This window comes from Perissodus microlepis, chromosome 16 (assembly GCF_051167445.1).
Source record: "Perissodus microlepis isolate ML-2025 ecotype Zambia chromosome 16, ASM5116744v1, whole genome shotgun sequence".
Classification (NCBI taxonomy): domain Eukaryota; kingdom Metazoa; phylum Chordata; class Actinopteri; order Cichliformes; family Cichlidae; genus Perissodus; species Perissodus microlepis.
Genome location: NC_140476.1, coordinates 5198014 through 5261293, shown reverse-complemented (window position 1 = coordinate 5261293; position 63280 = coordinate 5198014). Strand labels below are relative to the sequence as shown.

Sequence of the window (63280 nt, the reverse complement as noted above, 5' to 3'; positions counted from 1 at the left end):
CAAAATTTCAATTTCAGCAGTATTTTAGGTTGAGTGAGGCTGCCTCCTACCATCATTTGAACTAAGGGAAAAAACTAGTAGTCAGCAGCTTATTTGTGTTTTGTCAGCATTTTTCTCTTTGTTTCTGTTCCGGGCTATGCTAGCTGTAGGAGGATCTACTGTCACCTGTCATGACCCCTGTCGTTTTACAGCTTAGAAGACTGAACCTTGAAATGATTTGAGGGGCCAGTTCTGGATGAGACTGTGATGTGTCAAAGTTTGATAATTGATCTTAAGGTTTTAACAAATATATTTAGTTTTAAAATACTAGGAATAGTTTGTTTGTTTTTTAATTGAGTTAATCAGACTTTCACTTTCCATAGGACTTATCAAGTTTATTTATTCTTCTGGGTTTTTTTTTTTAATTAAGCATTTTTAAATACCAAGACATGGGTGTTACAGATGAATCACTAAGTTATGCAGTTACCTTTTTGACTTTGCTCTTTTTGTCAATAAAAATGTTTTTTAATCATAGTTTCTGTTTGTTTATTTAACTCCGTGTCCAGGGATACAGTCTTCAATGTAAAAGTCTGCATGTACAGAAAAAATTAATTGTTTTTACATAAATAACACAGAGGCTAATTAAGCTTTGAGCAACACTTTGCAGGTTCCTCTAACAGGTTCCCTTTATTATGCAAGGGTTAGCTAGAGGGTTTACGGTAATTGCAAACCTAGGTGAAGCCAATAGATGGCAAAAACAAAAACCTCTATGCCTTCATGGCTACATATCAATATGCGACAGACAAAAACTGTTGGAAGTGAAGTGACACTTCAGACCCAGCAGACTGCCAGGGTATCCATGTCTACCCCTTCTCAGCCGCAGGCTAAATCTGAACTCATTTATGCCAAGCAGCTCTATTTTGGGTCAACAGGGTGACTGGTGTGCACGCAGAGGAAGGCGGACTGTATCACGATAACTCCAAGAAACATTAGTCAAGAGCTCCAGATGGAGATGCGCTGCAGGCAGGGAAACCTGTCAATTCGACTTATTGTTTCCAAACCCAACCACGCTGCACAAACCTCTTTAAATAACAAACTGTCAGCTACAGCTGAGATCTGTTAGAAGACAAATAATTACTCTAAGCATGTGGCTGATGTATGCTTTTAAAATGTTCAACATTGAGAAAACACACTGAAATTGTAAAATATAATTTCTCTAACGTATATTTAACCTCCTAGGACCTGGCGTCCACATATGTGGACATCACATTTTGGGACGTCTAGACCAAAATACTTAATTTTTTTCTACAAGGGCCTGATATCCACTTACAAGGACATTATACCGCCACTGTTCTATCAAAATTTGATACAAATGTCCTCATCTGTGGATCTCATTTTTCTCAAAAACAAAAATTAGGAAAAAAAAAATCTGGTAATTCTTTGTTTTTACATTCTTTAGGTCCCAATCAACCCAAATAGCAAAGAAAAATTAAAAATGCATGCCATGAAAGAGTTCGGGTCTTAGGAGGCTAATACAGGTGTTGTCCATTTGGTAGCTGGGCTTTAAAATATCTTCTGCTTCAGCGACTCAGTACCTTACATGAGGAAAACGGGATTCAAAGGCAGTAGGAAGGCATAATAGTATTGTATTTTAATGTGGTAATTATACTACTGACAAGGAGTATAATAGGTGTTCCTTAAAGGCAAAACGTGGGATAAATTATGAATAACAGCAAGGTTTAATTTATGAGAAGCACATAATGTTCTTTGGCTGCAGACGCTCATGCGCAAATTTGGGCCATCTGCTGGGTGGTGGTTTTGTTTTGGGGGTTTTTCAGGGGCAGCACTAGACATTGACATGTTAATACATTGTCAAACCACGTGAATGCTTAGTAAACAGTTGCTTACCTCCTCAATGGAGAAGAAACTGAGCAAACCAGAGTGTAGATCATGTTTCTGATCATCGTGGGAACACAAGTCCAATATTTACTCTGTTTTACCTCTGCTGAGGGAGGCTGCAGAGTCAGGCAAAAACTCTGCAATTTTCAGCAATTCATCGTGAAGTTCTTTGGTAAAAGATTTATTATAGCTGCTTTAATATAAAATATATATATTGCAGCAAGTTTGGGGTTGCCATTAGTCTTTTGGAATGAATTTAATGCAGTCATTTTGATAGGTATGTAAAGTAAATTAGATTAAAAGCAGTTTTTGTGCTTTCTAATGTTTATTTTTTTATTCAATCTTTTAATTCATTTGACAAATAGAACAACATCTGCCAAATCATAATTACAATAAGAGCAAGAGCATACAGAAAGCCCAACTCCCCCCAAAGCGCCAGGCCTATACTAAAACTTTGAGGTTTTATGTTTTTGCTGGCATCAGCCTGTTTTTAGTACAGTATGATGACATCAGCCTGCTATAGCACCATTGTAACATCACAGAGCATCATATAAAAAAAATTAAAAAGTGTGTTGTACAACTCTCTCAATACCCTTTCATGTGATATATTACTTCATACTGTTTCTTGACATTTTTTTTCCAATGTCAGCTTTGACCTTGGGCCCTAACAATGTAGGTCAAGGTCAAATGCTTAGCCAACCTAAGTAATCATGTCTCCCAAGGCTTTGTAGTTTGAAGATGATTCATTAAAGTTTTGATTTTAACATTTGGTTGGAACTTAACATTGACCCATTTTCACCAAAATTAAGTCATCTCAAGCTGATATTATTTACGATTACACATAATTTCAAGACTATTAATATTATCATTATGCTAAACTGCTAACAAACAGACACACAAACAATTACATGTTTTCTTTCTTCGAGGGAAGAATAAAGGATTTCTATTCCATTCAACTTAACATTCCTAACAATCTTTTACATGGTATTTTTGTATACTAGTGCCAGGTTTTTAGCTTATATTATTGTTTTTATTCTTGAAGGGTTAAGAAAGAACAAAAACAAAAAATAGTTATATTCTGAGTCTTAAAATGATGGCTCTCAAATCGCTGTCATATGCAGCTTGGTCTTCATCTAGTACAGTCTGTAACCCTGCGTCTCTACAACTAGAAACCCGTGTAAATACACAAGACAAGCATTCCTGCTAATAGCCTGCTGTTAAAATAAATACTGTTGAGCTGGCCTCTCGCCTGTGTAACAGATATACCCTTTTCACCGCCCGGTTGCATTCATTGTCTGGCTCAGCGGGGGTTCATATTTCGAAACCTTGGCAGTGCAGTGGCATGTGAAAAAATGTCCTCTACACCAGGAGGACAGGGGGAATACAGAACAATAGGACATGCTAATGTTTAGCGTTTGGTTCTCTATTATCATGCTAACATGGTCCATGAATGTCAGGCTTTGGTTTCAAGGGCGGTATCACTAGAACTGATGTTATTTGGCGAAATTAGTGCCGACAGCATTACGGAACAGAAGAGGACCAAGTAAATTCTTATATAGTCAAATTTACTGATAAAATAAAGTTTAAAGAAAATAACAAGTCTATAAAATTGACTGATGATGTTTAAACTAACACACAAGGCTTGCTTTACCTGTATCACGTTCCAAAGTTCAGTCAAACTGAATTAAGTGTGGCGTTAAGTCAGAGCTGACTCTTCAGGTGGCTGCTCACTTTTTCTTGATGCTAGTGGCTCAATGCTACATCAGTTGCCACTTGTTTATCATATCTACATTTCTTCAGTCAGTTGTCAACTTACATTTTCAGATGTGTGAAAATCTGGTCTTAAGAAAAACAGTCAAAAAGCCTAAATAAACCATTTCTGTTTCTTCAGATTTGTTTTCAAACTGTCCTTTATTAGTTACAGACTGTATATAACCACCATGACATTAACATTTGGTTCGTGAAGAATTGATATTTGTATTGTGGTCAATGCCATGTTGGAGGCAGAAGTGATAATATTTGGATGGAGGGTGTATTGCTAAAAGCTAGCTAGCTTGGTTAGCAATATGTATCCATAAACTGAATGGAGCCTCACACAGACACAGAAAGACAATTAGTGCTAAAACTTACATACAAAATACTAGAATTCAACTCAGCAAATCATTAGTAACCAGATAAATAAACCCAAAAAGGTTGAGTAATCCAGTTTTGTTGGTTGAAATAGCATAGTTAATAACTTTAAGCCTTAATGAAATTCAAATTGATCCTTTATAAGAACATCAGCATAAAAGATTATATTAGCAATATAGACAAATAGTTTTTCATGCCCGGCTGTCAACAGGTTTATTTCTGCTGTAAAGTTGGACTTTTTTTCCAGAGTCTGTGGGGATTGACTCACTTTTAGACCCACTCCCAAGGGACCCCTTGAGGAAATGCAGTTTTTGGCACCAGCTCACTTGGCTTAATTTTTCAGCCACAGATGTTTATCAGACAGTATTGCACACGACCACAAAGCTAAATCACCGGAGGACCTTTGAACAACTGTCTGACAGCCAGCAAAGAACATGCCAAATGTGGTTCACTGTAAATGGAGAAAAGCTTTTTGTCATGTGATAATAGTTCCTTCAACAAATCACTCACAGTTGGGTTCTTTTGCCTCAAAAGAGGCTAACAGCCATAAAAATGCCAGAGAAATATACTGTGGTGAGGCAATCACACAGTTCACATGAGGTGTAAGAGTGTGTCATTTACTGTCCCCCATAGGCCGGCGATAATCCCGTTGGCGTTTTATGATCGCCTAAGTGCGTCAGACTGTTTCCATTCCAAACGGATCCTCCAGCCACCTTGTTTCTGTACTCTTACTTCCACATATCCAGAGCTCTTTGCGTCCTGGAAAGAGGCCGTCGGTCGTTGGCTGTTGACCAGAGGCAGGGGGAGTGTCACTGAGTGTGAGTCTGCTGAATACTCATATTCAGCAGAGGCAGTTGGATAAGATCCTGTCCACATCTATTTGCTGTGATTACAATTTACACTGTGAGGTCTTGACTGTGAAGCTTGGACGGGGTAAACGTCACACACCCTGATCTGGAAGCTATTGAAATAAATGTATTTTTCAATGAAATTATATATATATATACAAGTTTTCTGACATTTAATCATTTATTCATGGAAGCAGCAAGGTAAACAGCCAGAATCGTATCAAACTACTTGCCTGGGTGATGAAATTGTTTAGAAACTGAAATTTTAATTCATGAGACCATAAGTAAGCAGGGTGATTGGATCACAGCAAAGTAAATGTAAAGCAAAGGGATGTATCGTGTAAAACCTAACCAAACTATGCAGGTTAAAGGTTTAGCATTGATCATAAGAAGAACAAATAATCAAATTTTTTATTTAAATTCAAGTGGAAGCTAAGGTTTGTTTGTAATCTGGTGTCACTAGTATCACTCCTACTTGCTTGTCCACTATTTCTGCTGCATTGATTGTTAAAACGACTCTTATTTTAGCAGATGATCTCTGCTAAAATGCTGCTCTCTGCTCTGGGTTTCAGTAAGGATGTTTCCATAAGCCTATTTGAATCACACGCTTCTTGTGAAACTCTCAAGTTGTAAACTTAAACCAGTAAAAATGTGGAACATTGTCTCAGTGTGTGCTATGTAGAACAAAGCATGCAATGCTGTGTGATCCAAGCAGACTTAACCACCCTGCCTATATGCAAGTAAACCCAAAAACTCAAAACAAAACCTGTGTAATTGTGACCTCTAGTGGCTCTACATCATAGCATAGGCTGCTTTGAACACTTGAAATGTGCATCAGTATGTTTTGCTACACTTAAAATTCCAAATAGTTTAGAAAAGTATTTGCAGTCTAAATTCTAAATTTCCATCTCCAAGCTTAATTTGACCAACCAGCTGCTCTTTGTAGGCACCTGTAGCATCATCATGCAGGTGTAACACAGTCCCTGATCAATAACCTGAAGAAAACTGAAACTGCAGAGTTTTAAATCTTCAATTTCCTCCAAGTCTGTTTGTGGTGGGATAAATTCATCCATGAGAAATCAATATATTAAAACTTTCAGCAAAGAGGTCGTCAACACACATGTTGAATTCTACAATTTGTCTGGATGGTATTTTCCTCTCAGCTTCATATTAAATTATAGAAAGTCACTGAACAAAGGACATTAATTATTTTCCTCTGTCTGGCTAAGTCTTACTGTTCAGCAGCATAATTCAGTTAAAATCTGTAAAACGAAGTACTACTTCCAGGTAATAAATGAAATAAAACAAAAAAAGAAAAACATTTACTACAACTGCGATTAATATCATTCGGTCACAGACACACACACACTGACTGAAGTCACCTTTTACAGGGCTTAATTTGCTCTGTCAGTTATGGGAATTCATTTCAAACAACGTCTAAAATTCAGTCAGAGTGAATAAACATTACACTTCTTCCTCTTTCAGTCGCTCCCTTAGTGGACACCACAGTAGATCACCATCCTCAGTCTCACCCCGTCCCTACTATCCTCCTCTGTCACACCAACCCTCTGCATGTCCTTTGTGTGTGACATATACTTACTAACTTCGTAAGTCTCACTTAAAACCCTGAACAAACAAATTTTCTTTCAGTGCAATTTTCCAGAATCAAATAATGGAAACTTTGGTTGGTTTCAACCAACCAATACTCCTACTTGTGCTTTTTAAAAATATTATTAATTGTCTGTATCTTTGGATGCAATCTTACCAAATACCAAAGAAACAGAACATCTCTTGTTGAACTACATTTTGTGAAGGATATGATCTGAAAACTTAACAGTATTATATTCTAAAACCTCCAAAACTGTAAACCAAAAACATCCATAGACCTTTTATTTAGAATTGCATTTACATCTACATTTTATTTTTCATATTTCACACATGATTACAGGCTATAATTCTACCAAGTTGGAAAAGCCATATTCTACCTGATGCTCTTTGAAAGAGGTTAAGAAAAACACTTTGAGTAGTAATAAATATCAGAAAAATGTAAACCAAGCAAAAGGAGAATTTACACAGCAGCAACTAAACTTCATGATGGCACAAAAACACAGGAGAGATGCAAAAAATGGAAACTTCTCCTTGCAAGTGTTCTCTGGTGTACAGTTAAACCTACAAAAGAAACAAAAGTAACTTGGAAGCACCTGTCATGGTGACAAATGTGCAAGTGTAAGGATTTATGTGAGTGTAGCAAGGCCCAAGTTGTAATGGAGTATGGAGAGAACGTTGCCTCAGAAGGGTTACAAATGGGTACAGACGAATCTGCAAGCATGAACTAAGACTTATAAATGTGTGCAGTAATTTGTGTGTAACTTTTGAGGACTCACAAGCACGCACTTCAACAAATGTGTACATCCAAATCTGAATAAATACTGATTATTTAGACACAATTTATTAAGTTCAGCTTCACGAATCGTGTCAGCTGTGTTTTGGCAGCAAAATAGGGACCAACACAGTATTAGGCAGGTGGTTGTAATGTTGTACCTGGTGTATGATTTAAATATAGAACAATGGTTTGTATCATAAAAACATAAAATACGTCTCAGTTACAAACAATGTAAATAAGTGTTTTTGACAGTACAGTACAAGTGACCCAGAAACTCAATGGAAAAAGAATTTGTCCTGGAATTTTAAAAACAGCATATAACACCATATAAGCACATTTGATATTTGACTGCATTGTACAGAACAGTTTTTGCCATAATATGTATTTTAAAACATTAGTTTACTTATATATAATTCATTGTAAAACAATTTTAACTCATCAGAAGAATTATTTTGAAGTGACACAATCTTCCATTCACTTTAATCCGATTAATTTGATCTTGTCTAATAAATTTCTGCCCTTATTGACAGGCTACCAACTTTGATGTTCACTGCTCAAAAATATTAAAGGACAGCATCAAACTATGAGTGGCAGTAGAAGAAGTCTATGACTAGAGACCCTGGACACTCATATTAAACCCCTTAAGATTGCTTAAAATGACTTCAACATCGAAAGGAACCAGTTGAGCTTGCTGGGTAAAGTGTTCTCGCCGTGCATGTCCTACTGGGAGGAGGCCCTGGGGTAGATTATGAAGAGTCTCCACTATAGCAGAATACAACATTATACAAGAGGGGAAAACTTGTAGTGATGGATTACTGTTTCAACGGGGACGGAAAGTACAGTCAGAATAACCAACGTGTATTCTGCTATTAAATTAGAGCTCAGCAATTATTAATGGAAAACCTGGATATTAGTAGGATACTTTTAAATGGTTTGAAATGCCATGTTCTGAAACTACAGCAACATAGTTATATTATTACTGAAAGAAAAATGTTTAAAAAGCAGCGTTAGAAGTAGTTTCATTTTATTCCATTAAACACTCAACTTTTGTGAAACTTCATGTGTGCTGTAACATCTGTGTTCTCTTCAGTAGTAGTTAAAACTCTACTAACAATATAAACATATTTCATGCTGTCACCTGGTGCCCATACATAACTATAACACGTATACAACCAATCTCAGTGTATCATCTACAAACTACCAAGACAAAATCATTTCACATGCTTCATTTTTAATTCCTTAAGATTTAGTATGAAAATCTGAGGATAGTCTTTACTTCAGTGCCCTGTTTTGAAAAGCAGAAGGGTATATCTCACACAGTTACATCAAAATTGTGGGACTGTGCAAGTGTGTATATACACTGCTCAAAAAATTAAAAGAACACCTTTTAATCAAAGCACAACATCAAGTCAATTGATCTGGTCGGTTAAATAGCAGAGGGGGTTGCCAGTTTCAGCTGCTTTCATATTAATGAAATTAACAACATGTGCACCACAGGGGTAACAATAACACAACCACAAAACAGGAATGGTTTACAGGCAGAGCTCACTGATGTTTCGGCCTCCTCATCTTTTCTGTTTTTTATTACTTTTGCATTTGGCTAGGGTCAGTGTCAATACTGGTAACATAGATACAAGGACCCTACAGAGGTTGGACGAGCAGTCCGAGTCCTCCAGGACCTCGATACGTGGCATTGCAAAAAGGTTTCCAGTGTCTCAAGAGGATGGAGATTCCAGGGGAAAGGCGGTTAGTCCAGGGGAGCTGGACAAAGCCATGAAAGACATGATAGACATCCAAGGGTGTGGAGAATCTGTCGAGAACATTAATCTGCCTGAAGCATTGTTCAGCATGTCCAACTTGGTGGTGGGTCAGTGATGGTGAGTGATTTGAGCTAAATCCAACAAAACACCTCTGGGACTTCGAACTCCTGGACAATCTGAGGTACAACCTGGTGCCATCGGATGGACTGAAACAGTGTTGCTTGTTCCAGATGTGGGAAGAGATCCCCCAGGACACCATCTGTCAACTCATTAGGAGCATGCCACGATGTTTTCAGCCATTGAGACAAGCATGTGGGGTCCATAGTTCCCATTGATATCTGATGTGCTTTCAAAGTTTAATTTTTTGAGCAATGTTTTAAAAACAGATTTGCAAATTCCCTTTACCATTATTTAATTTCATCCTAGCTAAAAAAAAATACATATTATTACATATTATATTACATATGATCTGATCTCAGTTACTTTATAATGTATTTCAGTTGTGGATACGTTGCATCAACTTCAGGATCTTTAAGAATCTGAAGAAACTGATCACAGGTTTCTTCACCTTTACTCATCAGAAGATCTATCAGGTTGGTAACAGTTTGTTCTGGGTTAGAGGAGTGCTTCAGCTTTTCATATTGTCTGGTAGAGATGATTCCTTTGGCATGCACACACTGCAGAATGAAGAGATCCCCCATCAAGCAGTTAATGAGTTCCACCTTGTGCTCCTTGATCTTTCTCACAGCAGGACCCTGAAAAAGATGATAGCGTATTATTGATTAGTCTGAAGTAAATGTAGTTTTTTTTCGAGGCATTTGTATAAATTCTTGATTTTTTTTTTTCTTTTTTCACTGGTGCCATGTATTCCTCTCTTATCCATGCCAAACTACAATATTAATTACATTTAAAGGAAAATATGTTTCCAGCAAAATACTGAAAGACTGAAAAGTGAGGAGGCTTAATTCACAAAACTTCAGTCCAGAAAAAACAAATTCACCTGTGTGATTAACAGTTTTCACTATTTTTATTATGGAAATATTATTTATAAAATTTATCAAAAGCTCTATATATTCACTTGCTGAATACAGAAGGTGTTCCACCATGTTGTTGTGTTAAATCAAAAGTCAAAGCAGTCCTCTCCCAGGAGATTTTAGAGCATGCTTCCACCTGCTGACAAGCTTTATGGAAATGACAATTTCCTTTTTCAGCAGGACTTGGCACCTGACCACAGTGCCACAACTCCTATTAAATGACTTGCCAACCGTGATACTATTGTGCTCGATTGGCCAACCAACTCACCACACCTGTACCTCATCTTTGGGATAACACCAAACGGAAGTTGAGAAACACCCAAATCAGAAAACTGCGAAGGTCACTAACAGGCTTTGGGAACACTCAGCTGAGCTAAATGTCACCCTGCACTGAGCCAATTATTTTGAAGCAGCTCCAACCATGTACCGAGTGGATAAATGCACTCTTTTGTAACAAATCCTTTTTTGACAGATTTTAGACAATATTCTAATCATTTGAGATACTCTAATTTGGGGTTCTTAATGAGCTTTGACCTAAAATTATCACAAAAAGCTTGAACTGTTTCACTTTACATGTTATATCTGTAGAATTTACCTTTTAGAATGAAATGACAAAAATGAACATTCAAATTTTTATTATGTTTACAATGATACACTGAGGAGGGCAAATCAGTCTTCTCAGGAAGAATAAACCATGCCCTATAACCATGCCAGTACCGTGGCACATTTTGGAGAAAGAGCTGCGTAAGGTAACAAATTCTAAAAACAAATAAAAAAAAATACACTTTAACCTCACGAGTGATTGTGTGGCAGATCATTGGCCAACTAAGAAAATATTACAATTGTTCATTTGAGGTAAGACCTACTATGTGCAATATTTACTAAAACTGTAGGATATCAAAAAAAATTTCCCTGTTTGTGTAGGAAGCATAACTTTAACTTCAACTGACTTATCCCAAAACCATCAATACCATCTTGTGTCAGTGAACACCTCTGTGTGTTCTTGCCAGTAACACTATTCTCGTACTGTACCTGAGGAGGTGGCTGTGTGTCCTCTACCATACCTGAGAAAAACCATCAGGAATTACTTACTTTCCAAAAGTCTTTTTTTAATCTTGCATAATTTGATTTATGAATTACAGACTAACAAAAAGCAACAACAATAATTACACATTTAAGGTCAAAATATTACCTGTGTTTTCTTGTGGTGCATTCACACTCACTGAGAAATTTATACACTCATCAACATGGACACCTGATATTTTATCAGCACATATAACACCGCCGCCACTTGCAGTGAGATCTGCTTGGGGTTTGTTTCCTGTAAGAAGCAGAAAAAATTAATTTCCAGCTTGTTGTAATGAAATCTGTATAAAAGACTCAAACTGAAAACAAACTTGAAATGTGTTTGAAAATAGCTACTGACTCAACTGAAATACAGCAAAATACACTCACAGCCCACTTTATTAGGTATACCTTGCCAATTCTGGACTCTTTCACCTTCAGAACTGCATCGGTCCCTTTGTGACATAGAGTCAACAAGGTGCTGCAAACATTCCTGAGAGATTTTGGTCCATACAAACATGACAGCATCACACAATTGCTGCAGATTTGCTGCCTGCACAGCCATGATGCAAATTTCCTGTTGCACAACATCCCAATCTCAATCTGATCGCATGCTGCAAGGCTAATGTGCTCCAGAGCAGGCTAGAGAGCAGCTATGGAATCACCACACTATCGATCATCACTGACCAATTAATTCCAGAAAACTGATTGGTCAGTAGTGATTTGTGGAAGGTTCCTTAAACCCGTATGTGTCTAAAGTTTCCAGTAGCATCTAATGTCCTTGTATTTTCCTGAAGATCAGTACAAATTTTTTGAGACAATATTATTGTTTGATTTTACTTTATTTTTCTTCTGTTAGCTGCAAATAATTTATTAGTGTTTTAGTATAAAAGAACACCAATTTTTTTCTAGGTGCCCTCATAACCAATTTGCATGTAGACTAATTTTAAATTCTGTTTTTATGTTTACGTACTCTCAAACCTGTAAACACCACCACATTGATAACTCTGGTTGGTCACCATTATTTGCACGCTTCAAAAAGGACAGATTTTATTAATAAGGTGCTGTATTGCTTTTCCTGCTTTATTGATCAAAGTCTTGAAGTGCACATGCATTCAGTCAATGCTCTTGGTACTAAACCACTGCACAGAGATTTTCCTCTCATGTTGCTTATCTGTCTAGAGCAGATGTGCTGCTTTTACTTTGCACTGTGTATAACCGCCTCATATTTTTTCTAAAATTCTCTCTCTATATAGATATTTGTAGTATAGAATATAGTTTATTCTTCCAGCTGTTTCGCTGCTTGTATAATAATGAACTACTACCAAACCAAATTAACTTCAAATTCACTCAAATCGTTTTTATTCCCCATCCTGATGCTTGGTTTGAGCTTCAGCAGCTTGTCTTGAACATGTCTACTTGCCTTAATGCACTGAGATGCTGCCATGTGACTGGCTGAGTAGATGTTTGTGTTGACAAGCAGTTGAAAAGGTGTACCTAATATAAAGTGTTAATGAGTGCATTTAATGGTTTCCCTTATATGATTCCACATAGAAAAACATATAAAAAAAAATAAACCTCTTACCAGACAAACTGCTGTCTGCCGGCTGGCTTACTGTTTGAATGTTAAATGAAATTTTTTTTGCAGTTGTGTTTGTAATTTCTCTGCAGGACACAACACTGCTACCATCAGCAAACATGCTTGGAGTGGATGAACCTGGAACTATAAAAAAATAGACATATATATGAATAATCTAATCTCACAGGCCGAGGCTCATTTTCGGCCCAGACCACACAGGACTTTCACACACCTTCAGCTTCAGTGACGAAAAACTGCTTCAGTTGTGGGAAGTGTCCTTGGTGCTTCCTCAGAGTGTCAATAAAGTTCTGACAGGTATCTTCTCCTTTTTGAATGATTATTTCCAAGAGTTCTCTCATCTGCTCTGAACCACTGCTTTGCTTTATTACCTTTTTATATTCATTCACGGATAGGATATCCCCGCAGTGCTTCAGGATGTACTCAGGGTCACTCGAAAGCCATACGCACAGTCTGTTGAGCTGTGAGTTTAGTTTGTCCGTGGCCTGAAATAGTGCAGACATACTGTGTGGAATTCAACGTTTTTCTTGAGCATGACACAGACTTTAACGCAGTTCGTGTGAGAGACTCAGACTTGTTTGTCCGGATGTGGGTCTGCGTGCATCATACATAGTGAGCTTTTTTAGCGGTGTTACTATTTCCGAACTTTGAACGGTTTTATCTTTGGCGTAAAAATGAAAACTATTCAAACGGAATCGAAAGTGTTTTACTGGGTTAGCGTAATATCAAGGGTCACGTGCTCTGCCCGATTAGGTACTAAACGAAGAAACTCAAAACCTCACAAGTACACGTTGGTAAAGATTCTGTACCATGCTGGGAAGAAGCTTCTTCTGCTATAATGGTGCCTTTAAAGACCTCTCTTAAAATATGTGCCACATATGGAATAGACATGGCAATAGATTGCGTAATTTTCTGTGCGTAAAGGACCAAGCCGCTTACGCCCCTGTACATGCAAACTATTTACAGAGCCTTTACAGAGTAGTATGTATAGGCTAAAATAAAACTGATGTTTCTTAATGCATATCAAGTCGAAATAATATCACTGGTAGAATTACATGGACTACATTACATGGCAAATACATACTGCTTACCTTTGTTGACAGAAATTCAGTCATGACTTGACTCTAAAGCGAGCGATTAAAGTTTAGCAGGAAAAGGAAGGGCCACGGCTTCTTGTGGTTGTCGTTCTGTGAAATAAAAAAGGTTTAGTTACTTCCTGATTCTGTTGACGTGGCATGCAAACACATCGACAGGCATGCAAACTACAGTATAATACTGGTAACACATACATAGGCAGCTCACTTGTTTGTCCGGATGTGGGTCTGCGTGCATCATACATAGCGACTATTACTCGTTTTTGTTGTTTTGAGGTTTCTCTTCTTTTAAGGTGAAATTAGAATCAGCAGACTAACTGGTGGGTTACAACTGTGGTCAAGGTCTCTGTTGCTCAGACTGGTATAGAATCTTATCAGACCTCAGCTGCTTATGTGAATTATGAAATGTACCAATCACGCTGCCTCTTTCTAACTCCCTGTTTCATAAATGTAGATTCTACCTTATGTCAGGTACATGGCGGGTTACAAAGGTGAGCTTCATGAGTCTGATCCCTTCTCTCGGTGTGCATTGTTGCTCCTTGTTGCAAACATGTGCAGTGTTGAGCCACCTTCTCTTTCTTTATATGTTGCTAAGAAAATGGGAAGTAGGTGCAGCAAGCATTTTTCTGCCTTTTGTTCTGTCCTCCTGCAAGATGACCCCACACTGCTTCAATAGTGTTGAGGTCCATGTAGGTGATATTAAGGTGTTTTATAGTTGTAGATACTCACTGTTGTACCTCTCTCCTCTCCGTATAAGTTGGCACTTTGAACCAAAACAAACATCACAACATAAAACTTGTTGGACTAATTTTCAGAATAGTTCTTGTGTAAAATTGCATACCTCAGCCTTTTCTCCTCAAGAATGGCTCCTTCCACTGCGACCATTTCTGATTTTAGTGAAAAGCAGATGGAACAACTGAAAGGGCTGATGCATCTCAGGACCTTATTTTTATCTTGATTCCAAGTTTAGCAGCCTAAAACATCATCTGAGAATGGTCGGATGTATGAGACTGGATTGAAAATGAGTGAAAACGCAGCCAATGTCCAAAAAAAAGGAAAAATAACACGAAAGTCTGGCTCCTTGATACGTCAGCCAGTGATGGTTTCTAACAATTGGCTCAAAATTCTGAATGTATATATTCTGAATTATATCTATAATTCAGAATATATAGAGAGTGATGAAAGGCAAAAACAACATTTTAACTCCCTATAAAAATGTTTTAACCGACAAACTTGTTTTTCTGTTTCTGTTTTAGCAGTTTAGCTGTTTTCAGGTCTGTAATTTTAAATAGAACATATTATGACCGCCCTTACTTTAAACCTTTCCTTTGTGTGTTTCAGGGCTTTAGTGGCTTGAGCCAAAAGGCAATATCTGGGCTCTGTATTGGCCCTTTCTTCTTCCTTCCTGCTTCACATGGACCTGTTTGCCCTCACACCCTGTGTTCCACTTGTTTTTCTATTGCTATTTGTAATTCACTGTATTTACAACACTCATATCTCCACACACATGCACACCCTAAAGGAGTGTTCACCTTTTGTCATGGCTCAAAGTTGCCAGGTTGTGATAATACTGGCTATTATCGAGGTGTTAGCTAGCACTGTTGCTTCACAGCAACAAGACTGAATCCAGCCTGGAGCCTGTCTGTGAGAGATCTGGCTTGTCTTTTTGGTACATGGGTTCCTCCCACAGTCCAGACACCTGCATGGGGTTTGGTCCACTGGTGATCCTGAACAGGCTGAGAATGTGAATATTTGTCTGTCTCCGTGTTAGTGCTGAGACTGATTAGTGACCTGTCCCGGGTTTACACCACCTCTTTCTCTAACAGCTTCTTCCACATCACCGTGACTTGAATAAGCAGAAAAAAATAGATGCATGTATTTTTCCTGCATTAACACAGAAGCAAACATAAGTGGATTTACACGACTTCTCCCTCTGTTACATTTTCCCTCTGATAAACAAACAAAATCTTTTAAACATCACCAGGTTCCGGTATTTTATATCACATTAGCAATTTACATGTAAACAGAAATATGTAACACAAAATAAATCAATATACAACATCTTACTATAATATTATACATTAGTCTTTGAGTGCATACACATGTTAGAAGCTGTTAAAAGCACATTGTTAGATCCACAGCGAACGATCACCAAGTCCATACGCTCTGTTGTGAAATGTGGACTCTTCTAGATGTACAGTAGCTGAAATGCAGACATTATGAGGTCTTATGGCAGAAATGCACTGAATCTCATGAATAACATACATAATTCCCCTGTGATACAAACGTGATGCTGTTCATTAACAAACTTGGAGCGATATGGGTAATAAGGCTGTTAGAGATGAGTCACTGTGCAGACGTATGTTTACTGCTCGATGCGCTTTTGACAAAAGTAGCGTTTCGCTCCAGAGTTACCGCCCTCCTGCCAGACGTCTGGTTCAGTTCACTCATGTCCACCCCAGAGTCTAAACTGGTCTCTCGACTCTCGACTGGTCTCCGTCTCCTCTGTTGCTCTGACACAGCGTAATGGATCTCAGCTGCAGGCTTGCCCTCCAGTGAGACAAACCAGGCCCGAGGAGGCTGAAGTGAGGAGATATTGGATTGTCCGTGCACAGAGTGCCTGCTGTCCAAGATTTTATGTAACGTCCCGGGCACTGACACTGACTCTGGGAGCCTGGATGTGTTGGTGGAGGTTGCTGTCTGGGAGCCACCTGAAGCTCCAAGCTTGTCTTCAGTTTCTGCTGCCTGGTTCTGGGTCTCAGGCGGACCTTTTGTCTGTGTCTGGGTGAAGTTTTCTTTACCCAAAGGCTCTGTGTCAGCACCATTTGAAGCCCCTGCACGGGGCAGGGTGGCTGACTTGCTCCACTGGGCCAGCTCTGGTTGCTCCTCTAAATGGAAGAAAGCTGGAGTGTGAAGAATTGCAACAGGCTGGTTGTAGAAAAACAAATTATCTGTCAGAGATACAGAAACTCTTTGTTCTGAAGCCTTGTGTGAACACGTCAAATCGTTCAGGTCTGTGTTCAGATCATTCTCCAGCATAATGGCCACAGCACTGGCGTTGGCTATGAAAGAAGCATTGTGTCTACTGTCCCCCTTTCCTTCAGGTTGCTGGTCCTGTGAATGAGAAGCTTTCCCTGAAGATACTTCAAAGAGATCATCATCACATGTCGAAGTATTTTGGTCTTTTGTCGTCACTGGTAGGATCTTTGCTGCTTTAGTTTCACCAGAGGAACACCTGCAGGTAAACCAGGACATTAGTAAATGATTATTTGGGTAAATTTAAGATTAATTTTTGATTCTTTAAAGGAATACGCCACAGAAAACTATCAACAGCTCGTCCCTGATAGTCCTATTGAGCCCAGCAAGTGTGTAAAGGGCAAAGGTTTATGATACACGTGTCATTACCTGTATTATCCAGAACTGGGTGATGGTACATGACCACAGTATGAATATTTGATAGAGGGTTTTCACTGAAATATTCACTTAAAAGTATATTGTGACTTTTAAGTGATAGCCCATTTAGAACACGATTATACTGAAAGTTAGAGATTGGACAGCACTTTTAAATTAGTGAACCTTTGTGTGAAGGTTTTTGTTCTGGTCACAATGATCAGGTAATTGCAATGTGCATGACATGACAGCAGAGTTGCTGTAAGTAAACTATTTTTCATATCTTTATGATTCAGGGAGTTTGTCTATGTCTAAGAATATTTTAACCTTCCAGCCATTTTCACTCCTTTTTCATAACATTGTCATTATTAACAAAAGTAAGGCAGTTCAGTGGGCCAAACTGGGATACTTTGTCAGAACTCCAGGCCTCAAGGGTCGATGTGCTGCAGGTTTTAGATGTGTCCTTGATCCAACACAACTGATTTAAATGGCTAAATTAACTCCTCAACATGTCTCAAAGTTCTCCAGAGGCCTGGTAATGAACTAGTCATTTGATTCAGGTGTGTTGACCCAGGGTGATATCGAAAACCTGCAGGACACCAGCCCTTGTGGCCTGGAGTTGCCCAACCCTGTCTTAGATCTCCCTATTGTGAAAATAAAGGACTAAAGGATTCTGCTACATTGCAAAATGCCATCGAAGAGCACAAAGCGCTGACCCAGAGCAACTCTGATCCACAGAGTTCCCACATGAAAACCTGCAGGACCCAAATGACCCACTGAAAACATCCTGATACTAGGCATTAAAGGACTTGGCCACAGGTTTCAGGTCCACATCTCAGTAGGTCAGAGCTGATGTGGTGGCGCAGGTGGCTCCTACACAGTATATGGCAGGTGGCTCTAATGTTGTAGTTGGATCTGGTGTAGTTTAGTATAAAAGTATTTTTTCTCTTTTCTTTTTACCTGCAATAACATAACCCAACCAGAAGAGAGATGATAATAACGAGTGTCCCTCCAAAGAGAACCATCAGGAAAAAGGAATGCCGTATGATGAAGTCAATGGGAATGGCAAGTTCAAAGAAACCTGAAGAAGATCAGAAGGAGGACTTTTAGAGAGTCCAGAATAGAAAACATAAAATGTGATAAAATATGTAATAATATGTAATATTAGTCGCTGCCTTCCAAGGTTGTGAATAATGAAATTAATACAATGATAAAATCCAATTTTATTAATTATTCCAGTGCAGAAAATATCTGAAACTCTGTACTGCTAAAAGTGACTTTTACCTCTGTTAGATGACACAGGTGCTGCGATCCAGTAGCCGAGATGAGGAGCTGTGAAAGTCCACACAAGACTTCCATCTACTGATGTCACCTTTCCTAATCCTTTTCTCATCCATGCCCCTGAAGAGACCCAGCAACCCTTTTACACTTATATCCTCTTTTCTCGCACTTATGTTAATGAGTTATCAGATGAGTGGGGCGTTAGTATGTGTGTGATTATGATTTCTACTCACCAGTGGTCTGGTTAAAGAACCAGGCTGGAATAACACTCGAAGACTGAAGTCCAAAGCTGTCGGGAATGTTGAGGTTCATCTGCACAGGCCCAGTCACATGTAACTCTGTGTCTCCTGAGAAAAGCTGCACGCTGACAGCCGCCACCGGGCTTAACTCTACACTGACATATCCTAGAGGACATTAATAAATGTGTAAGAGAAGAGCAGGTTATTATGTGCCCTGGGCAAATTCAGCTCCCACAGCTTTGTTTTTCTTTTCTTGAACAAAAGGTTCATGTAATAATACTTTAGTGTAATACAGCTGTGGTATTGTAGTTTCGTACTGCTTAAATCTGTGTAGAACTTATAAATAATTGTTACCCATTCAAAACTGATGTAACTGTGTAATTCCTAAGGCCTTAAAGCTGCTTCAAGCCAAAATTTCACGTGTATTTATGTCTTTAGAACCACAAGATGGCGCCAAAGTTCAGCATGTGAAGGAAAACAAATTCCGTTTTAAGGCAATTTCAAAAACTCCCTCAAAAAAATATATGTGACAAGTAGAACGTTTGTTTTTATGTTCTTGTGCGGCTCTTCTTGTACTCATGTATTCCCTTTTTGTGCCCCAGTACTTGTCTTCACGCTGTTACTTTCATTTCAGCTGCCGTTCTGTCTGTCTGCTAATCATCTGTGGGTTTCAGTGGGAGTGCATCCACAGATCAGCATCAGACGTCTTTTAGATCACACGTTTCTTTTGAGGCTGCCATGTGTAGTAATGTGTCACTTCACATCACTTTTTCCACAACACGAAATGAAAAAATAACTCTCAAGGAAACTCGATCAATCGTCTCCTGCCGACTTCACCCAGTTAAAAGTAGTTTCCCAGCCTTTGTTGGAGCTGCATTTCATTTTCTGTTTCGTTTCCATGATATTCTGTCAAAATATGCATAGCTTGTGGCTTTGTGGTGACAATTTTACACACTGGTCATAGCGTAGGCAGAAAAATGAAGTAACTTTTTAAATGAATCAACAAAATGTCCATCCAGGGTCAAAAGGAGGGCTGGAGCTTCTCCCAGCTGTCACGGGGCAAAACGTATGGTGCACCTTGGAGTCTACTGTTGCTCCAGTATGAATGCCAAAGTATTCTTTGGAAAGATACTGAACCTTGAGTTGTTCCTGATGGGTTTCAGAGTGTGAACGTGTGTGAATGTTAGATAGAAAGCACTTAGGCATAGAAAAAATGTGCTCCTATGAATGAGACTCATAGTATAAAGTGCTTTGAGTGCTCAAGCATGGTAGAAAAGTACTGTAAAAGAAGCAGTCCATTTACCACAGAGAGCTGGCTCAAAAACACCTATGGTTGGTTTAAAATGAACCTAAGCTCATGGGAGGAAGCCCAAGTACCTCCAAAGAACATGCACACTCCACAACGAGACTCCAGCCACTGCTAGGTTTAAACCCAGGACCTTTTTGCTGTGAAGCAACCACTGCACCACCTCGCTGCCCCCAAATGCAGACATTATGAAGTATAAAGGAAAAAGTAATGAATGCATTGCACCTGTGAGACACCTGGTAACTCTGACTATACTATTCATGCTTTTGCAGAACAAAAAATACATCTAAATACCAGATTTACTGCTCATGATGCCTCGAGTGTACAGGAAGTCCCCCTGCTCTGACGTCAGCCTGGGAATGGTCAGGAAGGCTTTAACAGAGGTGATATTACTGCTGTGTGTCAGGTTCAGCAGGGTTTTAGGGAAACTGACCACAGGCTGGGATGAAGCATCTGCAAAATGATACAAAACATTTGTAAGGACATTACATTTCCCAATCACAGAGAGCAGGAGCATAAGTGACTTTAACAGCTTATACAGTACCAGATGTTCTCCCAGTGATCAGGACAGAATCCTCAAAAAGCCAGATGTTCCCTTGATTCACACCCTGAAGTGATAATGTCACTGATGAAAATACTACAGTAGTGACAAAGAGAAAAGGAGGAAAGAACCCAAATTAGCATTAGCACACTATGGTTTACTTTTCTTCCACTAGATGGCAGTGTGGGTTTTTTTTATTTTTCAATTCTAATACTGTCCCCTCAAATGATACAAGCAAAGCAAAAAGCCTTTTTCTGGAAGAGGCTTACAGCAACAATAGCTCAGGTTTAAAGAGGTTTCAATTCAAAGCTTTAGTTAAAAGGAAAAATGTAGCATTGAATGTGGAAGAGGAGCAAAAGAAGCAAACACTCCAGATGTGGGTCAGAAAATAATCCCGGACAGATTGCAGCAGCCAGGAAAAGCTAATTAGGTGTCAAATGCAAGAAAGGTGGAGGAACGTTTGGCCTTGCACAAACAGAGAACGTTCGGAAAGAAGTGCGCATGAATCAAAGTGTTTTCCCTGGTTGCTTTTCATGATGAAATAAAAACCCCACAATTCTCTTCTCTCTCTGCAGTGCTGGTGTAAACATGTGACATTCAGCTATAACCAAAGAATAAATGGTTTGAGCTGAGCTAAATTTCAAAATGAGAGCTAGCATGGGGAAAAAAAACCATCCACACAATGTGCAAACACCCTGAACAGATGACATACTTGGCATTTTGTCGGTTTTACAAGGCAGCAGTGTGCAAATGTAGCCGTCATGGCAGGCAACAACTGTGAGAAGCATCCCACTGTGGTAAGGTATGTGAAGCAAGACCCCACCATCCTCCCCAGAAAGAGCTGTTTTGGTCTTGGTGTAGTTGACGTAGACCTCCACCACTGCCTGGCTCAGGTACTGACGACTCAGCACATCATTCACCTGGACCTTCAAGCTGAAGGTAGAACCTGGGGAAAGAAAACCGATAACTGCAGGTTCACAAAATGATGGGAGCATAGTAATGGCTGCAGCTCTGACAAATGTGACAGTTTACATCTGCAAGTTTATACAAGTTATGATGAGGAGGTAAAAATATGTAAGAGTGCATCACTGCAACCCCTGAACGAGCAAGTTTCTGATGTTCTCTTAACAAAATGTATCATTTTAAGCTCCATGAACATTAAAAGCTTCAAATACTGAGCTTTAATATTTCAGCAGAACAGAGGTGGCTGCAGTGCTAATTAACCTGGACGAGACAATATTGACAAAACAACAAGAAAATTAGTTTACGGAATCCCTCGAGGGCATCAATCAATTAATCCCAGTGGACTGTAGAGATGGGGACACAAATGCTAATGTTGAAAGTGGGCAATTAGTCCAGCAAAGCATGCAGTCACAGCAACATTTTGCCACATCAGCATGCAGACAGCTGCCTAGGGTACATATTTTCAATACTGTAATTCTCGTGAGAGTCTCCTAATCATTAAATGTTTCAAGCAGCCGCCACAGAATCCCATTTAGGCACCTTACCCAATTAGCCACTTTCACACTGAACACCGAGGCCCAATAAAAAGGTTAATGGAGACTTCTGAGGGGCAATGTGTCGCATAACAATACAAAATACTCAGTAATCCATCACAGCCAAACAAGAATCACTGACTAAAGGATGAAGCCAATGCATTAAGCTACACTAATCAAAATATTTATTTAAGCATTGGATTAAATCTATAACACGATTAGATTAGAGTATTTTAGCCTCTTTTAGCTGTTTATTTTTGTTTTAAATCCTCAATACGTAGCCTTGCATACAAGGTCATGTTTAGAGAGACAGTGCTTGATAAAGCCCCGCCCACCCTGGAGAAGAAAACGATTCATGGCTCCCGGCTGCTTTCGTTTTATGCCAACGTATCTCCTTGTCAATTCTGTCTCCTACAGTGAATGCATACAAAATATATATTTAGGCACCTAGGTAAGGTGAGGTAACTTTATTCATACCCATGGGTAAGTTAAATTTGCTTTACGGAAAAATGATAGCATTTGGCATCCCTTCAAAAACACAAATACCTAATAAATATAAACCTCACTGTAGCACATATATAGTAATTTAACGTTTTGAATCAAAAACAAAAACAGTTCTTATTTAATTCAGTAACAGCTACAGGGACAAAGCTTCTTTTATAACGCTTAGTCCTGCATCTTGGAAATAGAAACCTCCGTCCTGAGGAAAGAAGCTGAAATTCACCCCGTAGAGGATGGGAACCATTTTTAAGGATTGATAAAGCCATTGCTAAACAAGACTGTGGCTCACCTATCAGATGACTGGACCATCTCACTATCTGATTCAGTGAGTGACAGAGGTCTGACCGAACCATGCCACCAAACAAAAGGATAAAACAGACTCAATAACAGAATGATAAAACAAAGTTAAATTTTTTTGGTCAATGTGGAAATGAGCAAGTTTCCTGAGGCAGTAAAGGTGCCGGTGACCCCTTTTTACCAACTGATTTGCAGTTCTGATCAAAGTTCAGTTTTTCATTGATTATGGTGCCAAGATATTTATATGATTGCACTTGCTCTATTTTATAACCTTTAATTAAGGTGACTCTGACGCCAAGCTCTCATTCACTGCCGGTCGCTGCGTGTGCATGCGCCCAAATGATGTGGTCCATTGGTTAGTCCTGGTAAAAGTCCTTCTGTCAAGACTCAAATTCAGCATTTTTGCTGTCACTATTGTGGCTTCTGAAGCTATTTGTCACTTACACAGACATCAGTTGCTTAGTAATCCTTTTTCTCTCAAAATTAACTTGATGATTTTCCCAATGAAGTGTGCACTGATGGCACAGATCAAAACAGCCCAAGGCACTCAGATTCTTGTCTTTTTACCAGCTTCCCCCTGCTGGAAAATGGAATGGACTTTGCATTTGAGACTGGGAAGCTACAGCCATCTTTTATATACAGTCTATGGTCTGGGCTGCAGTGTGGTCATGCACTTTAAATATCTTTCTGATGGTGGGTACAGAAAAACCATGTCATGTGTCTATAAGTGCAGCCACTAATAAATAAATTTCAATTTTAAACTACTGCATTTGTATAAGTTAATCATTTTGAAAGAAGCTTGGTGATTTTTCTTGCAGGAAAATGTGGACAATTAACAAAGTTCAGAGTAACATTTTTATATTAGCAATTTCTTTACCTACAGTAACTCACTAGCATATAGCTAACATTAACCAGATGGTGCTAAAATAAATATCTGGCACAGATAATCCAATGCATTTTGTTAGATTTAATTATTTACATATTGTAGACTTTAGTGTCTTCCCCTCCAGTGGACATGGTTTCAGAAGATTCTATGAAGCACTGCACACTGCAGCTCTGCTCGTCACCAAACAGCAGACAAAGTTTGCTACTACCTATTGAGCTGTTACAGATCCACATGACTGCCATGGTGCCTGATTTCGAGCCTTATTTTCTGTCTCGAATTATCTACGTCTGTGTCTTATTCCCTGAGTTGTTTCCACTTCCCTGATTATCACTTTGTGTATAAATAGTCCTACCCTCCCCTCAGTCCCCTCAGTGAACAGTGTGTGCTGAGCACCCTACCTGATTTCTTCTTTGTATTCTCATTTTGGATTTTGGACTCTATCAGTCTACATCATCCCAAATAAAACAGCTCACTTTTGGTTTTAAGTCTGCATCCTGTATGTGGATCCTCACTCTTGCGTTTCCACACACTATTTTTTCTATAGGAGTTGGAGTAACACAGGTACCTCAGCCTTTCAGATGAATATCAGAGTTGAGCGTGTAAAAAGGCAGCTAGGTGCTAATTCTCATATCGTATTTTGCTAAGTGGCAAAAAAATCAATTAATGCATCTTTAAATTGTGACTTTTTCCACAGCCAAGTTCAGCAGTCCAAACACAAGCAGTGGCTCAATGGAGTAAAATAAAAATCTGTGCATCCATCTTTCTGTCATGGTAGCTTACAAAGCACGAGGATAAAGCAGCACATATTTACTGAAGAAAAATAAATCAAACGAATGATTGCACAGAATAGCTGTAAACATCTGAGCCCAGTGACCCATATCAAATATAATAAAGCCGCTGAAAAGGAAAATGCTCCATGCCAAGAGCTTACTGTGTACAGATGCAACACTGTGGTAAGAGCTACATTAGCTTCCTTCACCTTATGCACTGTAATAAACACTGTCAACTGAGCTGCACCTCTGGCGTAGCCGGGAAAGTGAGTCTGGGGAGCCGTAAATCCCAACAGCTGGATCATCATCAGTTCTGTAGTTATTTTTCACCATGAGCTCATGAAAATGGCTAAGTGTTGCGTACTGCCACAGCAGCGATCTAATGCCATAAGCATATTTCTCTAATGGTGACAAAACCACTCTGACAGCAGCAGCGGATGAAATCGCTGCTGCTTTGATTGCTTATAATCCTGCTTCTAAAGGAGATGCCAAAGGTTTACTGCAAACTCATGAAGCTTTATGTGACCAGCTTTTCCAGTGTTTCACCAAGTGCCAAAGCCAGATAACCACATCAAGCCATATCACTGCCCCGAACAATTTTCTTTGATCAGAGGCAGACAAATGCCCGGAGCTCCTTATTTTCAGCCACAATGAGAAACAAACATGTCCATTTGGCTGTTTTATCGTCAACCCACCAAGATACTTACACCAGTGCAGATGGACACGAGGAGGCTTGTGTTGGGAGAGGCAGCCTCCGCTTCATGTGTGTTCCGCCTTAGTGGCCAAGCATAACAGAAGGGGGTTACTAAATCTGTAGTGGAGGTGCTTTGTGCCAGATTACTATAATCTCCCCATTTGGCAAACTGAACCAGGTTTATGAAGAGGGCCGTCTGAGGTCAGTGAGTGCAGATGAGAAATGGATTCCATATTGTGTGTACAATGTGGCTGGAATGGTGTTATCATCCTCCGCGGAAAAGTAATAAAGAATTCCACAAAGCTTTACTTTATAAATATGTGCAGATTTGAAGTGAAATATTAAAGTGGGCGATAATGACCGAAAACTGTCTGTGGCTAAATGCTGACACGCATCACCATATTATCACCTTTTTCTTTTTATCAGACATGACAACAACAATCAGAGATCCACAGGAAGGAACGCAAACATGTTGACTGGTCAGTTTTCAGACCAGACAGATGGTCCCACAGGGACTTATCTCTTGTGGCCCCCCCTCCCCCACATTTGTCTGTATATGTGTTGGAATTAGGCCACATATTCCACTGATGGACGACAACACAATTAAACCTTTTTAATATGTGGGGTACAACAAGCATAAGTCAGCAATATCAAACCGAAGAAAGGTTTAAGACATTAAAAAAAATCACGTTGGGGGTTGGTTAGTGAAGTAGGGGCTGATGTCCTAAAATGGTCATGTTTGTCAAGTAATTACAACGTTCCCTGAGGCCGAATGATTAAATCGTTAAGTCTGCCGATCTGCTCGTTCTGAAGGGAACAACAACGAAGACGTTAATCTCAGTGTGGGTGAAGAGGCCATCTGTATTTGTGGGGGTGTTTTGTTTTTAACTCAAGTGGAAAGTGGGCATTTGTTCCCCCTGAGAGTTTACTTGGAACTGAAAGGACAGGGAAGCTAAGAGGACGTGGTTTTGTCAGGACTCAGCTGCAGGCCTGCAGACGGGGGGAGGGATGGCCAGAGACGACAGCATGCTTGGGTACATTTCCAAGTGTTGTAGTCAACAACACAGACCGGGGGATCATGTGATGGTAATGCACTCCTACATCAGCATGAATAAGTCATAAAATCAGTTGATAAGAGCGAGGTCACAAATCCCTCTTTCAGCTCCTCTGGAAGCAGAAAGTCTGTCACGAAAAGCTCAAGCGTGTCTGCGAGCGAGGGAGAAGAACAGACGAGCTTCCGAATGAGATTCTCCCTTAAATGTCGTGAATTAAAGCAGCTCAGCTGGAGACAAATTGAACAAGTTAAAAAGAAGAATGTGCCTGCTGTAGCGCCAGCAGATGATTTGCATGGAATTATAATCTAGACTGAGCTGATACCGAGAGCCGTCTGAGCTGTATTCCAAGCATGTGTTTGACATGCTTTTTGGCCAAATCCCAGAACACTTTAATATGTTAATACTGTCATAATGTTGTAAATAATGTGCACGCGAAATGATCAAATGTGTGCCTGGTGGTGGCGATGTGCTAAAAGGAGACAGATGGAGACACCTTACTCATGAGTTGGCAGCAGGAAGATCCAACATCACTTATTGCTCATGAGCAGATCTGCAGATTTGTGAGAAAATCCTCATACAGATGGTCTAAGCCGGCTCAATAAAGATTTCTTAGTCTATAATATGGTACTTGCAGCCTTTTGGGGAAGAAAGATGGAGCATACATATATAAAAAGAACTGTTAAAAACACCGATTATGTTCTCAGGATGTAATGCAGTTCATTTGCTCCTCAAACATTTAACAGAGGACAGAGTGTAAACTTTAAATCGACGTTACACCGACCTGGCCTGGGCTCCAGCGCTTGCTGTTGGAGTTGAAAGGGCTCTTGTTTCCTGGGATCCTGGTTTGAAAAGTTCCCATCATCGGCATGCAGAGGGTGTCCCGCAGCCGGAGTGAACTCAGCCCTTCCACGGCCGCATAAAACCAGCGAGCACAGCAGAGACACGCAAAACAGCAGGCGCATGACTTTCAAAAAGCCTCGTTTTTATTCACCACAGGTCAAGGTTTCATCTACAAAGTACACAAGAACAAAGATGCTCACTCCGCTGCCATCACAACTACTTTTCTGTGAGCCACCCTTCAAACAGCGCAGGAAACTCCGCCCCCTGCCACCGAGAGCCGCTCCATCCATCCATCTAATTTAATGGGTTTAATTCTGTTTTTTATTACATTTTTATTTTTTTTGCAAATCAGTTATTATAAACTTTGACTGACATTATTTTTTTCCAAGGGTTTTTGAAAATTATTTTTTTTATCATTATTTATTTATTTAATGTAAACCACATTATTAACCCGAGATATTTCTAAATATTATAAAATAAAGCATATTGTTTTTGAATTAACAATAATAGTAAGAGTTTAATAAAATAAATAAAATAGTTTTTATTTGCTTTATTTAACTTTTACGCGGACTGTATTAATTCTATAAGCACTGCAAAATGTTTTTATCTCTTTTATTTATTTATTTATATTTCTTTTTATTCTGATGCACTTTTCAAACTTTTCTTTTATGCATGTCATGTCATCATTACTAATATTGCTAGCATTATTGCTGTTAGTGCAAGTACTATATTTTAACCTTATGTAAAAATTTTCAACAAGACATAAAAACTAAAAACATGAAATGGACAAAATGCGTTGATTTGCACTGACAGATGAGCTTAATTAGCACAGACCAATGTCTAAATGATGTTATAAAAAAGATATTTGATTATGTTTTAGAAGCAAATGATTTATGTTAAAAAATGAGGACTATATTGATGTTTGAGAGATGTAGAGAACCATATTTGAGTTTCATCACATCATACTTAAGTTTTGCAACCTTCCTTCTATTGTAGCTTTACATTAGAATCAAAGTTAGTCCTCAGCAGCAGGGTCATCACGTGTTTTCATCGTGTGCTGGATGGTGTTTTAATTTGATGTGCAAACACTTGCATCATGTGGTTTTTACCACTAGATGGGGATAATGCAATGTCAATTAACGAAGTGACACTTAACGTTTCCGTTTCAGTTACCAGTTCAAAAGACTATCTTGACAACAGCAGTTTAACCTCTGACCCTGAAGGCGGTTACTTCTAAATGAAGTTGTAGTTGCAGTGTGAGCAGTGCTGATAGCAGCAGCAATGATTCAAATCTCAGTTGTAGTTCTAGTTGTCTTTATTTAATGGTTATTTATACATTTGTGGAAATTTGCATGTCTATTAAAAGCCTTCATTAAACATTAATTCTGCCTCAGGCCTCTTTTAAAATTTTCTCTTTCTACTTTTACAGCAATATTTTAATCAGTGATTCAAAATTCGACCACATTGCACTCTTCATCTGTACTTGTTCCCGAGTACAGAGGCAAAGCTGTGGGCCAAAGGCCAATGTGCGTGAAGGGGGTAAAAGATACAATTTTCAGTCTTTTTTCTATGTGTTTTAAAGTTTGAAATGTAAATTTGGGGGCTGGAAAGGTTAGCATAACAACACTGTGGTAGTATAGGCTCCGCAGGTTTCTAATTAGGTGAACTGTGGTTGATTTTCCATTTGTTTTCTGCACATTTACAAGTTTTGTTATTTTTCTTTACTTTCAGTGTGGACTTCAGCATCCTCACCGAATTGTCCAAATCTTTGTTATGTTCTGAGTTCATGTGCAGCTGGGGGGAGACCACTGCTGTCGGGGTGTGCTTGGCTTGTCAAGGTTTCCCAGCAGAACGCTGCATTGTAATCAGATGATCAGTGTTATTCACTTCACCCTGGCAGTCGTTTTATTCCAGACCATAATTAAGTTTTTATTTGCTTTTTGTTGTGTTTTCCTGTCTTGTACTCGCTAACAATATCGAGAGATTAAATAAGGTACAAGTCATGCCCTGCTTCACTTCATTATGTCACCTGAAGGTTGGTTTCCTCACTTATGTCTGCCTGCAGAGCTTCCTGTTGCCAAAATATGAGTGAATCCTTCCCCAGCTGCTTTCTTCACCATCATAGCTCTTCTGTGACAGGAGCCTGAGCGAGGCAGTGAGCTGACACATTTGTCCTCCCAGCTCTATTCCCCTCTGACAAAGTATAAATCGGCGTCTAAACACACAAGCACAAGGATGGATGACAGCCCTAGTCTCCAGGATCAATTTGCCACAAATTAGATACAGTAATGGTTCATTTCTCCACATAAATAGCTGCATCTACGGGGACTGTTTTGGAAATCTGCTAGCTTTCACCCTGGAAATCAGTGCCAGCGCTCTGCTCCATCCCTGACTGCTTTCTTCTATTAATCTTATCGGAGCTCAGATAGCTTCTCTCTTTTGTCTTTCTGCACACAATGCTGCAGTTTATTAGTTTCTTTTGATAAAGGAGGAAACATGTCTGTTTAAATTTGTTTTAATCAAACTAAGCTTAACTACTCATTGCCTGAGAAATAAACTAATATTTTATAACACTAATATTAATAATGTACAATATCAGCCTTAATCAGTGTTGACTGAAGCCAAGTACAGTAATGTAGCTAGATTTGTAGATTTGACAGTGTCTTTACTGTAATCTACAATAACAGCTTCTTACTGTAAAAACGGTGTTGTTGTGCATGAAATGTACATACTGAAGTGTAAGAGTTCCAGCTGTTTTGTTCCAAATGTACTGTAATCACCATAAACAGCTTATTACAGTAAATGTCTATATATATCATAATACAAATATATTTATTACTCCTTGTCATTACTCCTGACCTTCAGGTGACTATTTTTGTTAGCACTATGTAAATAAAACTGAATTGAATTCAACTGAAGGACAGCTTCTCACTTTGCAGATCCTCTTCCAGGTGCACTTGGCTCAGTTTCTCATCATTTTGAATTTCCAAAATTCTAGGACACGAGAGTGAAGTCGGAAAAAAGAGAAACACCCTGAAGGTGAACACTGGCTGGATTTGATTAATCACCACAGGAGTCTTGGTCATGGTGTGTCATTGCCAAATAAACCTTCTAACTGTTCTCCACAGAAACACTGAAAAGCATCGAGGGTGCAGGTGGAGGCTTTGGATCAGGCAGTAGAGTGGGTCATCTACCAGTGGGAAGGTCAGTGGATCATGTCTGAACCCTGAGTTGCCCCCGATGCATTTATCAGAGTGTGTGTGAATGTTAGAAAAAGTGCTTGGGTGTATGCTGTATGAATGTGTGTGTGATTGAATGAATGAAAAAGCTGTGGCTATACATGTACCAGACCATTTACCTCATATATCCAAAAAGAAGAATTTAAATACATAACATAAATAAAAGAACCACTACAATACTTTAAAAACACTCGAGTTTAAACTCATGTGGTCTTTAAACGCCTCAGCACAAAAGCAGGCATTATCCACACCACCGCCTCCTCGAGCTGCAGCAACATTTGACATTGTGTGCTGTATGAGGTGTTGTAGCACTCGGGGAACAGACTCGGACTCTAGCTTAAATAAAAACTTTGCTTTATACAACAAGCTTTTACTGTCAAAGAAAAACTGAAAAAAGGGGATTTAATTAAGGTCCCTTTGGATTTGTGGGGTTAAATTATGAAACAATTCTGGCATAAATCAAAAGGATGTGTAATTATTCTTTTGTTTTTGGTGGTTTGCGGTCAGTATTTTCACCTGAGATGTATCTGTATTCAAGTGTATTTGCAATATTTTGCAAAAATTATATATTTATCTTCTTACACTGATGTGAAGCTACAATTTCAATTTCTTGCCAGTAACAATTAACAGGTCTGGTGGGCTGAAGAGTATAGTATATATATATATATATATATATATATATATATATATATAGTTTTACCAATATCACAAGTGGTGGATCTTTAAGTACTTTGAGCTTTGGTGACTAATTTCCCGTTAATTGTTCGCTGTCATTTTGAAAAAAAAAAAAAAAAAAGCGTGCCAGGTGGCGACACCAGCGGGTGGAGCGGATTAAATGTAGGGCTTTGCAGCTGTGCTCTCTTTCAAAATACCAAAGCTGGACCAGAGGCAACACACTGACGTGAGTGTGTAAGACAGGAAAAATGACAAAGTGATAGACAGCGTGTCACGCAGTGAATAAGCCCTTGCCCGGAGGTGCATGACTTGCCATTAATACTGACAACATCAGCATGGCTTTTGGGGTCTGCTGACATGCCGTGGAATATTATTGCAAGATAATAAAGACTTAAAAGGAAGTTTTAAAACAATGGCAAAGAAGAACGCTGATCGTGCTACTCCAGAGGAGACATTGCAGGACGTTACATCAGGGCTCTGTTGAAACAGACTTTTTAGGTCTTCACGGGAGTTTTCAGAGCTTTCCAAACTCCACATCTACTTTTGGAAAACTAACTGGATTTTTATTTAATTTAAGTCAAAAAGTAAGAAGCCTAAGATTGAGTTTGGACAATTTCATGTCAATTACAGGGATACATTTTGAGAACATTAGAAGTTTCTCTGATTTTTAATCTTTACTTGCGTGCCAAAAAGAAATACATGTTGACATGTGAATATTAATGAGAGTGGGCTCGATGTTAAAAACTGTCATACAGAGACAACTGATGAAGCGTTTCATCAACACTGCCAACTGCCAGGGTGATGATGCCGATACAAGCACATGAGGCCACTGAATGGTTTGATAACTAAAGTTAGAAAGACTAACTTTAGTTAGTGTAGAAGGGGCTTTTTACCACCAACATCAAAACACAGACTGAAGTAATCCCATTGGTCCGTAAAGAGTGTTTCCTTCTGACAACAGAGTTGGACCTGGAGAACCAATGCCCAGATACCCGTAGGCTAATCTGTTCTAGCCTACAGGTAATGGTCATTGTTTCTCTGTATCCTTTGTATATCTCTTAATATTGTCTTTCATCTGAATCAAGTCCTGCAGTGTTTGGCTGGTGATGCTAACACAGGCAGCTGTGGCTTGCAGCGTTTCCATCCATGCTTAATTAATCCATGCTTATGATGCTGGTATCTTTTGACACATTTTTAAAATGCATTTTAATACATTTTTTATGACAAATACAGTCATATGAAAAAAGTTTTGACAGGACTCTATGCAGTCATGTGGAAAATGAACTACATCCCATGACAAACCTTCAGCAGTAATAATGAAGTAGTCTAATTTCTCTGCACTATCCCAAAGATGATGCGATGGAGTGTTTTTTCCCCTGTGTTTTAGTTCTTACCGCCATGCATATATTAGTAAATCAGATTCTGAACCTCAGGGCTTTTTCAGTATACATACAATCTACATATCATTTGTACTTTGCTACTATATAAAGAAAAATGGGAGTTATATAAAGCTTTAACAGGACTGTATAGATTCCTGTGAAAACTAGGTTTTATACTCTCTGTGGCACAGCCAGTCCTAGATCTTAGTCCCGTTTTGAGGAATGAAACTCAAGTATTTTATTGTCCCATCCTTGTTGGCATTTGCGGAATAGCACTCCATCCTCCCATTCAAATATGACGATTGCTAGACTCAAAAATCACGATGGTGATGAGCACAGAGCTAAAGTCGAGGCTTCAAAATGGGATTTCACAAACCTGTGGCTGACACAGCATGGGTACCCTCATATATGAGCTCGTCCTAGTAAGCATATTTCTTGGGTTACTTAAATATCACTAAAACAATTTTGTGATCTTGCGGTGAAATACCAGCTGATAGTGACAAACCACATCTGGCATTGTCACACTTCAGTACAACTATGAAAAGATTGCCTTAGCACTGGCCTGTGAAAATGATCAAGTACCTTTTTGGTTTTTTTTTTTCTTAAAGCCATTTTCCTCCCATTTCTGGGAAATGGCATTGCTGTGGCTTACGACTAACTATGACCTTCAACATGCCCGGGATATGTCTGATCAATGTCTTTCACCCTCATTTCTGGATATCTCTCTGGAACTAATAAAGGCATTAAAATGCACTTCTGTATTACATAAGTACTATATCAAAGCTCAGTCTTGCCCACAAGGCAATATTTCACCATGCCAGTGGGGAAATTTAGCCCCGTGGTGATGGCCCACAGAAGTGTTTGTTAGCTGTCTCTGACTTGACATCCTGAACTCCACTTCACACTGTGGGCGTGCATAAAGGAAAGTTTTCCTCAAACTGCAATTAAACCACCAAGGAAGTGGTGTTAGTGAACGTGGAAGAGTGAGCTCCTTTAGCAGTAACCATCAGCAACTCCTGCTCTGTAACAAGAGAACGTGACAAGACTTTTTAACCCTCCCCCCACAGCAGATTTAAGAAAGGTACGTCTGCTTCAGGGCGGAAAGGTGAGACGAGGAGGGAGGCCTGTCTCTTTACTTACTTAATCTGTGGGTAGATTTATATTTTATGGGCCTAGTGCAGGATAGACTGAAGTATTTTGGGTAAATGAACTTACACTGTCCATGCTATGTTTTTTGCAAGAAATGCCAGGTTAACTGAGTTAATGTATATTGAATGAGTCTCATTTAAGGAGCATAGCACAAGCTGGACACATCGACCCTGCAGTTCGTTGGGTATTCTCTGTGCGAACATCCCTTCTTATATTAGCTTATACTTTCACTGCAGCCTCTAAACATGAGCAAATTTACATCGGCTTTCAGTGCACTCAAGTGTTATGATTTATCCATCGTTTGACATGAAACTCATCCCCTAAGGCTTTTGTTGATTAAAATGTTTGTTGATTGCTTGTTAAACAACTTTTTTCTCAGCAGGGGTGGGTGCTGAGCCTTTCATTGTTTGGTCTCTGAAATGAAGTGGATTTGGAGATTAGGAGAAAAGATGAGGACAAGAACAGAACATTAATTGATGTTTTTGCACAAAAAGCTCATTTACATCAGCGCTGAATACTGACATATATAAAACAGAAATAACAGGGTTTAGAGTAGATATGTGTCCTGAATGATTTATAGAGCTGGCGTGTTGAGCATCAGCTGCGATGCTTCAGACTGGTGTGGCGCTGCAGCAAGCTGCTGCAGCTGACTTCCTGAGAGGAGTTTGTAGACTCTCATCCAATTGCATTGTCAAGGACAACTGCCTCATTTCCATAAAGCCTTCAAGAAGAATTCAAGGTCTGTTTTCCAGCATGCTGGATTTAATCTTTAACCAACCAAGACCTGGGTGTTCAAATATGTCTTACCTCTGCCAAGGTTTATCTTCACATCCGTCTTTTTTTGTGCATTTTTTTTTTTTTTTTTTGCATGTTTGTATTTCTGGTCAGGAATGTTGGATGAGCAGCGACACAAGTCAAGGTCTCTTTTTACAAATTCCAGTAGCTGCTTTAAATCACAATAATAAAAAGCAGGTGTTGAATATTCACTTGATGACAACAGCAGGTTTGCCAAACATTGCAGTTCCTGTATTGGCCACTAGAGCCTGGCTACATGTTTACAGCTGTGTACAAAACACTCTTGGATCTCCACAGGTAAAACTAATTGAACTTGACTGGTCTATGAAACAAGTTCAGCAAATCCACGATACTGTTTTGTTATCAGGCTGGGCTTAACTGTACCCTAACATCGTCAAGACACGTGGGGATCTGACACATCTCTAGCAAGCAGGCTTAGCTTACTTGCAAAGTTAAAGGCTAAGGCAATATTTTTTAGCATTACCAAGGAGTATCACAGTAAATCGGTAGATCTCACTCCACTCAGCACAGTGAAGAGACGTATTTCTAACAGAGCTTAAATTCATCATCAGAAGGTGAGCACAAAGGGTCAGTGCAGAGGTCCGTGTGCCTGCCTGTTTTTTGTGATCGTGCAGACTCATCCTCGGAAAGTTTACATTACAATGCACCAATTACACGTGTAACCTCATCCAGAACATATCAAGGCTTTACAGCTGATCGCAAAATATCCAGGAGGGAGGACAAAAATTAAAACACTGACTGCAAAAGTGTCATCCTCTCAGAGATCCACATCAAATTCTCAAATATTCTCACCACACTCAAAGTTTGTAAAGGTAGACTGCATTGACAGGGGCTTGGTTTTACTCACCTGTGGCAATAGGACTGAAACCACCTGAATCCAAAGATTAAAACCTTGATGATACTCTGTTGTGGCATGGACACGGACAGCTGGAGACACGAGGCAGAGTAGTCATTCCTGTTATCCCTCTTGATAACAGGGGCCTGGGCTAACTGTATAGCTGGTAGATTAAAATATAAATTCTCATGAGAGAAATTCACGCGGTCACAAAAAGCAGGCAGGTATACAGATGTCCAGCCGGAACGTCAAGTCACTCGGATCCAAGGAGACCCTAGTGGACTCATGGATTCAAAAAGTATAACAAAGGAATATAAGAAAGGCCAATCCAAAGCATCATCAAGAATCCTCAAAATAGGATCATGTTTGTGATAAAAAGTGTGTTTCCAGGCTTTCCTAGTTTGATTCATTTCCTCAACATCTGTGCGACTTCTTGTACTTCCACCCGTTTGCTGTTACCTGCTGAAGAGTTTTGAAGAATAATTATTTAAAATATCTCAAAGACACATGTTTTTGTTGTCGTAGGAGCTCCCGTGTTTAATTAATACTGAGCCGCCACAATGCACATTATATTAGTGTTATTCACACTGACAGTGTAACAACAAGCCTACTTCCTCTTTCTGCACCCTAAGCTGAGCATTCCAATTCCAGGGTTAATTACCAGCCTTTTAATGTTTTCACCCTGTGAGTGAATGTGTGAGTATTTCAAAGTGTGGTCCTGGAGACACCTGCTGTAGTTTGGAGTACTTTAGATCTGGGTTTAATGTTAAATGAAAACATCCTTCTGGGTGGGGTAGAAGGTAAATTGTCACAGCCTGGGGGATCAGCAAGGCACTGATCATTATGCTCCTATCTCTTGCTCTCTTTCTCTCTCTTTGTTTCTCTCTCTCTCTCCTGTTTTGCCGGGGTGGAACTCATGGTGGGTTCACGCCCTGGGCCCACGCCTCCCTGTATTGGAAATACCTGGACCTCATCAAGACCAGCTGGTACTTAAGAGAGAAGAGGTCTGTTGTTCAGTGCTGGATCGTTCTTAAACTCTTGTCAGTAACAAGTTCAAGCCAAGGTTTCTCGTGCCTGTGTGCTCGATATTAACGTGTGCATCTTTGTACCTAGATTTCCCGGACCCATCCCTGTGTTTCCTCGAGCAGTGTGTGGAAGGAGCGACTGGTCATTAGTGGAGAGAGAGGGTGTGATTCCCCGGATTCCTGGAGCCCTGCCCCCTCACATCTTGTATATAGCACTATCCCCGCACAGCCTGTAAATACACTCGGTGAAGAAACTGTAAATAAACTTTCATTGTTAACTCGCAACTCAGGAGTCCTGCGTGTGGATCCTCAAGGGCAACCTGTGACAGGCATCATGACTGCTGTGATCCAATTACAGGATGGGCTGTAAGACATTCATCTTAAGGATCTATGAATTCTAATAAGTCACTGAAGTACAGTTAGGTACTTGTCAGACAGGCCCTTGATTCCAACATATAGCTGGAAAACAGTATTCAACAATAACAAACATAATGATTCATGCAACAGATGGTATGGCTCCCACAGAGCCTTGATAGTCCAGATGATATTATATGAAAAGATGGCAGCAAGTACTACACTCTGAATCCACACAAGAATTGAAGCAAGTCCTTCAAGACACGTGGGAAAACTTCCTGTCAAGGTACCTTGAAAAAGTTCACTTGTACTTGTACCCAAGAAAAGTGGGAAAGAGCAAAAGGTGCTCACAGAAGTATAGTTTGTGAAATTGTTGTTAACACCAACTTCACTGATACATAAAAGCATCCTCTCACTGTTCTTTAGTGCCTAAGATCTGTGCACACTACTGCTGCAAATGCTTATGCATTAGTAAACAGCTGCCTGACCCAAACCAGCTGCGGTCACAGGTCAGGTCTTTGTTATTAGAGAACCGATTAGACCCTCTAAAACCTTTAGTCCAAACATTTAAACTTCGGGAAAATTAGCACCTCTAATTTCCTTTTTGGTGTGAGTGTGAACACGTTTGTCCGACTATGTGTGTTAGCCCTAACTATAAGATGATTGGTAGGCTCCAGGCCCTTGTGACCCTGAGCTGGATAAGTGGTTCAGAGAATGGATGGATGCAGTATTTGGCATTTCTTTTAAAGTCCATCTTTTCTTAGCCTCTCCTCCAAAATAGTACCCCACTCTGCATTCCCAGGCACTTAGAGGTACTGTATATTAAAACCAGCTGATGATCTTTTGCCCTGTGCACACAGATAGATCAGCATGTAGATTCTGAGAGTGCAGATAAAGGCATACACTAGCATACGTGGTTGTTGAAGATCTAAGGCAAAAATCCATTAATTTATTTGTGTGATTTCATCTGCGGAACAATATTTGTTTCTCGTGAGTCGATGGGAGATGAAAGCTGAAGACCAGAGATAATCTGATGATGTTTTATTAAAATAAAAGTATGGAAACAGCACATTTTTAAAATAATAATTTGATATAAGCTTTGAAGGGAGGCCTTACAGATGATTGTTATGAAACTAATGTTGTCTAAAGAGAATTTTTCAAGTATTGATTTTGCTGTGGTATTATAATAATTGCTTTAAAATGGACATTCTCTTACTCAGTGGGTTGTGCCGACATCATTGATAATGTGTATTCTGCTTTTCAATTCCACTCTATGTCTAAGCTGAGCTGCATAACAGATGAAGTTCTATCCAAACTACAGGGAAGTCAAATTTCAGCAATTTCCTTAATTGTCAAAAATTGATAAAACACAGGTATATGTGCGTTCACGATAAAAGCTTTGTTTAACAGGGCTCCTGCAGGGAATGGGCTCGGGCAAAGTCAATTTGGAATTTTAAAAATTAGCTGTGACTGCTTATTTATTAAATTATTCAAAAATCTAATTATGGAATATAAAAAAACATGGAAATTACTTTGAACTGCCGCCGTTTGTCCTTACTGAACAAAAAGGTCAAACGAGATTTAAAAAGTGAATTAGTCAGCGACGGGACACACATGGACTGATGGGTATTAGAGCCACAACTGTGGCCTTAAGTAGAAATCTGTTTGACACAATATTAACAACAGGAGGACCACCTGGTCTTGTCTTCCTGTTGTTAATATTGTGGCCACGAGTTTGACACTATGGACACTGATTGTGCGAACTATGTAATTTACAGATCTTGGCATTATTATTTTGTTGTAGGACTCCCAGTATAAAAAGTCTGGGAAAAAACGAGATGAAATTGCTCACAAACAGGGTGTCACACCAAAAACCTCCTTTTATTGATTTAGCTATGAATTTAGCCACCGTGGCTAAATTGATAGTCATGGTGGTCCATAGTTTGCATGAAGGACGAAGACTTGGCAGAATGAACTCGCCATTTCATTCTTAGCGAGATAGTGAAAGTTGAAAAAGTGTGACGTAAACTGGAAACGGGACCTGTTTGCTTTCTCACTATTTCTCTGCATTTTTCACAGTTTCACTACCACTCTGAGAGTACGTCACTAATTCACCTGTAATTTGCAGCATTGTCATCGCAAACATTCAAAGAAGTCCCTTTTTTAGTGCAGCACCTCGTTTTAATTAAGTTAATGCTAGCACCCTACAGAATATACACTTTTCTGCAGCGACTGGCAGTTACGAGGAGGTCACTGACTGATCTCTTGTTCTGTGTTACTGGGACATGAGCAACTGATTTCACAGCAGCTATTAGCAATCAACTCCAGCAACTACGCATTTTTTCCCAGCAACCACTGGTTGACAGAATGTTGCTAACTGGGTTCTGTGTGACTGAGGCCATAGTGTCCTGCACTGAAAAGTGAAGCAAAGTACCTTAAGTTTTGTTAAGTACCAACAGCAACTCCTGGTCTGAAAAAGAGGTCAGACTGTACAGGCATCTAAGCGAAAACAACTCATCTCGTCAGATCAAGTCTCAAGTAGTAGTTTCATTTCCTATTTAACACAACATGATTTTTCAGTTTATACTCAACATGGTAGCCAAAAACGTCAGTGAAGTGGTTAGCATGAATTTACTTTGTCCCATCATTGCACAATCAGATCCACAAAAACCAAAATGGTCAGCTAGAGACTTTAAAAGTGGGACGTAGGTGGCATCACTGGGGCATGTTCCTGTAATATTCTCATGCTGAAGTATAAATATTCATAAAGTCAGATTTAGAAGAGTTTTAGTCCACACTCTGGTTTGTAAACAAAAGAAACATTTTTGTTGTTCCTGTAATAAGAGAGACAGAAGAAAGTCTTAATAATGTGATTTTTTTAGCCTCAAATTTAGATTTCAGATTCAAATGTTGTAATCAAACAGGAAATCATCATTTTAATGAGCACAGTGTAGAAAGTTACACTTAGTTATTTGAACAATTCTATCTTTTGGTCCTTTTTGGTGACTTCCCACCTTTGTCATTCTGGCAGTGATACACTAAAATTCTAAAACTGAACTGGATCTCTCCATCAGGGTGTGCGTTTTAATGCGTTCGTCCTTTCTTTTGTTGTAAGGGTTTAGGGTTAGATAAAGTGGCCTAGTGGATTTCAATGAAGTGAAGACAATGAACCCTCCTTGACTAACATGTGAATGGAAACATTCCTACAAGTGTGTACGCACTGTTAGTAAATGAGGCCAATTGCTCTTCGTCATGTCCCTGCTTTGATCAGTCCCACCAGATAACAGAGAGAGGCTGGAAGCCATGAAGAAGGCACCGCCACTATAAATAATTCCACTTGGAGACTGGACTGTTTATAGCATCAGCTCCACAATTCAGTAACCAGGACAAGCGTCTGAGTATATTTTTCCAGGGCAGATAGAAAAGGGACAATAAGCTTCCCAGCTTTTCTTCTTAAATTGAATTGTGAAGCAATTTACCTCATGAAAAAAGCATAAAATTGCAGAGTATTTGCTGTAATATGTTCACCTAATTAGAAATAGATTTGTGAGTTCTCTGAGTTTATGATTTATGAGATAGTGCATTGCACAATGTTGAGTAATCCCAAAGCACAGTTTTCTTGTTTTGTACTTCTTTTATTTTACTTTATAGCTGGATAATGTAAAGACATACTCTCATGGCAACAGCGTAAACTTAATAAGGTGAAATATCCTGTAAGGTTTTGGTACTGTTCAGTGAATAAGTGAAAGCAACAAACGTTCTTTTCTTCTGCCACTTAACAGAGGCAAAGTCAAATGCTGCCGATCGTCTCAGGCACAACAGGCCAGCGGCGGACACTTGCAGGTATCACAGGCTGCTCATCTCTCCATGGGGAAAACAGGGCATTGCAAACATATCTTCTCTTTCTTGTCTCGGTTCTTATATGTTAGAACTTGGCACAGGGTAAGTGCTGGTCCCTCTGTTTATCTCTTCAAGGCTGAGGTGCTGGCACAATAAATTCCACCCAGGTGTATTGTAAAAGTGATCTTCCTTTATATCAGGAAACACCGCAGCAGTTTTGCTCTGACACAAATATCTTGGTTTCGGTCCTTGTAAAGGATAGGCAATAAGCCAAATGGGGCAGAGAAACAGGTCAGCTGCAGGTGCTGCTCAAGATGGAACTGTTCCAAACTGGCGAGTCCTTCGCTGTGGATCATGTGCTATAATTAGACTGCAAATTGAGTGAACATGCTGTCGGTGAAATATGTGTTTTCATGCAGCTAACATTGGGGCATATTAACTCAAACAGAGCTTCAAATGGTCCTTTTGTTCCAGTTTTCCGACACAGACGGTTTACACACTGCAGGCTCCCAACATCTGATTTGAAGATGTTCCTGAATATGGATGAGTGGCTCAGAGCAGCAAAACAAAATCAAAACATTAAACTTACTGGCCAGAAAACAGTGACATAAAACAGCAGCATTCTAGGCCTTGGGAGAATTGCAGTCATTTTATATTTACGGATTGGTTTGTCAATAAAAGCAGCAAAAATGCATTGAAAGGATGTTAAAAAAAGACGGCTCTGTCAAACATCCAAACAAGGTTTGCTTTTGGCTGTAAAGTGAAAATTGAAAAACCATTTTTCAGGTCATTGAAAATACGCTGAGAGAAAGACTTTCCTTTAAATGTGGCTGTCAAGTTAAAGAAACTCCCTTCCATTCATTTTCATAAGCACCTGGTTCACTCGGATATCCCAGCAGCTTGTAAAACTTCACACACCAGACTGGAGCATGCACTTCTTGGATCAGCTGTGCCCTACAGCAAGTAGTCTTATTTGTCAGACAGGTGCATAAAAGATGATACAAAGCCATCTACATCACAAGCACAGTGTCATTCAAAGTGACTACATCTATAACTCCAGTATCCAGATTGATTTTGCACTTCATAGCAGGCTGTAAACCTGCTTTTTAATGCCGTAAAGTTGGACGTTTTAAAAATGGAGCCAGCTACAAGTGGCCACTGGACGAACTACAGCTTTTGGAGCTGCGCTGACTGCTTTTTAGCAGGTTTGTTGTGGGACAGGAATCTTTTCTTCTGTCTTTATTATTCAGGTAATTTCAACTTGTTACTGAGATAGACTTATGCTACAATCCTAGCCTGCACCGTAGCAGTTAGGGGTGGGTGAATTATTTCAAATCTTGATAGCATAGAGACCAATGCTGGTATAGATATCGAATCAATGCTTTTCTCTTCTAACTTCACTACTTTGCTCCCATTCATCAGAAAGTAGACATGACTGTGCCAACACTGCAAACTTTGCTCCGCCCCCTCCTCCCTTCTCTGTTGTGTTTAATTGTCCGGCAGTCATGTGACTGCAGCTCTTAAGTAACAAAAGTGATTTAAAGACAGACACGTATAGATTCCAGGTCTCCAAAAAAAACGAGTTTCAAAATAAAAGATGGCTGAAAGGTGTTTTATTGCGCTAACTAATTATTCTGGAAAGTAAAACTCACTCTGTAATTAAACTATGTTCAGATTTAATGGTGATTCATCTCACAAATCATGACACACCACTCTCCCATACATAAACTTTCTAAATAAGTGTCGGTAATGGTATTAGAATTACTAGCCCATATTAACTTACTATCAGCTCTGTTTCGCACACTACTAGCAACAGGTTATGCTCCAGATTAGAGTTAGGGGTATGAAATTAGGGAATACTTACCTGTCAGTTCTCCAGAAAAGCTGAAAGAATTAAAACTAAAATGGTCTTTTAAACATTCATTTAATTATAATCCATCAGATTCTCCCAGGTCTTAACGACACAGTTGGAGTGTTGATAAATCTGTTCACTGAAACGATCGCCATTTTTTGCCAGCTCTCTTTCCAGACTTCAAATACACTAAACTTCATTAAAAAAAACAGCTCTCAGTCTCAATCTTACTGACCACAATGTTTTAAAGCACACACACATTCATACAGTGGTTTTAATACTAAACTGCTTTTTTGTCTCACATCTGGAGCAGCTGTGCTGTTTCACACTGTATCACATGTTTAATCTCCTTGTACTTTTAATGGAATTGTCTTGATGCATTCTTAATCATCCAGGAAAGTAAATCTCCAAAAGTTGCTTCTGTTCATCTGGACGTAGTGTTTTGTGGGAGAAACGTTTCGTCACTCATCCAAGTGACTTCTTCAGTCTCAGCTGACTGCAGGTTTCCCCAATTTTATAAACAGTACATTTGCATAATGACTGAAACCAGCCCACTGAAGGAACAATGGGCTGGGAGGTCAGTTCCTTCACCCTTTAAGACCTACCATAGAACCAAGTCCGCCAGAGCTTACTTTATATTTTTACATGCTGTAGCGCCATTTCTGGAAGCATTTCAAGTTGCTATACATCAATACAACTGTTATAGCCCATATTTTAATAATATGTATGCATTAAGTCCATAGTAACTACATTAATTGCAAAAAAGTGCAATAAACTACAAAAAAATTGAAAATCATTTTTGTTTTTTTTACATATATTTCTACTTGGAGAAATTTAAGAGGTTTATCCCTCAAAACTTTAAATACAAAAAAGTTGCAAAAAATAGTTTACAACAACAGGAAATTTATTTTGAGTGTCTTCATAGTTTTATTTTTGAGATACAGCAATTTTTATATACTGCAGGAAAAATGAAAAACAATCCTATGACGCAAATTTGCAGAGAAAACAGCATGTGCATCAAAATAAACTATTTCCAGCAGTGCAATTCGAGTTCTAAGCATCCCAGAAACTATTCAGAAAAGCATAAAGTCAAACATGACTTATAAAAACACCAGTATAGGCTTTTAAGGCCTACAAGTAAAAAAACTACATTTTTCGCGAAAATGACGTCACTTCCGGTTTCGGGCAGGAAATGGCGGACATGCCATTGTTGGCGCTGACGTCTCTTTCAATGTGGGAAGTGTTACGAACAGCTGATCGGATCGGCAAAACGGATTTCTGGAATATTATGTTCTTGTTCCTGCAAGCGCTTTTTATGCAATTTTTGCAAAGCTATATGTGGAAGGAAACCGTGACCTAGGACAAGCTGATGGCATAAGATGTAAATACAACTCCTCCGGTTTCATATGCAAAAAACAATATTGCGCTAGCTTACACGGTTCTGGTTCTACAGGGATTTAAAAATAATTACGCAAAACAGAGCGTGCCCGCTCCGACCGGCTTTAAAGGGTTAATCTTAATTATGCAAATTCTCATGACCATTGATCAACAACCACCGACCAAAACCCACTGATCAATGGCCATGAGTACCATTCACAGAGAGTTGGGGAATGGCTGCAATCACAGCATTGTAAGATGGTGAAAGATGAACCCTTAGGCCCCCTCCTCGATTCAGAGATGGTCTTTCCCTTTTCACGTAAATGGCCTCCTTGACTCCGCGCTCAAACCAGCGTTCCTCCCTGTCCAAGATGTGTACATCCTCATTCTTGAAAGAGTGTCCACTGGCCTGTAGGTGTAAATAGACTGCAGAGTCCTGGCCTGACAAGGTAGCTCTTCTGTGTTGTGCCATCCGCTTCACCAGAGGTTGTTTGGTTTCCCCGATGTATAAATCCTGGCAATCCTACATGGAAGAAGTGGAAAAGAGGGCTTTGCTATCCTACCCTGGAACACCACCAAGCCATTGGTTCAGATATGTGGATGACACCTGGGTGAAAATCAAATCTCAGGACGTACTACATTTCACCGATCACATTAACTCGGTGGACCGACACATCAAATTCACCAGGGAGGATATGAAAAGTGGCAGGTTAGCCTTCTTAGACTGTGAGATTTCCATCAGTAATGGGGGACATCTAAAAGCTGACGTGTACCGTAAACCTACACATACGGATCAGTATTTAAGGTTTGACTCTCATCATCCACTGGTCATTAGGACGCTACAACACAGAGCGAACACCATCCCCACTGACACAGCGGCCAGGGAGGCTGACGAACAGCACATCAAGAAGACCCTGAGTAAATGTGGTTATCCCAGCTGGACTTTTGTCAAAGCTGGAAAGGCGCCTAAAGAAAGCTCCAGCCGATCCAGGAGAGAAGGATAACCGCTGCCCAAGCGAAAACCTGTAGTGATCCCATATGTGTCAGGAGTATCAGAGCAGTTGAGACACATTTTTTCTAAACACCGGGTCTCTGTGGCTTTTAAACCCCAAAACACGCTGCGCCAAAAATTGGTCCACCCCAAGGATTGGGTCCCCCGACACAAACAGAGTAACATAGTGTACGCTGTTAAGTGCAGGAGGATTGCCAGGATTTATACATCGGGGAAACCAAACAACCTCTGGCGAAGCGGATGGCGCAACACAGAAGAGCTACCTCGTCAGGCCAGGACTCTGCAGTCTATTTACACCTACAGGCCAGTGGACACTCTTTCAATGATGAGGATGTAACATCCTGGACAGGGAGGAACGCTGGTTTGAGCGCGGAGTCAAGGAGGCCATTTAAGTGAAAAGGGAAAGACCATCTCTGAATCGAGGAGGGGGCCTAAGGGTTCATCTTTCACCATCTTACAATGCTGTGATTGCAGACATTCCCCAACTCTCTGTGAATGGTACTCATGGCCATTGATCAGTGGGCTTTGGTCAGTGGGTTTTGGTCGGTGGTTGTTGATCAATGGTCATCAGAATTTGCATAATTAAGATTAAGGAACTGACCTCCCAGCCCATTGTTCCTTCAGTGGGCTGGTTTCCGTCATTATGCAAATGTACTGTTTATAAGATTGGGGAAACCTGCAGTCAGCTGAGACTGAAGAAGTCACTTGGATGAGTGACGAAACGTTTTTCCCACAAAACGGTACGTCCAGATGAACAGAATCAACTTTTGGAGTTTTAATGGAATCATTTCTACTTTGTTTATAAAAACAGAGGCTCTGCTGCCAGCACACTTATCCATTATTGTGATTGGTCAGATGCAGCCATCGCCAAGATATCCCAGGTATGCTGACTTTGCTTTATAGTACAGGGCACTGGTGTGTGAGAGAAGCAGCAGCAACAGGAAAGGGAGTTAGTCCTTTACTAAAAGTTGTTATTATTAAACGAGAAAGAAGAGCCACCCAGTGAAAAGTGAGCTTAGTAATGATTAAATAAATAAGATCTTATTTATTTTTATTTATTTAGGGATATCCTCCTGACATCCATTCATTCTCTGCCACTTATCCTTTTCAGGGTCTCTGGAACATATCCCAGCTGTCTTGGGGCGAGAGGCAGGGTACAAAGCATATAGTTCAATAATGTCCATTACAGAGGACATAATGAATAGGCTGGTTCTCAGCAGGATATGAGTCTCCAGTTGGAACTGAACCAGTGACTTTTTGCAATCGGCTAACCACTACACCATTGTAGGCACGGTTGTAATTGATACTGATATTGGTGAATATCAGCATTGTTTCAAAAGTTAACAGCTGATAACTCTGCCATGCTATTTTTCCTCTTCACCAGTGTTATTATTAACATTACTAAGAGTTCAACAACTAGTACTAGTACCCTAACTACTTAACTTGTAATTCTTGCATGAAGCATAGTCTGCACTGCAGTCGTTATGTTCTCCTAACAGCAGATATATACTTTTCGTTGTAACAGTCTTGGGAAACGGCACCACTCTAATATCTTTTCCCCCCTCTGAACACACCAAAGAACTCCCAGAAGGCAAGATATCAAAACAGACATTGCAGGAAAGAAGCCTTTCAAATTAAATCGTACTTCAAGAGCACCTATTCCAGGTAATGGGCTTTCAAGCATTTGGTGAGCGTCATCGACTCCAGAGCTGAGAATCAGGACAGGGATGAGTCCATCTAAAGTACACAGTTTTGAAGTTTTGAAAATTCACAGTCACACAGTGGCTTTCGGTCTCAGTGGCAGCTGTTTGGATGTATGAGATGCAATCGCAGGACGTCATATGACCAACATTATATATAATTTACCTTGAACTGTTCGCCACAGTATTGTATTTTCTATTGCCTGTGGCTGCTCTGAAGGTATTCTTTGGGAATAAAAAAAAGGGAAACAGGAAAAAGAAGCGTTCATATCCTTGCTTGTATTTACTAAAACTGCATTCATTTGTAGCACTGTATGTTTGCCTGTAGTTTCTGCTGTTCCTCATTTCCTTTTTCTTTAAAATAAAATCATGCAATTTGTTATGAGCAGATTTATATGAGCACGTTTCATGACAGGAGGCTCTATAGTGATTTTTAAAGAAAATATGCTGGTCCAGCTCACATAGAGTACAAAGGTGATTGGATTGTGAATATCAGGGTGAATCAATACCACTGTCACAGAAACACTTAGGAATAATCACCGCAGTCACCGAGCAGCAGGAAGAACAAATCATTATCATTTTTCGCTGGGGATTGTCATCCTCTTCTCCAACCTGCTAGTTCAATAACATGAAGAATAGAAGCGGGCATGTGTGGCACTCCCATAGTTTTGATTTATTTAACAGATAATGGGAAACAAACGAAAAGGCATAGCAGTGGAGACTTTTGTCTAGACAGAAAGAGAAGAGGAAGACGGTTAGTCTGTGGTTTGTCGGAGCATTATTCTCTGTGATAACAACAGTTGGTTTTGTGTGTTAGTGGGGGTTCTTGTCACTGCACCTTCTCACAATCATCCACAAAACCAATTATAGCAATTTTGAGAAGAAACCATATTTACAGATGGATTCATGTGCAGTTATGTGAGAAATGAAACCAATAAGCCTGGTAATGTCTGCTAAAGATTGCGACTGTCATGCCTCCAGAGTTTGCACTCTCTCTTGTTATGTATCATGTTTGCTTTGACTTGGCTGTGCCCTCTGATGTAGGACACACCAGGAAGTGAGAGTAAGGTGTAGGGAGCTATGTTGAGGATAAAGTCAGAGTTTGCATGTTACAGAGAAGGCTGTCTCTTTACCCTGCGAGTAGTTGATGCTGAACACTTAACCTGATCCACAGCAGGTTATATTCAGATATTCAGATACATTTAGAGTTTGAGTCACTGATTGTTTTAATAGCAGCAAGTTTTGAGTGTTATATGGATTTGTCTTTTCATAAATGCAACCCGTTGAGCTGTAATCGAGCTGAACGAAGCCCTGCTGTAACGTTACAGCAGCAAGTGATTTCTGTGTCTCCTTTATAAGGCTATGGGAGAGTGAAACACCTGAACACACTGATTAACCTGTAATGCTTAAATGGAATCAGTTTAAAGTATCTAATATTAGTGCAGCTGTCATATTTAATATGCACAGCACTGAGTGCGGGAAAATAGATATTTTTTGCTTGGTAAGCTCGTAATGATCATGAATTAACACTGTTACCAATTTTCTGCAGCATTACTCTGATGCCTTATTTGTGACAACCATGTTATATTTTACTGTTATATTTGTCATGTTCCTTGTACATATTTATCAGCTGCTCCTCTGATAACGTCTCTGGCTGGAGTGGTCGGCACTCAGCTGATGGATTTTGTGCAGAAGAAGAGTGAAATGACACATCAGACATCCCTGTTTATGCAAGTGTTCACAGAGCCTGTTCGAGAAAGTCCGGGTTTGGGACAGGTTTTGTTAAGCCAGTTATTCCAAATAAAGCCTGCCTATGTTGAACTTGCTTTAGAGTACACTCTTCTAGTTTCAGCACCTTAATAGACCGGCACACGCGCTCTTAATGAACAGTTGATCAAGCTGCAGTATATAAACCCCTGCCCTTTTGCTCACTCCTCGCTGCACAGTTCAGTCACATCTTAGGATCTAGAATTTAACTCTCCTCTCCTTGTGTTGCACCAAAACACATCTGCCCGTCTGATCTGACCCGTCACACCTTTCTATCTGCGCTGGGTCCAGCAGTTCCACCTTCGCTACAGCCTCACATTTTACTTCTGCTTTATTGCCTCATGTCTGTATTTTGGTCCACCACCCTTCAACTTCAAATCCTAAAAGATATTTCTTTAAAAAAAGGGCCAAACTTCTAAGGATAAGTCCATCATGCCACATTTGCTTTTCTTCATGGATAAACTCCATAAATGTATAGGTTCACATAAATAAATACTTTGCCTGTTTGTATTTTAATCTAAGCAGAAACATCCCCTTTAAGTCAAACTTTATGTTTAAATAAAATGTGAATTTGTCTGCTTTGAGAGAACAGTAAGAAAATGGAAGGCCCCCCACCTTAAAGCTGTTATAAAGATGGGGTCTATGCAAAGATAGCAGAACCATTTTTATGCTTTTTCATGGGAACTTTTTTTTTTGGAGTCAGCCTCAGTAGGCACTTCCATGTTGGCTTCACTTCACATTCGAGGTTCCCACTTGTTCACAGTTTTAAAGTCCATCCAAAATTTTAGGATGTTTCAGTCAGGTAATTTTTACAAATGAACTTACCAACCACACTGTGAATGTGGTGAAAATAAAAAGACAGCTTTATAAAAAGGTATCCTTACAAGCTGAAGTAATTAAAGTCCAGCTGCTTTTTCTCTTAAAAGACAGCATCATCCTTAGAGCTTTAATAACCATCATCCCACTTCAAACCTCAGCGTATTTAATGCTTTTCCTTCCAACACTTCCATTTACCAATTTGCATACATAAAGACAACCTAATGCTGAAATGGCATCTTTAAAGTCATAAAATGTATCAAAGCGCACTGAAGCAAAACCTTTAATCAATTCTTGCTCAGAGAGAGCGTCTTTGTTTGGCCGTGGTAATAAAATTTGCTTGACAGAAAATGGACCGCACAGATAGCAGCTGACCTCGCCTTCCCTTGTAATGAAATTTCCAGGCATAGACCTGAGTGCGATCTACCACGGCCAGAGTGAGTCGAGACCGGAATGTGAGCTCACCTAATTTGATGAACACTGGCGTGATCCAAAACAGATGCAGTGCCTTTGAAGCCCCAGCACCACCTGAAACAGGCCACCAGCTGTTTGGATATATTGCGGCCTGGTAACTTGATTATACAACAGAACATTTTTTTTTTTGGCCAAGCATAGACACGTAACCAGTGTGAGTGTGAAAACACGTGTTCAAATTACCTATGATGCGCTGGCAACGCATTGATAAAATGGATGCTTCCAAAGGGACAGTTCGCTCAAATTAAGCCAGAGGAAAATTATATATCCCGGTTACGCAGAAAGTGTCATTTTGGACGGGACTCGTGATGTTTTTAATGGCACACTGATAAAAGGCAGGTGCAACAAATATAATTAAAGATGATCAAATGAATGACTCAACTCTTGTTTCCAGCCTGAGACGCACCTGTTCTGTGAAGACAATTCTGGTCGTTATGTTTTTCCAATTAAGCATCCACAGGTGAGGCGTTTTTTTTGGCCGTGGGATGCGCAAGTTGCTGTGCAGTGCTTCACTTTGTTGTGTTGTACTTGCAATTTATATTGGGCCTCTTTACTTAGATCGACAAGTGAATCATTGCTTAATAAATGGAGCTTTGTCATCGTGGATACATAGGGGATCCACTGAAGCACGCACCAGTAATGTGGCACTTTTAAACGGTCATGACAGGAGCACTTAAAATAAGGTTCAGTGAATCACAAGTAGTTCAAATCTTCAAGATGCATGGATATATGTTTCATATATGTTAACTTTGCTGACGTGTTCAGAGCGACTGTAGCAGTTGAAGTATGAGGGTGAAAAAAAGCAAAGCTCGAAGTGGTTTTTATCTCAGAGCCTGTGTAGGAAATCTTTGCTCCACTGTGATTTAGTCAAAGGCTTTCCCAGCACAGGAAGGTCACGCTGAAGCTCTGCGTGGAAGGAGACTTCTGCAGAGATGAACGCTGGAGATTAATCTTGTGACCTTGCTTTACCCAATCAAATCAGCTGCGTCCTAATTTGCAATAACAGAGGAGGACATTATGATGTATGCTGATTTGCTTGGTTATTAGTAACCGCATTTTTTGTCCTGCATAGCAAAGATGGGTAGAATGACACAGTGTGTACAGTTAATAGAAAAAAGTTTTACCTTTACTGTTGAGGACAGACAATGCTCTCAATCATTACACTGTAAAGAAGAGAGAGAGACAGAAATGTCTTGGCTCAGTCTTGAGTCTCCAGCATTGAGTCTTATTCATAGTGGTCAGTCATCTTAACGTAAGATGAAACAGATTTGAAATAGATCACACAGATTTTCTACGTTAGTTGAATTTCTGAATTTCTTTTTCGTTTCTCGCCCGTTTTACCTAACATGACAAAGTTGAGCAAATATAGGTCGCAATCTTTAAAACAGGGTGTTTAGGACTATAGATATGTAGGACTGGTAAAATTAATTAATTCTTTGACGTTACATGGTTTGGAGTTTGAAAAATTGGAAATAATAAGATGACAATATTGACTTGTACAATCATTTTGCATGCAGGTTTTCAAATGGCCATTTGAGGCTGGTTTCAGTTCACAAAGACTCGCAGTATAAACTGTCCAATGACGCGGGAGTAAAACTTGTTTTGGTCTCTATATATCATTTCCCAAGGAAATTGATCCAAATACTAATATAGATACCAACAATGGTATCACAGTATCACATCGATACATTTTTTCATCCTAAATTTTCAGTATGAATCCCACTGAACTGTGTTAAATACATTAGTATTATCATTTTTTTTAAATGAAAACCATACCTCAAACATGCACTATGAAAAATGCCTGAACCTTTTTCTGTTGACTGTCACATCAGTTCTTTATAGCCTATAGCACAGTTAAACAACAGAAGCTGACCCAAAATCCTTTAAAGGCAGGCACATATATATTAATGGTCTCTAAAAAAATACAGTAACAATATATAAGAAAAGATGACAGGTATTTTTTTTTTTTTTACTGTGTTAACTAATTATTGTGACGGGTAAAAATCACGTCACTGGTGTTTGGTGTTCATTAAAATGGGTACAGAATTTGTTAAATGTACAATGATTCAGCTCATAAATCATAACACACTGCTCTCCCCTACATAAGTTCCCTTTATAGGTTAAAAGTATCAGTATCGTCAATATTGCCCTTCAATTTTAATTTATTAAAAATTTATTAATTCAGTTTTTAATTCTAGTATTTTTTGTAGAGAGGCTGGAGTTACAAGCCAGTGGCTGACGCCGTGCTAAACAGACTATCTTGAATTACACAAGGTTTGAGATGCATGGCTTCTCTATTACATTCAGCTCATTTATAGGCAGAAGACAACTCTGAGCAATTTTAACATGACAATACAATTTATTGTTTTTCATTACAATCTCAGAAGAAGACAAAAACAGGGAATTTTACTGACTTCAAAGTGTTCACTGTGCAGCTCTATAAAATTGAAGGGCACTCACAGAGCCTGTGCAAGTAAGATATTAAAAGTTAGTCCAGCACAGTGGACTAACAATAGACAAGTCAACAACACGAGACGATAAGGTCATGGAAAGACAAGAGCTTGTAAAAGTTTCCTAAGCACACTTGGGAAACTTGCTTCAAAGTTGGTGCTGTATCCTGATTATAACAACAAAAATAAAGGCAAAGATATGAAGAGAACATTATAAACGTTATCTCTCCTTAAAGGAGGTATCATCCAGACTAAGGTGAAAATGCAGCACTACTAGAAGTCCTAAATCGATCCTCTGTGAATTTGCCTTATTGCAGTGCATGTTTATTGCTACAGTAAAGGTGCTCTTCTACTGAAAGGACTAGGGCAATAAAGTTAATATCCTGCATTCTTGAGATAGAGACATATGTCAGAGACACATGGGGACTGGAAGCTAATGCTAGCTTCAAATGGCCCTCGGGTGCATGAACACAAATACATAATTGAGGAGAAAGATGTGGCACATTGCTGGATGCGATGGTGCAATGTCATCCCAAGAATAATAACAGCGTGCCTTGAGCAACTCTGAATCTGCGTGAGGTGCAATGTTATCCGTCAGCCTAAATCTCATCTGTGAAGCTCTGAATTATTTTTTACAAACATTTTAAGCTAACATATTGAATACCAGGTAATCAAACTATGAACTAAAATCACTGAAATAATTTACAGAACTACAAATGCAGCTGCAAATAAATTAATTTGGCAGTAAAAGAAAATATTTTTATCCTGTTCGCTCTATAGAAAAAGAAGCTTTTCTCCTTAGAAAGAGTACGTTTAGACTTTGGAGAGAGTGAAGTGTTGAGTATTTATTTTGTTTAATTATGTTTTACCGATTAATCAGAACTGAAGAGAGTTCATACTTAATCAAATGTACTGTTTAACCATCTAGACCAGGGGTTGGCAACCTGCGGCTCTTTAGTCCTTATACTGCGGCTCTGCGTGGTTTGGGAAAATAAATTAGAAGTATTTAGCTGAAGTGTATTTTATTTATGTTAGTTCTTTTTAAACTTGTAGTTCTAAATTGGAAGATTGTGATATTGAAATATAAAAATACAATTATATTTTATCATTTTTTCATCGCTCAAAATAAGAGTCACACTGGCGGAAGCCGGTATACCCGCCGAAACGCTGTGCATTTATCGAGACTTTCAACCCCAGGTAGGTCAATTATGGCTCTTCGGATCCACATTATGTCAGCAGCTGTTCTCCACCGTGAACTATGTTAAAAACAAACACCGCTCACGCCTCACAGATCTCTTTATTGACCACTTTTCACACACGGTTGCTGTACGCATACAGCTGGCTGTAGCTTTTCAGCTCACAGCCTGACACACACCAACACAACAGCACAGATAGCACAGACGTGAAGGCAGCGAGGCGTGATTGCGGGTGTCGCTCAGGTGCGTCCGCCTCCCTGCAGCGGCGCTGCAGACCACGCCTTGCCACACACATTAACCAGGTAAAATACATATTTAGGCAGAATATTGCAAATATCTTTTTTTTTTTTTTTTTTTTTTTAGCAGCATAGTGCTTTTTTCCAATTATTTTTTAAAAGTCAGGTCAAGGCTCCAAAAGCACAAAGGCGATATAAGGGTGGCGGCTCACAACAGTTTTTGTTTGCTACATGGATCATTTTAGTTCAGGTGGGTGTCTTTCCTTTTGTTATATTTCTTTAAGAGTTCAAAATGTGTTAATTACATAAATAAAATGTAATTTTCTCTGTAGCACTTCATGGATTTCATAAGCAACACATCTTAGTTGTTCACACAAAGCTTAAAGGTAAAAAACAATATATACAGTGTTATCTTCATTTTAGATATCAAAAAGTATTTGCGGCTCCCAGTGTTTTCGTTTGCGTGGAAACCAGGTCCAAATGGCTCTTTGGGTGTGAAAGGTTGCTGACCAAGCAGATTTAGTGCTATTAAGGTCTTTGTTTTAACAAAAACATCCATCTCTCTTAAACCTTAGGCAAGTGGTTTTTATTACCTGTCTTTACCCACCTCCAGTGTCTCCCTGTGGCTTTGACAAAAAACATTTATAACAAAATTGTGGCCAGCAGATACTTCTGAGTTCCATGGATTACAAAACCAATAATAAATAAATCACAAAAAGATTTGGTATAGTTGATGTTCTAGTGGAGTTGAAACATTCCCATTTTAAAAGCTATTAGACTGATTATGTTGCATGTATTTTCACTCCTTTAAATGTGCACAGGTACGACTCAAAGTGCTCTTTGGAACTTTAAAGCTTCTCTGTTTCAAAGCCGACCTACTGGTGCTGACAGATCAATCAATCAATCAATCAATCAATCAATCAATCAAACAAGGCTTTATTTGCCACATGCAGGTTGCCCTGCATTAAAGTGCCCCCCCCCCCCGACCTTACACAAACAACACAGACATCACATGGGGATACAGGTCGGAGATCGTTAGCGTTACAGAAAAAAAACACTACATATACACTACAATGGGAAAGTACAAGAGGAAAAAAAGAGACCTCTACTCATGCTGGGCTCCTGGGAGGACAGCATGAGAACAGGAAACAAAAAAACTCCTCTGCACAAAAAAGCACATAAATGTCCACAGCACAACATTATGGAACATGTGACAAGCCACAGGGTCGGGTGGGGGGTGAGGAGTAATCCGACGCAAACACAGCAGCCATCCTGCCCAGCGCTACCATTCCAGCGCGGGCTCAGACCCGCCGTGTTCCCAGGAGGGAACAAGCATCGAAGGCGTTTGGAAAGGGAGGGGGGATATGTGTGTGCATATCAGTGTATATGTATGTGTGTGCGTGTCCAGAGTTCAGCTGAGACAGTGTCCTTCGCCCTGCTAGGCTAAGTAAACAGTCTTCCAGCCAACCCAGGTGGCCTTGCATGGAATGGGAAGGAACAGACTAACACAGTCATTATCAGGGTGTTTTTGTTCGGCTCCAGCCTTGCGACCGCAGCTGGTGCCGAAAGGGTATCCACATGAAGTGATGGTGCTTTTTACTTTAGTGCGAACAGCTCATATGAATTTCAAAGCTGTTCTAACAGTCCAACACTGGTCTCTCAATCTCCCGTTGGAAAGCCGTGAGCTTCTCCATGATGTTATCAAACTTGCGCTCCGTGATGTTGTCATTCTTGTGCTCAAAGAGCCGATTCCGAGAACTCACGACCACAGTGAACTTCTCCAAGATGTGATCCAATTTGCGCTCAGAGGTGTTATTCCGAGCGAGCCCCTCCAAGATGTAATCCAGTCTGTACTCAGAGATCTTATTCTGAGTATTCACGGCAGCCGTAAGCTTCTCCAAGATCTTCTCCGTGCTGCACTCAATGAGCCCATTTTGAGAAACTCACGCCTCTTCCCATCGTTTCAATCCCAGCGGGCAGCCTTGTGGGGGTTTGAACAGCCGGTTCCACTTTCTTAATTCTTCGATAAGTCAGGGCCAAGCCAGCTCCGATCAGCAAGAACCCTGTTATCATGGTTCCGAATAGGTAGATATCTTCAGCACTCAGGCTCACCCAAGCCCAAACTTCTCATTGAGAAAAGGGTGTCAGTTGCATTTAGGGACCAGTTGATCAAATCCATAATTTCTCTTTTAGGTTTTAGAGAACAGACTGTGAGAGAGTGTTCCAGGGAAAAGTAATACAAAAAAACACGAGACTAGACAAGGACATAAGAGGCTAAGCAGGGAAGCTAAGGGAGAGGAGAAAAGTGCGACCGCCTTCGTCAAGAGCAAGAGATGTTTTCATCGTTCAGCTTCAATGTGGTTTCATTTTCCTGGTAACAAAAATGTAATAAACAGTTTTAGTTATTATAGTTCTACAATTGCATGAATTCAGAACAAATATGATATTACTGGAATGAAAATGCAGCGCTGACATATGAAATCATAAATGGCACACTGTAGAAAAAATTAATAAAAGATCCATTAAAAAAAGATACAGTGTATTGTTTTAAAATTTCTGTATCTATTTACAGAAACCTCTGTTGAAAAATGTACTGACATAAAATTACCTGGACATTTTCCTTTTTTTCAGTGTAAAAAAATGAATGAAATAAATTAGGAACACTCATTCAGGCTCATTTATATAAATATTAGGATAATATAGATTTTTTTTTTTCTGTATCCCAGAAAAGACTTTTTTTTTCCTTACAGCTGATAAAAAACACAAGTTAAAGACAAAAAACAAGCAGACATTAAACAGCTTAAATGCAGATTTTGGGGGTTCTAGAAATCCTTTAAATCACTCTTTTTATAGTCAAGGTTGTAATGCTCAGAGTGCTCACACACATCATGCTGTCACGTCTCTTCGCACAGGTAGTGGGACACTTTTGTGAAGTCTTACCTTGGAAAGGTGTATAACTCAGAAGAAAGTAAGTATGGTTCCCATAAAAGTTCCCAAACTGTTTTTAAAGTAACCTGCTGAAGATTTCTGCTGATTTTTTGTCAGTATGAGAACCACAAAAGTACTACCATTTTGTTCTATTATAATCAGGAGTAGTCAGACGTTACTACAACTGATGTCTCCAAAACCGGACATACCAGAACAATTAGGATAAATACAAAAAAACATGCCCGAGGTTTGAGCTCAGCCTCTTCTGTGCAATCTCTGAGGAGGAATAAGGAGGAATGTCACACTTGCAGCACTGGAAAACATCTGAAAGTAAGTTTAATTCACATAGGGTTTCTGTGGTGCAGTGATTGATGCCTTGTTAGTCACTACACCCTGTACTTTGATTACACCACTCACGCATCTACTGGCCTGGCCTGTGACACAGATATGTATGTCCCTGTTTTAGAAAGCTATTAGGTAAACACCGACCTAAAGCAGGTCACCTCGTTTATTGGCTATCTGAAGCGTAGTACATCTGAAAATGTGATTTACTACACCGCTGCATGCCACTTTCTGTCATTGTGTTATTGAATCTTGGGTATTGATTTAAGTCCACTGCCCTCCAAAATCTAGACTCATGTATAGATAGCATTTACACTTGCACTTAACAGGCTCCTATTAATCTCTGTAGGGAGAGTTCCTGCTTGAAGGTGGGAGGGGTGGGCGGTGTGATGAGAAACTGCACGATACAAAATACTTTGTTGAAACTGCAATTTTCATTTCTTTGATCGCTGGGCATGTCCAAAATACAAGCCACTCTGAGCCTATTCAGTATTCCATGCAAGTCGAAGCACAAACAGACCACTCAAAACTCATCACAATTTACAAATATGAATTCTCAGAGGTACACCTCGTACTCTTAAATATCCAGCCACAGAATGAAATGATGGTGAGTGAGGGTGACAGTCTGAGTTTAAACCAATGAAGCAGTAGCTAATGAGCCAGCAATTGTCGGAGAAATACAGCAGGAGGTTAATAGAAGCCTTTCTCCTTGCTGTACCTGTGGAGCTGAGATGGTGATTATAGTTTTCAGAAAGGGTGTAATGATAAACTGCTCCTCATCCTGTGGGAAAGCAAAGTGCCTTCACGTCTCAGTGAGATTAATGAGAACAATGCAGGAACCCATAGTTTACGGCTTACTTACAACACACCTGCTGAGAGGCGTGGCTCAGAAAGCTGACTAAAAGAGGAGACAACTACTCTTTGAATTCAGAGCTAACCAGTTCTTTATTCAGCAAAATTCTGTGTCCTTCATTAATATTTTTAATAAACTACATACAACACCCACTTATTGTCATTATGGTGGATACATTTTGGCATTGAAACACCTATTTGGTAAGCGCTTACTATTCCTGGAAGACCTTAAAACATCAAACAGAGACACTGTAGTAGATGGACCTTACCAAAAGGGTTGCCGACTGTCCTGTTTTAGCCAGGACATCCCGTGAAATTAGCAAAATTGGTTTGTCCTTTATTGTACCTTAAAGGTCCCGTATAGTCACCGTCACCTGCAATGCCACATTCTGACCAACAGATGGCCCTCTTACAAATACCAAATCTAATTTGACCACAATTGTATCAGATGAGTGCTCGTGTCCAGTTACAGACGTCAGTGACGTCCTGTCACCTTCGCCAGATGTGAGGAGTAATGGGTGAATAAAAAAATAAGGCTGCATAGCATAATAAACTGGATAATTGAAGGCCCTATTTACAGTATTTTATTTGAACTTTTTTTATTTTTTGCTTATTTTCCCAAAGGAAATATCCATGTGATTTCTGTTATTATTTACTGTGTTTTTCTTTATTGTTTTTGATAGTGCATTTATTATACTGAAAACTAACGTTTTACTGCATTTTTATTATTAGAATATTAACATACAGTGCATATTTCCACTGCTGGCTGTGCATTGTGCTTCTGGCATGCCAGAGTGTCCCTTATATCAGTGTTTCCCAACCACTATGTGAAGATTATCTGGTTCCACTGATTAGTACTCTAAGCAATCGGCGTGAGTAACAGGCAGAACAATTACATTCTCTTCCACTAGAAGTCAGTACAAAGACCTGCTCTAATTAAATGGGTTGCCAACGGGCAGTAAAACAGAACAAAATGAAGAAGAAATTACGTAATAGTCAATCTAATCTGAGTCCTAGCTTTTTAGAGGCCTTGAACAATCTGACCCCTTGTTGAATAAAAACAAGACACAGGAGGGAAAAATTATTTCTTCACAAGGCTAAACCTTTTCTTGTCAGTATTTCAACAGAGAATAATAGTGTTATGCATTAAGGGCCACCACTGGCACAAATGCCTAAAAATGCACTGTTCACAAGTGGGCTATAAAAAGGAATTTAAAATGCCACATTTCTCTTGGTTTTTAAACCAAGTTTCCCAGTTTACTAGCTGGAATAATTCATTGTTTTAGCACAGATGACTAAAGGGCAGCAGCAGAAATGTCTGAAAAGATTGAGCATATCAGTATCCATGAAGTTATACAGATTTTGACATGAGGCTGGTTATCGTCTCGTTCAAGGACACTTTGATGCAGCTAAGCACATTCACAGTTTCAGCGAATCAAACTGTGACCTTCCTTGGGAGTCCCTCTGCCACCTGCTCCCCACGCTTTCCAAATGGTCCGAACTGTCCAAATCTATGAGACCTGAGACTTTTGGGTTAGTGAACTGTACATGGGGTTAGAGAACATAACGATCCGGGAACAACCCCAACTGTCATACACCATAAATGGTGTTGTCATTTAAGGCCAGTGTAAAGTTAAGTCCTACACAGAGCAAAGACAGAAGTTTCTCAAAGGTAAAACAAAAGAGACATTGGAAAAGGAAAAAAGGGACCATTTCATTAAACCTGCAGTCAGTCAGTATTTTTTTGGTAATAGGGGAACTCACGGAGGAGCATTGGAGTGTTCTTTAGCTTTGAAACGCATACAAATACAGATGTGCCTAAAATTCATGCCTAAAGATTTTTCAGCATCAGCAACCTGTGTATAGGTCTTGTATTTGCAGCCTTTCTTTCTCGTAGTTGTTGGAATGTGGGTTTATCAGCCTTGACTCTATTGTGTCATCATCTCCAACTTTAAAGTGCACATCCAATTAAGGTTTTCATTCATCTAGTGAACGTGACTTGTGCTATGGCTGAAAGTGCCATTTCAATTCTCAAAACAATATATGCTAAAAAATGAGCTCTTACAAAACACAATTAGGCAAATTTAGGTTAAGTGAAAACAAAGTGGATACTGTCAGAAGAGGAAAAATGCTTTTTGAATTGTGACATATTGAAACTAATCATTTTATAATGAAATTGTTGATGGCATACTTTTTTTTCATTTTATTACCATCAATGTTCCTATTTGCATTGCATTAAAAAATAAATTAAAAATAAACTTGGTTGGACAGACTTTCTTAGCTGGATAGAAAACTATATAGCCACAATGGCGTCAGGTTAATTTGATTTAAATTCAGGCACAACTTGTAGATTAACTCAACCAAGATAGGTTGTATGGTGAACAATCTGACACAATTAAGGACATATTATTGTCCACACCGCCCAACATACATATATGTACATGAAAATAAAATATATGTAAAAGCTCACTGGACATTGAAATACAAGAATGTTTAAAATGCTACTGATAAAATCCCCGCAGGGACAAAAGAAGAAGATACAAATAGTGTATTAGCAAGAGGTACTTAGGCAAAAAAGGCATACTCTCTTCATTTGCTCGCATCTCTTCCTCTGGTCCTAACTCCTCTCAGCGAGGATGTGAGATCTGATACTCAGAAATTCAGAAGTTGAAACCTGCAAATAGTAAAATCTTTTCTTCCATAACTCAAAGTGAACTTCTCTTTTAGGCCTATATGATGCAAGGGGCCTGTTTACCTGCTCATTACCACAAATGTCTAAATAATCACCGCAAATCAACTATAATTTATGTAATTTTGAATGTGGCCATAAGGCAGTGTTCTGAGAACGGTGTGGCAGTTCTGAAGGTAAGGGGCATAAGGCATATGGAGTAATATGTAACATGAGCATATTTAGCTCAGTAAATTGATTAACATAGCCAATTATTAGTTGTAGTGTTACTGATATAGTTGTCATATAATATTTTTAAACCTTGATTAGGATTTTGCATATCTTGTATTTTATATGTTTATTTACACAATTTAAAAAAATATCACACAGCTGCAAAAGAATATGTGTATGTTGACAGTAAAATACATCATTCTATCCCCCGAGGACCCAGAAAATCCTCTATAATGAGAATGAATGATTTCTGAGTCATAGGAAAAGAGAGGAGGTCACGAAGTGTTTGTTAGCCTAATGAACCCTTTGTTGAACTACAGAGGCTGGCTTAAAATAGCCCCCTAGATACTGCATGCGTGTGCTGTGAAACACATTGTCAGTGGTTGAAAAAGTTGGTGATAATCTGGATGCTTTCATTTGCAGCTGAAATTTTTGCCATTGGTCCTTATGTTTTCCTCCAGGGCTTCCTGTCAGCAGGCGGTGGGCACCGTGTGGTCTGCGTCGGCACCTGACTTTGTAGATTTGTTTTTTGGTGTGATTGTTTAGTTTGGGTGAGTGCTGAATTAAATATATTGCCACATGCTGTGCTGCAACCTGTGACTGTCTCCTCCTTCCAGTCCTCTGTTTTTGCAAGACCGGTGAATTATTTTACCCTACTGGTTCAAAAGCAGTTTTCAAATAGATAAAATTGCTTGTAATAGCACCGCTGCTGAACATTTTGAATGCCGTGCTTACATAAATGACATACGACAGAAAACCCTGTCTTAACATCTGAGGTATAATTTAAAGTCCACTGATATTCTAAATACATGTAGACAGTTTTTGAGGCCTAATTTATCCCCTGTGGATGATTTATTTTAATGTGTCTTGTACTACATGTCATGGCTTAGACTGGCTGTCCCAAATGTGCACTTCTTTGTAGTCCTTACTTTTAAATTGTCCTTCTTAAACTGAGTTATTGAGACATTTGAACTCTTTCACTGCTCTGAGCGTCAGTCACATCAATGTATTCTCGTTTGTGGGACTCACTTGAAAAAAATCACTGCAACCTGTCAAAGATAGGTTGAGTATGAATAATCAGAATCAGAATACTTTATTAATCCCGAAGGAAATTAGGGGAGATCATACTGCCTCTAAATGGTCAACTTAACCCTGAAACGCTAAAATGATACAAATTAAAACTCATATATACACATTTATAATTAATTTGCTTGGTTTATTTTTGTCAGAAGGTTCAATATACACATGAATTTCAAAAATTAGAATTTCCTGGCAATTATTTCAATGTGCAGGCTTTACAAGGTTAATTACAATAATTGCACTCTCTCTCTCATACACTCACATTGAAGAGATGGAGACACTTAGTTGCTGCTAACTGAGGCGATAATAACCATGGAGGAGCCAGGAATAAAGAGAAGGTGGTCTGCTGTTGCGATGTGTTTCTTTTTCTTTCTTGTTTCTTTTTATTAGAAGAACTTGCCATTTAAACTATGAGCTACGCTTTTTAGTTTAGAAGTTCTATTGCTATTTTGCACAGAAGACTAATATTAATGTACATTTAGTCTATATACAACATATAGACTTTATGTGTCCATATAGACCAAAATGTCCTTTGCCTAGCAGTTAGCAGAGTGTGATTTCTGATATATTAACATTCTGGTGAACGCCACGTTTGTTTTTTGGAGCCGAACACAATCTGCTAAGTTAGCTGCTAATTCTAACAAGCTTTGTTAGCAAGCTGCATCCAAAACTGTAATGGTATGTACCATTGACTGTAGAAAACAGTTTTCTACAGTCAATGGTATGTACTTATAAAAGAGATAACTGATTATTATAGTAATGCACTAATAAAATTGGAGAACTTCACTCATTAAAACTGGAGCATGGGCTGTTTTTGGAGGGGCTGGCCATCATATCTGTCAGACAATTCCATTAATAATGGTGCAACAGGTATTAACAGTATGAACATGATAGAAACGTCCAGTCCAGTGACTGGAATTAGCTCACGCGAGGCGCAGCAGATAACTATCAGCTACAGCTGCCTAGTTACATTTTTAATCAAAACAGAAGTTAGAGCATGGTGCATATAAATATATGGCTTTGTCAGAAATTGTTAAGATTTTATTTCTCTTGACTCACCGTCATCTTAAGGCATTCAGCAATTTCTTGTTCCACCACTTCTGCAGTGTCAGGATTGTGCTAGTAGAAGCGGTATGATTGGATCACATGCACCATCAAAGCACATTATAAAATAAACCACAAGTAGTCAGCAATTCATTACTATTGACACTGATATGTTCTGTTGGAACTATAGCCATTCTCTCGGCCGCTTTGCACAGTCACAGTTTTTTCTGGTGGTATATACCGCTGAGCATATTTCAAGTCTTCATTATTATCATGTTTGTTTGTTTTTTTAGTTAACTTGTAGTTCAGTGTTATGCATACAATCTGTAATTTTTAAACCCTGAACATGTAGTGTCTGCTTAAGTAACTCCAAAATAAGAAAAGTCGTACTATTGCTCACCGATTGTCCGTATCATCGATATTGGATATGAGATCCTTAACATTAGCAAGACATTTTCATTCCAATCAAAATATCTTCTTCCTGAGCTGATTCACATTTAACCCAAGATGCAAGATTGTTGGAAAGAACGTCAGCTGCTTAGGTAGGATGGACAAACACATCAATTACTACAGTCACACTAGTGAAAACAGTCTTGATGCTTCGACAACAAGCCACATCACCACTCACACCACTTTAGAGCATTGAGATAAAATGATAAAGCGCAGTTAGCAATGTCAGCCGATCAACTTGAATGGGTCAGGATTTTTTCTTATTTTCACATGTTTTCTTATGGGTTATAGTATAACATTTACAGTATAACTGAATTTGTGACATAGTGTGATCTCCAGAAAAAAACATTCTACCAGTTTTTATTAACTCAGTATTTGACACCAAACAAGACCTGTTATATGCTTGCA

At 39.3% G+C, this 63280-nt stretch overlaps 2 protein-coding genes across 2 annotated transcripts; both read right to left on the bottom strand.

Annotated features, from left to right (window-relative positions):
- Nucleotides 1-7279: 7279 nt before the first annotated feature.
- Nucleotides 7280-15540, bottom strand: LOC146370263 (uncharacterized). The gene is made up of 6 exons (XM_084908174.1): nucleotides 13787-15540; nucleotides 12910-13180; nucleotides 12684-12821; nucleotides 11226-11354; nucleotides 11066-11097; nucleotides 7280-9754 (listed from the first exon to the last, which is right to left on the bottom strand). Exons 1-6 carry the CDS (start codon nucleotides 13808-13810, stop codon nucleotides 9479-9481), a joined length of 870 nt encoding a protein of 289 aa, XP_084764300.1. The 5' UTR covers nucleotides 13811-15540; the 3' UTR covers nucleotides 7280-9478.
- A 101-nt stretch (nucleotides 15541-15641) lies between these two features.
- Nucleotides 15642-27330, bottom strand: LOC146370262 (protein FAM171B-like). The gene is made up of 8 exons (XM_084908173.1): nucleotides 27027-27330; nucleotides 21259-21492; nucleotides 20550-20642; nucleotides 20300-20458; nucleotides 18694-18864; nucleotides 18464-18580; nucleotides 18140-18260; nucleotides 15642-17024 (listed from the first exon to the last, which is right to left on the bottom strand). The coding sequence occupies exons 1-8, from the start codon at nucleotides 27205-27207 to the stop codon at nucleotides 16136-16138; spliced, it is 1965 nt and encodes a 654-aa protein (XP_084764299.1). The 5' UTR covers nucleotides 27208-27330; the 3' UTR covers nucleotides 15642-16135.
- Nucleotides 27331-63280: the final 35950 nt, after the last annotated feature.

What these genes read in the sequence shown, in the direction of transcription:
- LOC146370263 (XM_084908174.1), bottom strand. Translation starts at nt 13,810, where the DNA reads ATGACTGAATTTCTGTCAACAAAG. An exon ending in CTGAATTTCTGTCAACAAAG is followed by an intron (nt 13,181 to 13,786) that starts GTAAGCAGTATG and finishes GCACTATTTCAG; the next exon opens with GCCACGGACAAACTAAACTC. An exon ending in TGCACCACAAGAAAACACAG is followed by an intron (nt 11,098 to 11,225) that starts GTAATATTTTGA and finishes GGTTTTTCTCAG; the next exon opens with GTATGGTAGAGGACACACAG.
- LOC146370262 (XM_084908173.1), bottom strand. Translation starts at nt 27,207, where the DNA reads ATGCGCCTGCTGTTTTGCGTGTCTCTGCTGTGCTCGCTGGTTTTATGC. An exon ending in TAAAACCGACAAAATGCCAA is followed by an intron (nt 20,643 to 21,258) that starts GTATGTCATCTG and finishes TCACTACTGTAG; the next exon opens with TATTTTCATCAGTGACATTA. An exon ending in GATCACTGGGAGAACATCTG is followed by an intron (nt 20,459 to 20,549) that starts GTACTGTATAAG and finishes ATCATTTTGCAG; the next exon opens with ATGCTTCATCCCAGCCTGTG.